General features: G+C 39.0%; 3 protein-coding genes, 1 long non-coding RNA gene and 1 other non-coding gene across 7 annotated transcripts; 4 read left to right on the plus strand and 1 right to left on the minus strand.

The window, feature by feature from the left end:
- The first annotated feature begins 12,687 nt into the window (after window positions 1-12,687).
- On the plus strand, window positions 12,688-15,626 carry LOC130433576 (uncharacterized). Its single transcript, XR_008908605.1, has 3 exons — window positions 12,688-12,765; window positions 13,491-13,660; window positions 15,593-15,626. It is a non-coding gene; the product is annotated as an uncharacterized LOC130433576 (long non-coding RNA).
- A 4,705-nt stretch (window positions 15,627-20,331) lies between these two features.
- cd99 (CD99 molecule) lies at window positions 20,332-34,007 on the plus strand. Of its 2 annotated transcripts, XM_056772591.1 has the most exons (14): window positions 20,336-20,587; window positions 23,016-23,054; window positions 23,239-23,289; window positions 23,399-23,431; window positions 24,853-24,891; window positions 25,143-25,163; window positions 25,291-25,323; window positions 25,764-25,820; window positions 25,983-26,066; window positions 28,353-28,379; window positions 28,614-28,637; window positions 32,128-32,235; window positions 32,776-32,829; window positions 33,053-34,007. In XM_056772591.1, exons 1-14 carry the CDS (start codon window positions 20,527-20,529, stop codon window positions 33,079-33,081), a joined length of 660 nt encoding a protein of 219 aa, XP_056628569.1. In that variant the 5' UTR covers window positions 20,336-20,526; the 3' UTR covers window positions 33,082-34,007. The 2 variants fall into 2 exon arrangements, with proteins under 2 accessions (XP_056628577.1, XP_056628569.1); XM_056772599.1 differs by lacking the exons at window positions 32,128-32,235; window positions 32,776-32,829; window positions 33,053-34,007 and adding an exon at window positions 29,232-29,756 and having other exon boundaries at window positions 20,332-20,587.
- Window positions 32,533-32,624, plus strand: trnar-ucu (transfer RNA arginine (anticodon UCU)). Its single transcript is given in 2 exon segments — window positions 32,533-32,569; window positions 32,589-32,624. It is a non-coding gene; the product is annotated as a tRNA-Arg (tRNA).
- Window positions 34,008-34,103: 96 nt separating the features above from the next.
- On the plus strand, window positions 34,104-41,608 carry gyg2 (glycogenin 2). Of its 2 annotated transcripts, none has more exons than XM_056772568.1 (8): window positions 34,104-34,445; window positions 35,154-35,292; window positions 35,431-35,605; window positions 37,831-37,993; window positions 38,152-38,278; window positions 38,757-39,180; window positions 39,509-39,649; window positions 40,466-41,608. In XM_056772568.1, exons 1-8 carry the CDS (start codon window positions 34,403-34,405, stop codon window positions 40,589-40,591), a joined length of 1,338 nt encoding a protein of 445 aa, XP_056628546.1. In that variant the 5' UTR covers window positions 34,104-34,402; the 3' UTR covers window positions 40,592-41,608. The 2 variants fall into 2 exon arrangements, with proteins under 2 accessions (XP_056628546.1, XP_056628556.1); XM_056772578.1 differs by having other exon boundaries at window positions 34,104-34,375.
- Window positions 41,609-43,110: 1,502 nt separating this feature from the next.
- mxra5a (matrix-remodelling associated 5a) lies at window positions 43,111-53,119 on the minus strand. Its single transcript, XM_056740363.1, has 7 exons — window positions 52,895-53,119; window positions 52,434-52,637; window positions 51,928-52,057; window positions 51,394-51,784; window positions 47,182-51,234; window positions 46,004-46,925; window positions 43,111-45,815 (listed from the first exon to the last, which is right to left on the minus strand). The coding sequence occupies exons 2-7, from the start codon at window positions 52,610-52,612 to the stop codon at window positions 43,907-43,909; spliced, it is 7,584 nt and encodes a 2,527-aa protein (XP_056596341.1). The 5' UTR covers window positions 52,613-52,637; window positions 52,895-53,119; the 3' UTR covers window positions 43,111-43,906.
- Between the last annotated feature and the right edge of the window lie 7,829 nt (window positions 53,120-60,948).

The raw sequence follows: 60,948 nt of genomic DNA on the forward strand, positions 1-60,948 counted from the left end.
CATCACCATGCGCCTGCTGCTGGTGTGCCAAGCTGTTCTCGGAACTCGACTCTGTAGCCAGTGTTGAGGGGTCTCATGTGCATCAATCCATGTGTCCCAGGAGCCTCCAGTTCGACACTGACTGGGTGACAGAGTTTGGTTCCATACCGAGAAAGAGGATGCTCTGCACTGGGGAGAGTTTGCTCTTTTCTCCGTTGACCTGAAATCCGAATCGATCTAGATGCCGGAGCACCAGGTCCCTCTGTGTACACAACAGATCTCGCGAGTGTGCCAAGATAAGCCAGTCGTTGAGATAGTATAGTACCCCCCACCCGAAGGGGAGAAAGGGCGGCTTCCACGATCTTCGTGAAGATCCGTGGAGACAGGGACAGACCAAAAGGGAGGACTCTGTCCTGATATGCCCGCCCCTCGAACGCAAACCGTAGGAACGGCCGGTGTCGACGGGGATCGAGACATGAAAGTAAGCGTCCTTCAGGTTGATTGCCACGAACCAATCCTGACACCTGGTAGATGTCAGGATGCGCCTCTGTGTGAGCACCCTGAACGGCAGCTTGTGAAGGTGCCTTGTTCAGGGTACGTAGACCTATGGAGCGCAACCCGCCGTCTTTCTTGGGAATGATGAAGTGCGGGTTGTGACCAGCTGAACATCTTGGTTTTGAGGGACGAACTTGATGCCTGTTTTGCCAGAAGGGTGGTGATCTCTACCCGAAGTACGGAGGCATCCCTGCCTCTGACAGAGTGAGAGATGATGCCCCTTCTCGCGAGAAGATTGCTGACGGGGTGGAGGTTTCCCCCTCGACCTCTGCTTCCGGGGTGCCGCCTGTGGGGGCGCGGTTTGCACCGCGCTCCGACCTCAGGAACCACGTATCCCTGGGTTAGCACGGATGACATCACTTCTGCTTTCTCCTGAACTCGACCGCTGGGGGTGGAGCTTGGATTCGTCAGAGTCGGATGCCAGTCTCCCTCCGATGCTGCGAACATATCTCATCTACGTCTCACATCGTTTCCGAGTGTGTGCGTGAGGATCCGGACGGTATGCCACCGCCGGTTGGGGTACGTTCAGAAGAGCGATTCGGGGTGCGATCGGCCCGTGAGCACTTGGCTGGCAGGTTTACGTTCGCAGAGTTCCCAATATCACTAACGCTGCAAATTTCATTGGCCTTTTCTATAGTATTCAGAGTTGATTGGTTCTCAAGGGTGAACCCCATCTGTCCTTCTCGACACAACGTCGAGAGGCCGACAGAAAGGACACTTGTATATCTAACAGTTACAGACTCTTTAAAATGGCACAAGCTTCAACACACAACCTAGACATTTATATAGACTTACAGAAAAGGATAGTTTAAATCACATAAGTTCTTATTTGTCAGAGAAGTTCTCTGGTTAGCCTCAGCTGTTAAGTTAGATATGAGACAGAAACTTATCACCAATGCTTTGAAGCCTATGAGTCGTAAATATCCTACAGAGAAACCAAATGGTTATCACACTCTCGGTGAGAGTTCAAAATCTAAATCCAGACCCATGGAGCCAGTCTTGCTGTGGTTCTTTTGATGATGTTATCTAGAAACCAGGATAAAAGGGAGTGAGGGGGTTTATGGCTTTCCTCTCAATGATCCAGTCACTACATAAGTTAGCTTCAAACATGTTACATTTGAGTTTTGTAGTGCACATTTTGTGGTTTATCTATGCAAGTCAATGTACAAAAAAATCTGAAAAGATACTTGGCTATCATTCTTCAATTACGTGATTTATACAACACAAGACATCCATTAAGCCCTTCTTCAGTTTGCTCTGAGCTTAATTTTCTGAATGAACCGCATACTTTTCTACATTCACACTTTTTCTATATTCTAATCGTGGCAAACAAAAGTACTAAAGCAAAGTAATGTGTTACTTCTGGTTCGTGTAGACATTTAACACTGAATACAAAGCATTTGCTACATAAGAAATCAGTTAATGCAAAAGTGTCCAGATTAATGGTTTTCTCTGTATTCACACATGCATGTTTTTTATATCAGGAACACACAGATATTGTACTGCCATGAAAACTCCTCAAGAGATAGAAATGCAAACCCAGGCTTAGCTTTGGTACAATTACGGCAGGATACTGAGATTCCTTAATGTTTGACTAATATTGTGTAAACCGACATTTTCAACTGAAAGTGCTCCCAGGACTTCTGAAAAAAAATTGGTCTGAGAAGGAGAGGCGGAATACGAGGGATTGTGTAAACTGAACGCCAGGAAATTTGCTGAGAGTTTTGATCACCTGTAATTTACTTTTTATGAGAATCCAGGATATATGGGATCACCTTTAGTCAAATGAGCTTTTCTAAACCAGCACCACAAATTTGTCTCTGCAGGGCACATCACACCATTTCAGCATGACCTGAGGGTCTTGTGCCGTACCATCCGTCTTATCATTCGGCATGTTGTTTTATCTTTTCTGGGGTAGGGAGGTTGCCTTCTATGAGCATCTATAAGTACTGACCTGAATCCCTACTCGCAGTCCTTCTTTCCAAAAGTACTAAGCCTCCGGACAAACATTCAATAGAGCATACATTTGATCTGTCTTGTTCACTTCCTGAAGATGCATGATTGCAAAACAGCTGTTGCATTTCCCCTAAAGATTTTTGTAACTACAGACTCCTTGTCACAATGTATTCAGAACAACATCAGCATTTAACCTGGGAGCTTTAAACCTTCCCCCTCTCTAGCTGTGTTGATACTTATTCTCTCTCACTTTCTGTGTAGCTGGTATGTTCCTATACTTTATGAAAGAAATCTTTCATTATTTGCATGTTATATATGATGGCATTCTAGTGACAAGCTTAATATGAATCTGGTCATTTATAATGTTTGTATGCAACCTGAATGTATTTAAACAATTCCACATTCTGTTCTGTTACTTGCACAAAACATCACACACAAATTATAGCCTATGTCCAATACTTTTATGTTCTGTGTTATAGAATAATAATGTAGAATTCTCTGTAGAATAATAGCGTTTATAAGCTTCATTACAACAGGCAGAACGAAATCTGGGTTAACAACCAATCTGTCCTCTATTCGTCCTTCATATAAAATTGCAAAGGTATCTTTGCGTTTCGTTTATAATGGCTTGTAATAATGCAACTGATATTGTTCCAAGGTTTCTTTATCAAGCTCCCGGCAAAGTAGCTCCGGTTTGAGGGCAATTAGGCAGTTTGGACGCTCGCATCCGATGCGCTATGATGACTTTGTTGGTGCTTGAAATTCCTCTCACGTTCAGAGAGGACTATTTAATTGGTGAGTCACAAAGCTCGTGGCGTGAAATTTTTGTGACAGACGAAATAGAGAAATCTATACAATCTTAAGAGTGGAAACGACAACACATTATTGCAACATATTCCGTATTGTCGTATAGGCTATAAAACACAACCAATTGGATAAATTTGTCATTTTATTATGATAGTGAAAAAGATATACGTACGTCTACTATAGAAAGCATCGAGTGTTACTGTAAACTGAATGGCTATAACAAATCAAACACTTTCATCTTGACGCACAACAGGCATGCAGGTCTCCATAAACTTGCAGTTGTAGGCTACTGGCGATATCCCACAGTGTATGTGAACACTAGGACAGTCGCAAGAAGAAACGTGAATAATCTGTTCACCTAAGAAGCAAAAAGCATGCGTAAAAGCAAACGCGGACACCAGTGGCGGCTGCTGATCTTTTAAAGAGGGGAAGCTCATTTTCGGCCTAAATCATAAAAATTGTCCATTTATTTATATTTAAATTCTGCCCTACGTTCCTTTTCAAGAAGATGCTCTGTAACCCTGTCGTACCAACTAGGCGTCTTTCCAGTGACTTTAATTAATGAACAAACGATCTAATATATATATATATATATATACTCAACGGAGGAAATGTGGGAATTATGTTAAACTGAAACCATGAATGTGGTCTGAAATTGTGTGAAATATACGATGAAGGTTGCAGCAGTTTGTCTTTCGACTACACATGCAAAATCCACGTTGGGACCGAGTTTTTTTTTTTTTTTTTTCGGGACTGTCTAGAACAATTTTTATTACTCCAAGTATAGGATTTAATATTCGGAAACTTTTCCCTCCAAATATCAATAATATCAAATGTATCCATTAATATTTTTAATTTAGGATTATTAGAGGTAGATTGTTTAGGTGGCAGTCTATCGAGATTATTGTCAGGAACAATATTAAAGTCCCCACCAATGAAAACTAAGGCATTTGGGTATGCATTAAGCCACAGCAGAATTTTCCCTTCTATCGCATCAATCAGTAGATCATTCTCACGAGAACTATTATACCCATAGATGTTAATTAGTATTACCACAGTATTATTTAAACGGATTACCATAAGCAGAAAATGTCCATTCGGGTCGCTAAAGTAGTGCAGAACGTCCCCCGCAAAGAGGTTTTTCAAAGTCAGAACACCAGCCGAACGCTCAGAACCGTGAGCCATCCAAACATCATTGTTCCACTGATTTTTCCAAAAAGCAGTATCACTGGCAACAGAGTGGGACGATTTGGCATACAGAAACAAAGCCTTCCGTTTAGTAATGTCTCTTAGACCCCTGGCATTGAGAGAAATAATAGAAATAGACATACAAAAATAACTCTTGAACAATGAACAGCAAATAACCGAGCTTACTGAGGTTGGAAACGCATGAGCAGCTGACGACAAGGCCATGTCAGGCACGCTTACAGCCATCAATAGTCCTGTTTCATAACGAAAGGGTAGAGCTCAAAAAAGCTCAACGATACTTGGAAAGAGATGAACAGTTTGAACAGGCTTACACAGGGTTAATTTCAGAGCCTTCAATGAATTCACGGTGTCCAACAAAATGCGCCCTTTTCCCCTCTTTGCGGGCCTTTTCAACAATCGGCCACAGCAACTGCCTCCTTTCTCGGTCAAAAGCAGTGAGATCCTCAGTAAAACAAAGACCGTTCGCCCGCAGGAACTCTGACGATTTCGCCGCTCTCCACACGCCATCTCTCATCACACGTGAGGAGAACTGAATGATGATTGCGCGCGGCCTTGAAGTATTCGGAAGCCTCTTCCCTATGCGGTGGACAGAGTCGATCTTATCTGGAAGAGATTTGCTCTCCTCTGGAAAAATGGCCGTACAGATGCGGATAGATTCGGTCCTGGCATTTTCATTTTCCTTTTCGGGTACTCCATGTAAGCGCAGGTTCCAGCGGCGAGAATATCTTTCCATGTCTGCAATTCTCATTTCGCAGAGCTCCATCTTTTTTTCTTCAGTATTTAGTCTATCTTCGATGTGGCCGACCTTTCCCCTTAATATCATTCAACTCGGCACATACAAAGTCCGCCGTCTTTTTTAGCCCTTCAATTTTAAGCGCGTTGTCACCCACCATTTTCTCCAGGGCATCCGAGCGACTATTTATGAGCTGTGAGAGAGTGGAAACCACGACATCGTCTTCTGCTTTGCCTTTCTTTGAAGGGGGCTTACCTGGGCTCTCTGGAAGCGGGGTAGATAAGAGGATTTCTCCGGGAGACGAATAGCTGTGGAAGCTCCCATTATCGGATACACGTAAAACACGCGACATCTCTTTTTCCTTCCTTTTGTCTGCAGCAGATTTCATTTTTAAGCTGTCGAGGGGCACTATGAAGTATTTATGTAAACATAAACACGCAACAAGATTGTACGTAGTGTAGTTTGGCTGTTAAAATTAGATTTGTCAGCGGAGCCCGATAAATGTGAACTTAGCAGGACGCCATCTTCCCGTCGCTCCTAGAAAAGGAACTCACTGAGCCACCGCGATGGGACTGAGTTGGAAATGGAGACACAGAGTGATACGCGTCATAATCTGAAGACCACGCCCACGAACACACCAACGTCTCTTTGCATTGCGAGAAGATGCCGCTTCCTTGTCATTTATGATTTATAACAAAAAAAAACAATGTCTAAAAGCTGATATGTGACTATGTGTATAGCAAACAAGCTAAAAAAACAATACGTTTTTATAAGATGTCGACCCCCGAAAACGAGCGTTTTAGGATATAAAAGTGGATTAAAAAGAGATGACAGACCCTCCAATCATCACGCAGACGCTCGGAGTCGGGCCAGCCCACTCCTCGATTCATCCCAGAGACGCTGAGCGTCCGTGGGCGGGACATAATCGCAGCATTATCCAATGACCGTCTTGTTTCTAAGCACTGAAAAAAATTGTTTAAAGCAGCCCCATTGAAGTCAATGGACGCTGGGCTTTAACAGAGTAATGCACTGTACGCTACGGGAATGAATGAGAAGGAAAGCGAGTCAGCCGACCTAAGTAGCTGATTCTGAACGAAATTGTTTTCGTTCGAGATGAACGTGTTTAACGCATTTTTAGTCAATAAAACGTTAACATAATAGTACATATATTTGACCATTCATTTTTTGACAATTATAGGGGAAGCTGAGCTTCCCTTGCAGTCTTAAAGAAATCGCGTCTAGCGGACACTCATTTCCAGAGTCATGTCCCTTTCATTTTCAACAAAGTGGAATGCGCTCAGAGCGCAGCAGAAGCTTGGAAGGTGTAGCTGCCGTCAAAGGCAACTCGTATATAATTCAGCTCAATATGGTTCACAGGTAAATATATATATATATATATATATGAGAGGTTAAAAATCATATGTTTGAAATAAATAATGTCTTATGGCTAATAAATAATAATTTCATGTTTATTTCTTTTGTTAAAACTTTGTGGAAAGGGTGGGAATATATTTTTTGTTCCGTGTGGAAATTTGTTGTTATGTGGACGCTGTATGGGTGCACTCGCTTGGATCAGAGATATGTGCTGCGGCTTGCGAGCCATCTGTCTCAAGTTCGCGGAAGATTGAAACGTTATCCATAAATTTGTTGGTGAATAGTGAAGATGAAGTTTACCCTCGACCTGGTGGGGAGAAACTTTTTCTTTGTTATATAGGATGTCCGTGTTGGAACAGGGGGGGTTCGTGACCTTGACCGAGCTGTTCAGCCTGACCACATCCTCGACAGACCGTCCGCGTTACCGTGGGAGACCCCGGCCCGATGTTTCACCTTAAAATGGAAGTCCTGGAGCGCCAGGAACCATCTAGTCACCCGGGCGTTAGTTTCCTTGGCCTTAGACATCCACTGCAGTGGATCATGATCGGTGACCAGAGTAAAACTACGCCCAAGAAGATAGTACTTGAGCTCCAGGACCGCCCATTTAATTGCCAGGGCCTCTTTATCCACGGCGGCATAGCGGGTCTCTGCCGGGGAGAGTTTTCGGCTGATGAAAACCACCGGATGTTCTTCGCCATCTTTGACCTGGGAGAGAACCGCCCCCAGGCCGGTGTCTGACGCGTCGGTCTGGAGGATGAAGGGGCAACCGGAGTCTGGGGCATGTAGCACCGGGGCAGACGTTAGGTGCTCCTTCAACATCTGGAAGGCCTTCTCCGTCTCTGGACTCCACTTTGTCTCCTCCGGTTGCCCCTTCTTGGTCAGGTCGGTCAAGGGGCTGGCTAAGGAGGAGAAATTCGGGATGAAACATCTATAGTATCCCGCTAGTCCCAAGAAGGCACGTACCTGGGTTTTGTTGGTGGTCCTCGGGGCCTTCCGTACGGCCTCGACCTTCTTTGCCTGGGACTGGATTAGCCCCCGTCCCACCCGGAATCCCTGGTACTGTGCCTCCGCGAGTACCAGGTGACATTTCCTGGGATTCGCAGTCAGCCCCACACGTCTCAACTCGAGCAGCACTCTCCGTAACCGATCAAGATGGTCCTGCCAACTTCCGGAATGAATCACCACGTCATTGATGTATGCTGCGGCATGCTCCTGATGGGGTCGAAGGACGACGTCCATCATTCTCTGGAACATAGCCGGCGCCCCATGTAGCCCAAACGCAAGGACTCGGTACTGCCAATGCCCCGACGGTGTACTGAAGGCCGTTTTTTCTCTGTCCTTCCGGGACAGCGGCACTTGCCAGTATCCTTTCGTAAGGTCGAGGGTAGAGATGAACCGGGCCTTCCCCAGACGGTCCAGGAGCTCATCTATCCTAGGCATAGGATAGCTGTCAAACGTAGACACCTCATTCAGCTTCCGGAAGTCGTTACAGAAACGGAGAGTGCCGTCGGGTTTCGGAACCATGACGATGAGGCTAGACCATGGGCTGCGGGATGGCTCGATGACTTGGAGCTCCTTCATCCTATTAATCTCCTCCTCTATTGCCACCCGGCGAGCCTCCGGGACCCAGTAGGGGCGCTGCCTAACCACAACTCCGGGGGGGTGCGGATCTCATGTTGGGTCACCTTGGTACGTCCTGGTCTTTCGCAGAACTCATCCTCGAACTGACGGACCAGGGCTGTGAGATCCGACTTCTGTATGGGGGATAACTGCTCCCCCATCTGTACGACTGGTGCCTCCTTTTCTCTAAAGGCAGCCATCTGTGTTGGGGTTGCCACCCACTTCTTTAACAGGTTGACGTGGTAGATTTGATTTTCCTTCCGTCGTCCTGGTTGCCGTATGCGATAATTGACTTGTCCCGTTCTTTCCAATACTGTGTATGGCCCTTTCCACATGGCTAAAAACTTGGATGCCGTAGAAGCATGAGCACCAGTTCCCGTTCCCCTGGTGTGAACTCTCTGGGACGTGTGGGGCGGTCATATAGGCGGCTTTGGGCGTGTTGGGCTTCGGCCAGATGCTCCCTTACTAGGGGCATTACTCGGTCGATACGACTCCTCATCTGCTGTACATGCTCTATGACACTGCGATAGGGCACTGGTTGTTGTTCCCAGGCCTCCCGCGCAACATCCAGCAGGCCTCGGGGTTGCCTTACAAACAGCAACTCAAACAGGGTAAACCCCGTGGAGGCCTGAGGCACCTCGCGAATGCCAAAGAGCACATACGGTAGCATCAGATCCCAATCGCGCCCATCCTCTGCCACCACCCGTCAGAGCATCCTCTTCAACGTCTGGTTGAAACGTTCTACCAGCCCATCTGTTTGGGGATGATATATGGACGTCCGAAGTTGTTTTACCTTCAGGAGGCGGCAGAGGTCCGCCATGACCCGTGACATAAATGGGGTTCCCTTGTCCGTCAGGATCTCTCGTGGAATCCCCACCCGGCTGAAGAACAAGACAAGTTCCTTGGAGATGGCTTTCGCGGTTGCCTTCCGCAAGGGCACCGCCTCTGGATACCGGGTGGCGTAGTCCACGATAACGAGGATGTGTTCGTGCCCCCAGGCTGATTTCGGCAACAGGCCTACCAGATCCATCCCAATCCTATTGAAGGTTACCTCAATTATGGGTAAAGGAATGAGCGGACTGGGGGGAGTTTTTTTTGGTGCAGTTACCTGACAAGTAGGGCAGCTTTGGCAAAACCGCTTCACGTCTCGTCTTAACCGGACCAATGAAATCGGTCCCTGATGCGTTGAGCGGTGTTGACAGGTCCTAAATGTCCCGCTAACGGGTGGGTATGGGCCAACTCCAATATGGGATTTACCTTGGATTTCGGGACTACTAGGAGCTGTTTTTCCTCCCCCCTCCTTTGTACGACACAGTAGAGCAAACCATTTTGCACCATGAAGTATGGAAGTGGGTGAGGTGGGTTCTAAAGTATTTCTCCGTCGACCATCCGGACTTGGGACCAGCAATGTCTTAATCGGTCGTCTTCCCTTTGTTCTCGTCCAAAGGAACCTCCTCTGTTCACCTGATGGTATAAATCGGAGAACAAGTTATTGACATGGTTCTCTGACTCACTCTCTCGCTCGCTTTCTGTGGCCAACATCACGGTCCGTCTTGGTGGCCCCTTGTTTGACACCGGCCGGCGTTGGCTCCATCTCTGCGCGTTTATGGGTTGCACTGCATGGGTCAGCAGCCTTTCAAAGCCTGGCCAGTCTCTCCCAAGTAGCACTGGAACGGGTAAATCTTGAATTATCCCGACCTCCAAGGGCCAGGATCCGGGTCCGGCTGTTATAGTCACCCATCTAGCTGGAACGCTGCGAGTATCCCCGTGGACACAAGTTATGGGGATAACCATCTTCTCCTTTCGGCTGGACCAAAGAGCTCTGAACTAGGGTCACAGAACTTCCAGAGTCCAGTACTGCGGTGACCCTTCTCCCATCCAGACGGACCGTCCTCTTTGGTGCACCCCGGGGCGGTTCCATATGCCCCACACATCCGGCTAGCCATGCCTGAGGGCCCGGGGTGGCCGGTTCTGTCGGCATGGGTTCATCGCGAGGAGAGGGTGTTGTTGGTCGCTCTACCGGTCGTGAGGTACCCTCCATGCGCCGCCATGGTGGTGTCACCCTCCAGGCTGGGTCCGTTGCTCTCTCTCCCGCGTCCCGGGCGTTGGCCGCTTCAGCCAATTCCACCGCTTCTACCGCTTCCCGGTACGTTCCGGGGTTTCTCATGCAAACTGGGCCTCTCAGCCATCTAGGCAGCGCACGCAACAGCCTGTTGATCACCACTCTTTCCGCAACCTGTGAGGCCGACGGGTTCCCCTGGAGGAGCCAGATTTGGGCCAACCGTGTAAGCTGTGCTGTTTGTGTGCGGACGGGTATCGACTTCTGGAACGTCCAGTCCCAGAACTGCTGCGCTGCCGTGTTGGCAGAGATGCCGACACGGGCGAGGATCTCTTCTTTCAGGGTATGATACTTTTCATTCAATGGAGAGGGTAGAGAAAAATATTCCCGCTGAGCTTCCCCGGTCAGGAATGGCGTCAAGATTTTCACCCACTCGGCTCTATCCCAGGCCTCCCAGTTTGCGGTCACCTCAAATGTGTGGAGGAAAGCTTCAACATCATCGGCATCCCCAAGCTTTGTTAAGTAACGATGGGCAGAAACCCGTTGATCTGCAGACGTCGTTCCTCCGGTGGTGGTTTCAGCAATATGTGTAATCGCTTGTTCTAGCCTCTCCTGTCGCAATGCCATTTGCTCATTAAAAGATTGTTGGGGAATGTTCAGGTCTGTCAGACGACGGATGATCTCCTCCATCTTCTCTTTACCCGGAAGTGGGCCGGAATTTGCGGGGAGAGAGAGCGAACGTACACCTGGACAAACAGTTCACACACAAAAAAAATAATAATATTATTATAACTTCCTAGGTGTCTGTCTTGCGTGAATATGCCCGCATTCTCCACCAGTATGTGGGGTGCAAGACATAAGAAAACCACGGAAGTATGTAAAGGGTGATTTATTTAATACAAACAAAAAATATAGTGCTTCAACGAAGCTCAGCTTCGGGCTGTATCCTTCCTTCACGGCTCCTGACGTGGTTGACTTTACATAGGTCGTTGGCGTCAGGTGAGCTCGTAATTATCCTCCCTTAAACCCTCCTAGTCGAGGTGTCCTGCCGATCGTCAGACGTCCGAATCTTTAAAGAGGATGGAAAGATATGAAACATCAGTGGGGTTAGAGGCTTGGAGATATGACTCCCTGTGTCTCCTGGCTGTGAGGCTTTTATCCCCGCTGACAATTGGACACAGGTGTTGACGATCGGCTAATCTCCTGAGTAACCATGGCGACACTGATTGGGAACGGACCAACTCGCCACAGTATGCTTCAATTATATGTTTTCTATGTGATTTCGTTTAGTATTGTCTGCAAGTATGTCAAGAATTTAAGGTTAATTTACGTCATTTTGTGCTTTATTTATACCAGTTCTGTAGAAATGAGCAATAAAGGGACGTGTAAAGACATGTGGCTCTCCGTTGTCTATTTGGGAGTGATAATAGTGTGTTTAATAAAGGTGTTTAAAGAATATCCAGAAACCATGTGTTTTTTCAGTTCTTCATCCTATGAGCACATAAAAACTACACTGAATTTAATTTATAACAAAGAGATTTAAAGATGCAACCTGCTACAGTTAGATGTGCTATGGTTTAGTTTACCTTCTCGATGCATTCGGTTTAAAAGCATATTGTACAATTCAATAATTTAAATCAGTATGCCACACAATGAAAGATGGAGAGAAAGCTGTTGTTTGCCATGGTCTTTGTTAGTGACAGCTCTTGCACACGCTCAGTATCGTTGAAGCGCAACACGTTGGAAAGAACTAAACTCTATAATCAGTATCAGTAAATAACATTATTCAATGAAATATATTGATAATTCTTACAGATTATATAGGGATAACAGCCTACAGGTTATTCATAGGGCAGTGTACTTTCCGGAGTCACCTTGATCAGTGCCAATGCATGGGACACCCGTGCATGTCCTTGAGGACGCATCCAATAATGTCCATCAAATTCCCTGATCACAATCCACATCTCGACAAATATACCACAATATCACGTAAAGAATGAGCAGAGTGGAAAACCTAGAGTGAAACGCGTGGGCTCTTGAAAAGCATGACACGCAAAAGGAGCGCTGCTTCATTCATTGGTAATCTCACACAACGATTGCGCAAGAGTTACTCTGTGAGGTCCCTTCAGGCTACCCATCATCAAATACCACTCGCTTAAAGCATATTTAGACTATCTTAGTTTTTTGATATGCAATTTGTGCAATGGTATTGGTAATATTTTTTTCGCAACTCGAAATAAATTATACATATGATCTTGGTTGCAGAGGCGGAGCCAGAGGGGCGTCCTGGGTGTCTGACATCTGATTGGCCACCCCGAGTGCCACCTCAAATTTTATTGGGCAGTTTAATGATGATTGACATCTCATTTCACCACTTGCTGAAAAGGAGTCCGGTGCCGCGCGCAGCCTTCAAATTAATCAAGGACGAAAGTAATGGGAGTAACAGAAGAATAAGGACATTTCGCAATTTAAGGTTTGTTTTAAGACTAGGCATCGGGATTTTGTTTGCAGAAATTATTTTGAAAGTGAAGTCGCTGTATGAGTAAATATGAATGTTGGCGCTAGGCGGGTTAATCAGATAAGAGAGATCGGTTCCCGATTTACCCTAAACATTATTTTTAACGTTACATTTGTGCTAGTTATATACACATAAACAGTGCAGTGCCAATACATTACACTATTTGCCTGTTAACTGAGTGTAGGCTAACGTCAGCTACAGCCACCACCAGTGTTTAAATGTTAAGCTAACTTTGAAATTCTTAAGCTATTTATCTGGTCTTGATACTCAAACGATTACCTCAATTGCAAATAGCCTGTTTACATATCATAAAGGGCTAATAAAATACAGCTAAGTTACTCCATAGTACGGCCAGCCATGTAACGAATCTACACAAAATGCTTCATTTGATTTTAAGGTATAGTTTTTTTTCTTGAAATGTGAAATTTTATAATGCACTTCATCCTATTGTTCTTGGTGCTTAAGCTTTATATCTGAAAATGTTTTGGATGTTCAACACTTACTAAAGACCCAGATTTTATATTCAACAGAGTGACATTAGCGTCCCGTGTGTATGCAGTCTGTGTCTGTGTGTACGAGATAGAGACTCTGACAATTTATAGTATGTGAATAATTTTTTTAAGCCATATCACGTTACAAACATCAGGTTAAGTAAATTATTATTTCTCTTGTGATGCCAGGTTAGGGTTACACACTGACTTTCTATCATGGTCTATGGACCCCCTGAAGTTGCCTTGGCCACCCCCAGGACACCCCATGTGAAAAACTCTAGCTCCGCCACTGACCGCAACATTTATGCGAGACAACTGTTACTGGGTGAGGTGCAGAACAAAAAGGACACCGAACAAAGGTATTAATGTTCAAAAAGTCTTTACTGGTCGTGTTGAAGAAAAATACACATAATTACAGAAACAAAAATACATGGAAAACAACACGAAAAGAGAAACAAAGGAGTGTCGCCCAAATTAAAGAAAGAAACAAAAAAAAAACAATACTTATACTAACCTCTAAACTGACTAATGAAATAAAAACGAAGTCTTCAGCGTATACGACGCCGAACTAAACTAGTATAATATACGAACAAAAGTACAAGGGCAGCGTCACACTCACAAGCCTAAACTAAAAAAGTATAAACTAACATGATGCACTGACAAAAATCCTCAAAAAACTCGATAGAAATCAATTGTCAAAGAATAGATCTATAACTAGATCAAATCGCATAACACAACGCATGACTTCATAAGACCAGATACATTAAGCATCAGACAATTGGTGTCGAACACAAACAGCTGACCACGTTGGAGCACATGGTACGCTGGCATGGCGCACACACACAATCAACTCGCGTCCCCAAAGCAACCTCATGACGTCAGAGTTATGATTGGCAGTCGAGTCAGCCAATAAACACCAACCTAGAAGTGGTGCAGAAAGGAACGCAGAAAGACAGGAGAGCGAGAAACAATACAATGTACTCGCAACACACACGGAATGTAAAAGTGGTAAATAATGTTTTTTTTTATTTGAAAGCGAAATGCATGCGTTACACAGGTGCACGTAACATAAAGCTGCTGTATCGTCAGCTGGCCATTAATCAGATAAACAATATATTAAAGATCACGTGCATAAGCTGCCATTTAATATTTGTATAACATTCTCTCTACAATCTCTTGTTTATATTTTTAAACATTCTCTCTACAATCTCTTGTTATAAGAAAAAACGTGGAATAAATACCTACTTTACATCAAGCAAATCAGATATAACGTTATTCCACATAATGTGACATTAAAGCAATAAACTCCCGCGAAGCAGTTGGTTACTGTGTATTTTATAACAGCTAAACGCCAGATATTTGACATGTCGGTAAAAAACAGTAAAGAACTCTTGTAAATCCAGTTTACTGTCTCACGTTTTATTGAAGACAATACAGTGTGTTGATGATTACATTAATCTATTTGAACTCCGTTTTAAAAGTGTGATCTCTTTTTAAACTATGAGCATATTGAGTGATGTTTGTTATCATTTTGCTTGAGAAAAGCAGACGATATTTTGAAGTACATCTCTTAAAAACTTCTCAGTCCCTCACAGGAGCAACTTTAACTTTAGATCTGTGTGATCTTAGTGCAACATACTACTTCTGCCGCTTCACCGGAAGTTTTACCCACTTTAATTGTTAAAGTAGCGCCCTCCGGAATCTTGTGGATATAACATGGAACATTCAATAAATGTAAAGGGGTAGTTTTTTTCTGTCATAATTTTAACCTTGGATCAAAAGACTTGATGTTATTAGCATCAGAGAATATGTCAGATGTTAATGCCTGAAAATTTTAATTCCCAGGTGGCTATGATTATTCTGATGAATTGGGTCCAGGTAAAAATGGAAGTGTGTGTTGCTTTGTCCTGGAAATATCTTGCCTTCTGTCTTTTTTCAGTCTGTATACTGTTTGTTACAGCACAATTTTGTTTGTTTAATCATATTCAATCACAATCCTGTTTGCATTTCAACTTGTTGTGCAGCTCTGACATTATGCAGTTCTCTACACCTTCAAACAAAATTATCTAGTTTAATCAAATATGTTGAGGTTCAAGTTTGTAACCCTTCATTTTTCAACTCTGGTGCTTTTGTTTGCATCTTTCTAGTGTTCAATGGCTTATTTTCAGTGGTGTTCTGCTTGTTGAATGTTTTACAGATCCTTTCAAGGATTATTTATAACAAGAGATTATACCAAGTTTTTTCTTGTGTTATTTAAATGTTTAATTTGATTTACTGTTTATCATTGGCAGATACTGAACCCAAAACACCTGTAGTGAAGCCAAGTGTGTGGGACTGGTTCAGGTATGTTTTGTGTCTGTCACCATCTGTCTGTTGCACAGTGGTAATTTACATAAAGTGGTGCTAAATCTATTGCATCCCATTTTTACCCCAGAGACGGCCAGTACGCTTCTTATTTTTGTTCAGGTGGTGGTAATTTGGATGACAAAGACCTGCTTGAAGTGATGGATGGTGATGATGGCCATAAGCCAGATGGAGGCAAAAGTGGAGCTTTGTGCCTTTTTTTTGTTGGTATGTTCATATTTCTGCTAACTCTTATACAAACAACATTAAACATTTGCAGATCAATATAAATAAAGCCCAGAGGTAATTTATCGACAGGTGTTGGCCATTTGTGGTACCAGTTAGACATTGTTATTCAGCATTTTTTATTTGTTTATACACCTGGGGCCCGTTCTTCGTACCTCGCTAACTCGGTTAGCTGGATTTGATTGTTGAAGTTTTTGCATGATCTCTTGGGTTGTTCAGTTCTTCAACCCTCAACCTGGACTTGTTGTCTTAGCAACAGGTCCGCTAGCTTAAACCTGCTCTGGAGCAGGCTTATTTCATGTAAACAGGATTAGATCGCGACCATGACGCAGTCAGATCGAGATAATTGCCATATTAATTTGTTGGAACTTCATATTAGATATACTGTATATAAAAGCACAGACAAGTGCATATAGGGGATTTATAAATAATGCAGTCTGTCTTGCCATTTGCAAATTTGTGGTATTTCAGTCTCTTAAGACCCCAGCTTATTGAAAATGATATAAGGGAACCAAAGGTTCTGCAGTCTTTAATTTGACTTGGGTTGTGTTTTTTTATTTTAATGTAACTATTGCATATGTATCGTTTTATTTTTTCATTCATTAATTATCTTAACCATGACTAATCATAATCGCCTTATTGTCATACACAGTTAATGCTTCCCACAAGGATTTTTCTACATCCATTTTAATATAGTGAATGAATAAATACCATATATGTTAGTTTCAAACATTTTACATTTGGGTTTGTTAGTGCACATTTTGTGGTTTATCTGTGCAAGTCAATGTACAAAAAAATCTGAAAAGATACTTGGCTATCATTCTTTAAATGATGTTTTATTAACAAAGTTCGGGAGGAGCAGGTGCAAATAATTACGCAGCTGCACGGCATCAGCAATCACACAGCTGGGCCGTTACACCTCCTCCACTCAACATTTTCGCAGCATCCCACCTACACCCCGACTCCTCACCATTAAACCTCTTTTCTACCCGAAAAAGGGGGGGAAGCGCTCGGGGGACGGGCAAAAACGGAGATCAGAGCCCTCTCCCCGGACAGCACGCCAAATACGCATACCAAATTCTCATCTTAACTATGCTGCCCCCCTTTTTTAATTATTTGCTAAGGTGAACTCATGAATTACTTGATTTACACAACACAAGACATCCAATAAACACCTCTCCAACTGTCAGTCTCCTCTGAGCTTCATTTTCTGAATGAACCGCATACTTTTCTACATTCACACTTTTTCTATATTCTAATCGTGGCAAACAAAAGTACTAAAGCAAAGAATTTGCTACTTCCGGTTCATGTAGACATTAAACACTGAATACATAGCATTTGCTACATAAAAAAATCAGTTTATGCAGAATGTCCAGATTAATGTTTTTCTCTGTATTCACACATGCATGTTTTTATCTAATAGGAACACACAGATATTGTACTGCCATGAAAACTCCTCAAGAGACAGAAACGCAAACCCGGGCTTGGCTTTGGTGCAATGACAGCACGATGATGTTTGACTAGTACTGTGTAAACCGACATTTTCAACTGAAAGTGCTCCCAGGCCTTCTGAAAAAATTGGTCTGAGAAGGAGAGGCAGAATGTGGGGGAGTATGGAAACTGAACGCCCATGAAATTTGCTGAGAGTTTTGATCACCTGTAACTTACTTTCTATGAGAATCCAGGATAAATGGGATCACCTTAAGTCAAATGGGCTTTTTATACATCAGCACCACAAATTTTTCTCTGCAGGTCATATGACAACACCACGTCAGCATGACCTGAGGTGACCTCTTCTGCTGTACCATCTGTCTTATCATTCGTCATGTTGTTTGATCTTTTCCGGGGCAGGGAGTATTCTTTGCTGGTGCTTGAAACTCCTCTCACGTTCAGAGAGAGGAATTTAATCGGTGAGTCACAAAGCTCGTGAGAAGAAAATATGATGCACCGTGTGTCAAAACGTGATTTATTTCCCATAATTTATGAGCCCCTGCTGTGTTAAAATGAGTTCATGAATTAAGAAGCACTGATGATAAAATAGATAAACAGTGATTAACTGAAATAAAATATTTGAAGTCAGGTTTCAAGTTTAAAAAGAACTTGCATGTGTTGTGATGCATGCAGTAATGAAGTTCTAGCTATGTTGGGGGAATCATGTGTCCCCCTCTTTCCTACACACACAAACCCCTCCACCCCCAAACCAAGACCTAGCTGTCTTTTTACCTGGTGACATGATGTGCTGTGGGTGATTTGTAAATTTGAAAGACATATTAAATGTGAATGACGTTTTTTCTAAGAGCGAGTTGGTTTTGACTTGTGACAAATGATGAAAAGTGTTTGAGACGGTTTCAAAAAATATTTGGACTGAGTCCAGGTGCTCATAGGGAGGTTTAACGAGATCGGCCGTGCAGGGGCCTCTGGAAGGCCCGGCCGGGAGGCCCGAGAGCAGGTCCCCATTAACCGCCTCTTGCAGCCGGTTGGTGGCGGAGTCTGTCGGCTGGGCAGCTTTCTTTGGCGGCTGTATAGCCGGCTCTAGAGGCTGGGCAGCGGGTTTTGCAGACCCCGGATTTCTGCGCGCTCTTTCTCCGGTGGAGGACTTCGGAGATATCTCGAGGCGAGTCGGATCGCTTGCCGCATGCACGGACGGGATTGGATGATGATCGATCTCATCCGTGATGGTTACACTCAAACGGAGTTGAGCACCCAATAACCCTCGGACGAGATCGATAAACTCCACAACGGGTCTGTCCTTGAACTCCAGACACAGAATGGAGTCATCATCCAATCCCAACAAAAAAACACGCATTAAGCGAGCGACAATTCCAGCTCACCTCGCGACTCAGAACAAGGAAGTCATCCACACATCTCACCAGAGGACGGCCGTCCGGGTGGTACTTCAGATTATCCTCTGGAGAGATGTTGAGCCGCAGATAATCCATATTTTGTGTTCTGCTATTCTGTCACGGGTTCATGAAGGAAAGAGCGTACTACAAATGATAAATCAAAATAATGTACTTTAATATAAAATCAAAAGGGTAAACATGGAACCGGGAACACAATACACCATTAGTTAAACAATAGCAGTCCAGGAATACAATCGAGGGGAAAATTTAAATACAACAGATAACGAAGGTTAAACAGGTGCAAGGGATGAACTAAATGAGATACAGGTGAAAACAGGTGAGGGATTAATTAACAAATAATGAAATACCCGGGAGGAAAAAACAAAAAAACTGTGACACAGTGTATGTGAACACTAGGACAGTCGCAAGAAGAAACGTGAATAAACTGTTCACCTAAGAAGCAAAAAGCATGCGTTAAAGCAAATGTGGACACTTTTCCACATTCATGTCACTTTCATTTTCAACATAGTGGAATGCGCTCAGAGCGCAGCAGAAGATTGCAAGGGGATGCCCTCCGTTGTCTATTTTGGAGTGATAAAAGTGTGTTTAATAAAGGTGTTTACAGAATATCCAGGGAACATGTGTTTTTTTCAGTTCTTCATCCTATGAGCACAAAAACTACACTGAATTTAATTTATAACAACGAGATTTAAAGAAGCAACCTGCTACAGTTAGATGTGCTATGGTTTAGTTGACCTTCTCGATGCAAATCGGTTTACAAGCATATTGTTCCAATTCAATAATTTAAGTCAGAATGCCACACAATGACAGATGGAGAGAAAGCTGTTGTTTGCCATGGTCTTTGTTAGTGACAGCTCTTGCACACGCTCAGTATCGTTGAAGCGCAACACGTTGGAAAGAGCTTAAGTAAAAATTGTATTGTGAATAGTCATTTTTTGCAACTCGAAATAAATTATACATATGATCTTGATCGTGAGCTTTCTGTCCTGCCAATTAGATGTCATTGAACATCTTTGTCACCTCAACCATTAAAGAAAGACACGTGACCTATGTTTTACTGCAACTTCACTCTTAGTTGCGTTGACGATATGATTTAGTCTATTCGAGTATTCTTAAAGAATTCTCAGTGGGACGAAATACGCCTATTTTCCTTTAGAATTAAATTCCTATTGTACAGCTGTGAGTGCGCTTAATGCTGCAGTGTCTATAATGTAACACTAGATGGCGGAAGAAACCAGACATTTGCTATATATATATATATATATATATATATATATATATATATATATCATATGTGTTATATAACGCTTTATGATGAATGTACTACTACCATTAATACAAAAGAAAACAGTAATAATTACTAAACTATTTTTTATGAAACATCGGTTTATTAATAATTTCTACTCAATTTAACAGAGTATTAAAACGATAACAGGTTTCTAATTTGATCACCTAGGCGAAATCTGTTGAAACGCAAGCGCACTCATATAAAGGGTAGGTAGGGTGTGGCAAGGTGGCTCTTTCCTTCCACTGTTTTGAATCTTCTTACTGCAGCTGAACCGCTGAACAGCGATTGGATCACTCCCGGGTCACTCATAGGGGTGGGTAACTTCACTCACTGCAACTTCCCTTTCCAGAAACTTTTAATGTGGTGGAAGTGCGTTTCAAGGCTTGTGAACGCGCATTATTTAAGTTGACTTTTAACTGGTGATATCGTTCTTTGTAGGGTAACCTGACGGCGCGGGACTTCTTTAGTATTTTTTTTATTCAAAATGACTTCATTCCTGTGGATTTTACTTCTGGCAAATCTTTTGGGAACACCAATAGCGCAAGGTATAGTAATTTACCACTTTGTTTTGGAACTTCTCATATATTAAAACGCAGAATGGCATTTAACCCCATTTGACTAGACTAGACTGTTGAAAGCTGTCGTCGCTGTTTGTAACCGATCTTATGCGCAATAATGTGCGATTGAGGAATTAAGTTTGTTTAGACCATATTTGCCCAAGTGTGCCTGACAACAGTGAATGGAAAATTTGAGTGTTGCAAACACTGCTAGTGAACATGACTAACATCGCTTGATACTTTTTCACATTCAGTCTGCATGACTCATCGGCCCATTGCGTGGATATCGTAAAACTTGCTTGCACCGCAGGCTGTTCTCTGTTATAGCTTTTCATAACATTGTATAGCCCAGCAGGCAAAAGGTTGCAAACGAAAGATGAAAAAATGAAAGAAATTATACACTTTATATCCTGTAAACTGTATGTCCTCAACCTTTCCTTGAAGTATAGATTAAAGGTGTCAGTCATATACTTAGAAATGTGAATATTTTGCCTGTAGTCCCTATTTGAGAGCATTAAAATAACTTTTCTTATTCAAATTCTAGAAAAAAAATACAAAAAATAGAAGTGCTGTGTCTCAGCCACTACTTTCTGGACATTTTGCAAAATAACAACACAACCATGTATCTGTGGTATCATTTGTTTTTAATGTAGGCCTAATTTGTGTTTTTACAAAGAATAGCAACACAATGTTTATGCCAAACAAAAGAGTATCTCTGAATGAGACTCAAGGTTGTTTAAGATACTCACAACAGCTAACTGTGCTTTTATATTATATCTCCTAACACTCAGTGAAAAGCACAGCTCCTCACAATCCATAATCTCTTCATTTAGACAGTGAAGGTCACAAGGAAAAACCTTTTTAACCAGAATAAATTCTGCTTTGAGCTGCATGATGAGTAGACCTGTTGCATGAACACAGTGTACTAAATATACTTCGTCCCATGACGTTGACTCGATACTTCCTGTGATGTTCCTCCATTGGGAAGTAAAGCTAACCACAGGCATTCTGCTTTGTTCTGGATGGGGTATTTATGAGTCTTGCTATTATTGTGATCTGAAACCAGTTTTTGTTGTCGGTTTGAATAGTCATTTTGAGTAATTTGTTGTGAGAAATCAGATCAGCGCAACTGGTTACAGAAAACATCCAGAAAGAACGCTTGAGTATGATAATGTCTGCATGCTGGTGCACATTACAATGTTGTGGTAGAATATTAAAGGAAATAAAAGCAACTGAGTTTTGTTTATAATTGCAGTCTAGTTTATGTAAAAATTTGGCTCATGGATTACCGCAGTTTGGCCAGTTTAATTGTGAAGCTTTGTTTTTTGCCTCTAATTCACTATGAATACTTTTCAAGGTTGAAATTACAGTATACTTGAGATGTACTGATGCTCTGTGGTTAGACCTTGAATAATGGTTTTTACCTTTTAAACCACTGCTTATACACAGCAAAACTGAAAAATACTCAATATTTTCTCGTGCGTTAGAAAATTTTGCCACACCCAAATTCAAACTGTTGTTCATTGTTTTTCATTTGATGCCTTTTATGTTCAAAATTATCCCTGTCACTCTTGCAGAACTAACAAGCTTGTAGGATTGCAGGTTTAGTCAACTGTTTAAAAACATTTTTGAGAATAAAGTTGCGTTTCCTGGATTCAGTTCTTACATCACAGTCACCGGTTAGACCCTAATAAAACAAAAGCATCACCCTGGCAACCTAACCCAAAGGAAGCTTGCGTGTGCCAGAGCATTTCATGTGGCAGACCGTCGCACGCTTGCTGTGACATGTGTTTTGTAACGAAGAATGTGTTGATATATGTGCTGATTTTTGACCAGCTTTTCATTTAAAGGTTATAAACTCACAGTTGTATTTATTTAACTGGTCCTTTTAAAATGTGGTGTGAAAGTTCTTTAAACTGATATAGTTCTAGATTCTGTGTGACTAGGTGTGGCCACAGGCAAGTAGTGTCAAAATTTTAATCATGTTACCCAATTGAGGTTTTTGTAAACCTTGAGAATGAGAGATTCTGAGGATTTAAAGTGTTTAAAGTGTTTACTTTTTGAATCAAGTAAAGCAGGAATTTGACTTTTCATGTAAGGACTTCAATCTGAATAAAATTGTAGTAGTTTGCTTTTCGATAAAACATACTAACACACCTGGATGATGCTGTTGTGGCTCGACTTGCTACATATTAATGGAGCTCCACTTGACTAGAGGTTGTGTTGGAGATGGGTGTAACACACCTGATCCAAACACAAAGGTGAAGGGTGATGTGTAAATATTACATTACCTGTCATCTGTATCTTAAACAAAGCTTCCCATGTAAATTTAGTTTAAGCATTCCTAGGCTGAATATTTTGTTGTGCTGAGCTATACATACGTTTGTTTATTTAAAATAAAATCTTTCTTTTACAGACTTGAACCTTGCTGATGCCTTTGGTGATGGCGATATACGTAAGTCAGGAGAACTCTGTTTATGGATCTCCATTGTTTTTTATACTGTATGTTTACTACAAGCAAAACAAGTGATGAAAAGATGAATTACTTGCTGTGTAAAGCTTTCAAATTATTGTGTATATTAATATGATAATATTGTGTCTTTAAGGACTATAAATGATCACATTTTTGTCTCTTTAAGCCCCTACAAAACCACCAGTGAAACCTGCCCCACCCAAAAACTCAAGTCCTGGTAACTTTATCAAAAAATATTTTCACAAAATGCATATTTTAACTTGTTAACTGTATGCCTAGAATTGCATGTTTCACCTTATTTAAATGTTGTTTCTTTGTTATTTTAGATGATTTTGATCTAGCAGGTGCATTAGATTTCGGTAAGACAGAGTGGACTATGATGGGTTATTTGTTTTTCCTTACACTTAAACTATTGTTTTTTTTTAATGCAACTTCATCGTCTTGTAAAAATATAATGACATTTTTGCATATTAAATCAGTGTTATTTTACCGGTAGATGTTTAACAACATTGTTGATTTAGTTGTTGTGACTGTAAACCAATGATCAATTTGAAAATAATGGCTAGTTTTCAATTTCTTTACATGATGTCGATTGTGTGCTATTTAAAGATGTGGTAAATAATGATTTTTTTTATTTGAAAGCAAACTGCATGCGTTACACAGGTGCACATAACATAAAGCTGCTATATTGTCAGCTGGCCATTAATCTGATAAACATTATATTAAAGATTACGTTCAAATGCTGCCTTTTTATATTGTTAAACGTTCTCTCTACAATCTCTTGTTTATAAGATAAAACGTGGAAGAAATACCTACTTTACATCAAGCAAATCATATGTAACGTTATTCCATAAGATGTGACATTAAAGCAATAAACTCCCGCGAAGCTTATTGCATTTATAAAACGGTTATTCCATAAGCGTAGCAAGGTTTCATAAAAAAAGTAAATAAAGTTATAATTAGGCTATGTCCGCCGTTATAAATCAGGGTATTTTATTATGTCTTAGAACTCTGCTCAACCAATCCGAATCAAACACCAGAACTGACCGTTTTTCAGATTCCAACAGATTTTTGACAACATGTTGGTAAAAAACAGTAAAGAACTCTTGTAAATCCAGTTTACTGTCTCACGTTTTATTGAAGACAATACAGTGTTTTGATTATTACATTAATCTATTTGAACTCCGTTTTAAAAGTGGGATCTCTTTTTAAACTGTGAGCACATTGAGTGATGTTTGTTATCATTTTGCTTGAGAAAAGCAGACGATATTTTGAAGTACATCTCTTAAAAACGTCTCAGTCCCTCACAGGAGCAGTCTGTCTTAACTTTAGATCTGTGTGTGATCTTAGTGCAACATACTACTTCTGCCGCTTCACCGGAAGTTTTACCCACTTTAATTGTTACAGTAGCGCCCTCCGGAATCTTGTGGATATAACATTGGAACAATCAATAAATGTAAAGGGGTAGTTTTTTTGCGTTCGTGTGCTTTCACATGGTCCCATATATTTTTTTATATTTAGAATGCAGTTTTGTAATAAATTTAGTGAATCTTGATTTTTTTTTTGTATGCAATGCTCGTACGCAAGTTTCACACACAAATTTGTGTGTACGCATGCTTTGTGAATGATACCCAATGTCATCTACATTATAGACGGGTATGTAAGGGCATGTAAATTAACAGCGAAATTCTCTTTTCTGTTGAACATTTGCTTTCCACTGGTTTAAACAATTCTAAATTCTAAACTCAAAAGGAAAATGTTTTTCGTTTATTTGATACAGATGACCCCGAGAAACCAGCTGTGAATCCCCCTAAAGAAGGTAAGTTGTCATTACATTATAAACAAAACGGCATGTCATAATATATATACACATGTACATACATACATACGCTACAATATACAGTGTTATTAACATAATATTTTTTATAATGTGTGCTTTTACTGGTAGTGCAGTTGTGGTTAGTTGATTTCCATTTATTGATTAATTCATGATGCTTTGTGTCCTGTGTGCTGTGAAGTAGAATATAATAATACTAATAATGTGTTGACCCTTATTTTATATATTTGCAGATCCAAAGAAACCAACTGGAGGTAAAATAGTTACATGTTCACATGTCATTCTTATTCTGTCATAATTTTAACCTTGGATCAAAAGACTTAATGTTATTAGCATCAGAGAATATGTCAGATGTTAATGCCTTAAAATTTTCATTCCCAGATGGCTTTGATTTATCTGATGCATTGGGTCCAGGTAAAAATGGAAGTGTGTGTTCCTTTGTCCTGGGAATACCTGGGTTTTGTGTAATTCTCACCTCTGTCTTGTCTGTCTGTATTCTGTTTGTTGCAGCACAATTTTGTTTGTTTAATCAAATTCAATCACAATCCTGTTTGCAGTGCAACTTGTTTTGCAGCTCTCACATTATGCAGTTCTCTACACCTTCAAACAATATTATTTAGTTTAATCAAATATGTTGAGGTTCAAGTTTGTAACCCTTCATTTTTCAACTTTTTCAGCTTTTGTTTGCATCTTTCTAGTGTTCAATGTCTTATTTTTCAGTGCTGTTCTGTTGGTGTTCTGCTTGTTGAATGTTTTACAGATCCTTTCAAGGATTATTTATAACAAGAGATTATAACAAGTTTTTTCTTGTGTCATTTAAATGTTTAATTTGATTTACTGTTTATCATTGGCAGATACTGAACCCAAAAAACCTGTAGTGAAGCCACCTGAAGGGGGTGGGACTGTTTCAGGTATGTTTTGTGTCGGTCAACATCTGTCTGTTGCACAGTATTAAGTTAAGTATAGTGGTGCTACGTCTATTGCATCCCATTTTTACCCCAGAAACAGTCAGTACGCTTCTTATTTGCTTTGTATTGCTATTTTCTTCAGTCTTACATGTCATTTTTGTTTAGGTGGTGGCAATTTGGATGACAAAGACCTGCTTGACGTGATGGATGGTGAGGATGGCTATAAGCCAGATGGAGGCAAAAGTGGAGGTTTGTGCCTTTTTTTTGTATGTTTACATTTTCGCTAACTCTTATACAAACAACAGTAAACATTTGCAGATCAATATAAATAAAGCCCAGATGTAAATTATTGACAGGTGTTGGCCATTTGTGGTACCAGTTAGACATTGTAATTAAGCATGTTTTATTTGTTTATACACCTGGGGCCCGTTCTTTGTACCACGCTTACTCGGTTAGCTGGATTTGATTGTTGAAGTTTTTGCATGATCTCTTGGATTGTTCGGTTCTTCAACGCTCAACCTGGACTTGTTGTCTTAGCAACAGGTCCGTTAGCTTAAACCTGCTCTGGAACAGGCTTATTTCATGTAAACAGGATTAGATCGCGGCCATGACGCAGTCAAGTCGAGATAATTGCCGTATTAATTTGTTGGGACTTCATATCAGATATACTGTATATTAAAGCACAGACAAGTGCATATAGGGGATTTATAAATAAAGCAGTCTGTCTTGCCATTTTGCAAATTTGTGGTATTTCAGTCTCTTAACACCCCAGCTTGATGAAAAGGATATAAGGGAACTAAAGATTCTGCAGTCATGATCATGTCAACGAGTATGTCTTAGTAGATGTCTCTGAGGCCTCATGTTATTTCCTTAAAAGGCACCATTCCCTGACCCAAACCTGTTACACTACAGCCCTAGCTAGCACATTATCATGAAATTACATTTTGGCAACTGCTAGGAATGAAGGATTTCAGTGTATCAAAAGTCTAAGGCAGTTCTCAACCCTGGTCCTCGTGCCCCACCGTTCTGCATGTTTTTTGTATCTCTCTTGTTTAACACAACTGATTTAAATCTCTAGCTCATTAGAAGAGAGCTCAATGAATGAACTGCGTTCCGATTGACGTGTTCCCTGAACTGTAACAGGAAATCGGCTGACGTTAATTTAAGAACACGAATTTGCGCAATACTACTGCCTGCAGCGTCTTCACACAGACAAAACCTATTACGGAAGATTGCAGGGTTATTTAACCGTAATCTTAAAATTTGCGCAACATTATGCCCATTTCGAACTGGAATTATGGCAGAATATCTAGTGAGGTTATTTCGCAGGGCTCTTGCAGGCGTACTGAACAAACCTCTGAAGTGGTAGGAGAAGCATACAAAATATGCAGAGCGGGGGTGCGCGAGGACCAGGATTGAGAACCGCTGGTCTAAGGGATGAACCTGACAGGGCTTGTACTGTTGCATGTGCTACTTAACACACATCATCAGAAAAGACAGGAGACCTGTGATGGTTGTGCAGCCTGATGATGATCTTTATACCACTACAGACTGAGCTTCATGAGACATAACTTTTGGTAAACAACTTTTTAGGCCCATATCCATTTTCTTTTTAATTTCCATGGATAATAGGCAGGTATCAGTGTCATCTTTTACCGGCAATAAGAGACGATAGTAATCAATATTGAAATAGTAACTGAATCTCAATTCATTTTAAAACGAAATCTCCAGTTTTAGGTTTTTGTTCTTTATATTGTCAAGGTCAATGTATTGAAGTTTTGGCTTTTGAATTTGCACATATCCTACCTTTAAACTTTAAAAAGTTTATACATGGATGTGCTTTTTGTACAGTGAAATTAATATTCACGATACATTAAAAGCAATAAAATAGCACAACAAAATCATATTTTCCACTATCTGTAACACATTTCTAAGCAGACTGAGTTTATCCAATTTAAGAAATGTTGTTGAAACAGACACTTTCCTTGTTATCCTATGTAGTGAACATTAATCAGTTCGCTAATAATTGCAAATAACCACTAAAAAGATATCTTTTTTAAAAAAGGACTAAAAGTTAATTTATCAAAATATACAACTTCAGTTTACAACTTTTCAAAAGTAATCTTAAAGTAATCTGTCTGTGCATCGTTTGAAGTGTTAATAAGGTTTTCAAATTTGTCATAATCTTCGAGACGTAACTACGTCTTTTGACTTTACAACCAGCCAATAGCAGCGCTGCTGATCACTAGTTCTTCTATTGATAATGCTGCCTTTCCAAACAGTGCATGAGAGTGCAACGATCCCAAACCTAGTCGTACACAAGAGTTGCGTTTGAAGAACTGAATTATCCAGATCATGAATACCAGACTTAGGTCAACTCGGATATTTCATTTGATCTTGGATGTAGTAAGCGACATCCGAAGAACAGACCCCTGGTAAATGGGTAGTTGTTTAGTACTTGAAGTTAACTTTATGGACTAAATGTAACATTTCAATAAGATGAAAAGATATAAATATAACTTTATTTTTTATTAGGGCGAGCAGCTGTCTCTGAACATGAAGGTATTTGTATTACTTTTTATTATAGACAGTTCATCCTTCACTGGTTGAAAATTGAAAGGTTTAAATTATAAATGAAAAGGATTATTAAGATTTTAAATCTTAATAAATAGTTTTGCGATGACAAAGTGTAATGGAAGTAACAGGAATTTTCTTTGAAAGTTTCATTACTTGGATGACAAAATGTATATCATTTTCATTACCTGGATGACAATATGTGTGTCATTTTCTCAATAGGGGGTGCTTCTGACCAACCTCAAGGTAAATATTATGTTCAGTACTTACTCTATATTCAGATTTTTACTGTAAATTGTTTCCTTGATCGTTTAGTAATTGTTCTGAAATCTATCACAGACAACATTAGCGATATGTAGTTTACTTGTGGACATAAGTATATGGTGGCAAACACATGATGTAAGTGCCTCTGATGAGCATCTTTGTGTTGTAGCTCAGACAAAGTCTGTCTTTTACTCTTTCTTAAGTTGTCCCTCCTTGCTTGGTTTATTTGCCTATGTTTGTGAGCAAAAGTGGAGTAAAGTTCTCCATGGAGTTGTAGAATAGAAGAATAGTTGTGGCCTCTCCTTTAGTTTTCAGTGTAGAATCACACATTATGTCTGGAAACCACGTTGGTCTGATGACTAAACAATCACACAGTTTTTACAGGACGGTCCAACAAACAGAACCAATTATTGACAGGAGTGAATTAAGTTTTTCTCCAGCAGAATTAGTTTTTTTTGTGTTGGAATGGAGTGTCTGTATGGTGTAGCATACAGTATCCACAGGCTGATAGATTTGACTTCTCATATTGCCAGTGGCTGTGCCCTAAATCTCTGCTTCGAATGCCTGTTGTTGCAGATCTAAACCAGCAGTGGCTTCATCTTATGAGGATTCTAGCCGATACTATGCCAGAAGGCCTCAGTGTCTGGATTGCCAACCTTAAAGATGTAGTAGTGCCCCTTCTAGAGCGAGTTATGCAACTTCTGAATGTAGCAGATGAAAAGACTGAGCTTTAAATGTTTGTGATAGGAATCATATTTGCTTGCGTTTGGGTTTTAAGATGTGTGGGTTTTAAGGTGTAAGGTTGTTTACTTGGTTTGTAAGTTATATGTGGTTTTATGGATGGTGCTCAGTTTTTTTCCAAGGCTGCATATTTAGTTGTGATAAAGTTATTGTAAGGAAATTTTGGCGTTTTATGGTTGACTGGTAATGTTTCTTTTTTTGTTGGGAAGGATAAGTATTTGTCTTGATATAATAAAGAAGGTGGAAGCCACTTTTAGTTGTTTAAAAGTCTTTCAATGCATATAAACAAGTTTAACTTTCATCCTTAAGGGATAGTTCACCCGAAAATAAAACAAAATCTGTCATGTGGTTAAAAACCTGCATATGACTCTTTCTTATGTGAAGCACAAAATGTTGAAGTTTCCTTTTAAGTTTCGTAGTAACACATAAGCGTGTTCATCTCCCCAGGGCAACCTTTATTTCTTCCTTCTATAGTCATTCTCAATACAGGACATTGGCCAACAAAAAAAATGAACTGACAATAGGTTTGCATATCATAGAAAGCAAGTTCTTTCATCTTTGGTGTTTTTATTGGTATGGTATGTGAACACCAGGCCTTTTTGAACATTATATTTTTTGTTTATACTACATTGTATACTATTATTCATGACATTTGTGATCATGGGATTGCGTGAAATGACTGCTTTGGATAACATTCAAGTTTACGCTTAAAATATATTTTATTTTTCAGTTAAATCTTTAATTTAAGCCCCCGTTAAGTCATCTTTGATGAATATGACTCCTTTTTTTCAGTTGAACACAAATATATGAATTTTTATTTATATTGAATCGCTGTAGTGTTATCTTTGTGTGTGGTACTCAAAATAGTGAAGCTCTAAAGAAAAAAACATAACATTAATCCAAATGACTCCAGTGGGTTAATATGTGTCTTCTGAAGCGAAACCATACATTTGAAATGAAAATGTGTAATATTTTGAGCGTATTTAGTGAAATTTAAACGTATAGATGAGAGTGCTAAATTCAAATGTCATGGGTCTTATATGTTAATGTGTGTTTTGTCAAAAGACACAAGAGAACCAATGACATTACTGCAGTGAATTAGAATTTACATCTGCTTGTCTTAACCAATGAAGGTGTAGATGATGCAAAAAAAAATGGGGGGGGGGGGTGAAATAGTCCTTTAAGGCCCAGCCCGTCAAATCTGTGCAATGGACATTTTGAATCTAGTTATATGTCTGTTTAGACATTACTTGACCTAATACCAAAATAGGGAAGGGTTATACCTACATGCGTCTGTATAAAATTTGGGACACTATAATCCCTTTGTGTGCAACAGAGACTACAGGTACTGGAGTGTTTACAACTCTAGATATGTGTCATAACATCTTTTTTTTTCGTTAACCAAGCAGTTAAAAAACACTGAGCCTTAACACGTACCACACATAGCAGTCATTCATGATTTGAGAAAACAAACTCCAGGCAGTAGCATGCTGTTGTTTATTTGAATGTCTGAATATTGCCTGTACAAATTAGTCTTTTGTTTTACAAAATACGATTTTACAATTTGTTTTCTGTCTAAGTAAGCTTTATTTGTCCCTCACTTTTTGGGCTCCGACTTCCTTTTTGACTCTTGAGGTTGTCTGGTATTTCTTCAACAAATTAGTCTATTTGTTATTCTTCATAACAATGTTGTTTGCAATGAGAGCAACATTTTCTTATGCTCCCTTTTTTAATAAAATTTATTGTGAGATTTTCTGTTCGTGTCAGAGTCACACCCAACTGCTCTCAATTGTCATGTAGATCTCACTGGATACACATCATCAACAATGGCACTTTGAGAATCTTTTGAGCATGTGTGAAGTGACAGATCTCTGTTAGCATTTGGGTTTTCATTGATTACATAAAGCATCTGGTTGTAGGAAGTAACTTGCAAATTAATGTGTCCTACTTTAAAAAAAACTTAGATTGTAAAGAAAGCTTTTAAACTAAACTAGTATATTAAGCAAACATGGCTTCATGTACGAAAGAAAAATGGGTGGATACAGGTAACACCTGGAACGTTTACAGAGCACAAATCTGTCGTTTTGTTTTAGTTGTTGTAGTTGCAGGAATTCATTTTTGCTACATTTGAGTAAATCAGATTAAATGCTTTATTTATAAATAATTTTTTTACCTATCACATGCCTTCATTGATTATTGACCTATTGGCTGACTTTGAATAGGACCAAATCTTAACCATGGCTGTATGCATGCTGTAAAATAATACAATAGATTTTTATTGCTGCTTTCAGAATTTCTGTTCTTCGGGAAGCATGGCAATCAAAATGCCACCATTTTGCATTCAATTTCTTACCATACTCTGTACCGATTAATGTAACTCACATTTTCACTCTAGGTTATGGTTAAAGTCGGCTAAATGTGTAAGTGTAATATTGCATTTAGGCATTAAACGTCATCAATATGTAGTATATACAAGAAACGTTTTATATTCTGGATAGATTATGAAATACCTGTTGCATCCCCTAGTGGCAGAAACAGAAGCGGTTACTTTTGTTCTGAAGTGCTCCAACCTTCTTTCCACAAGTTATGGAGCCCCAATTACACTGAGAAAACTTAGTTTTGAGAAAATATTTACGTTTGTTAAATGTCACTTACTTTTTACACTGTCAGAAAATATTTTGAATCCTGAGACTCTTTTGTGTTCTGTCCCTTTAACTTTTTTTCTATTCAGGCGGGGCACTAGCTGGCATCATCAGCTCTGTGGGTGTTGCTCTTATTGGTGCAGCTTCAGGTTACATTGCATATCAGAAAAAGAAACTTTGTTTCAAAATTCAAGGAGGTGAGTTTGCCACTTTTTCAGCTGGAAGTATGATGTGTAAACTCAAGTTTAATTCCAGATTTGAATTGGCCGAAAATAAAAAAGTCTTAATGCTGAGAAATATATTGAATAAAAAAACTCAATATTTAATGAAAACAACTTTTAAAGGTTGTTTATCAAGTAATACATACACATGTAGCTGTATAGAAATGAGCACAGCCAAGCACAGCAGCTCATGTAGAGGAAGTGGGGGTTGGGTGTGTGACGCGGCTTAACGGCTTGGCTTGTATTTCAAAAGCCCTTGGGGCCTCAACAGGTGGCTCTGTGGCGCAATGGATAGCGCATTGGACTTCTAAGATACACTTGGAGAAGTGATTCAAAGGTTGTGGGTTCGAGTCCCACCAGAGTCGTGTTTTTTTGAGACCATGATTAATCATGTTACTAACAGAATTAGCACTAAATTGTTCAGAGATGAAAATTATGTTGGAAGGTGTCAAGTAACAGTTGTTAAAAAGTTTGTTAAATCATAAACTGAATAATTTCCATACTTTTTTCTTACAGGGCAAGACCCAGAGAGTGGCAAAACCCAGCATGGTGGCACCTCTGATAATCAGGGTAAACACTTAAATTCAGCATTATAAAAAACATAACCAAATGTTTGTATGTTTTAATTCTTGAATTTCTAAATATTGATTCAGATCACAAATGTTTATTTGGGAGTGTTTGTTTAATTTAAACAATTAAATTAAATTGTTTTTTTTTTAAGCATAATGGTGCAAGATTTCCTAACTTTTTTCACCTGTTGTATAACATAGTTTTCTCCCTTTTCCCTTCAAAGTTTTTAGCAACCTGCTCAATTCATCCTAATTGGTGCCCAGTCTGCCAAATGGAACAAATATATGCACCTTCATCATACAACTATGGAAAGCCTTACCCTATGGGATAACAACCGTTATGTCAGATGCTGATTAACTTTAATGCGTTTACAATCCTTGTGTTTGTGTTTATTGTTTAACTGAACTTTTGGTTTAAGAATGTTTTTTTCTGTATTCAAATATTTTTTGTGTATTTAGATTGTGTACAAACAAATTATTGTGTCTTTGAGAAATTAGAGGAATAAGTCACTTTTAGTATTCTTCAACTAGTGCAAATGTAAGATTCAACACTTTATGTTTAGGAGATTATTACTGTTTTAGAGATTGTATTATTTCAGTTGCATAAAGGACTTGCTATTTAGAAGAGCAAACTGACTTCCATTCATTGATTACATCAGTTTTTGTTTTTCATTAGACATTTGTTTTTGCAGCACATCTTTTGGAACAGATATGTTACTCTGTTTAATCTGTATTAGTTTGTAAACTTTCCTAAAAAGTTACTGGATGACAGAAGATGATATGATGTTGATAAACACGGGTAAGAATCTGATTTTGTTTTAAGAAAAATCTTACTAAATTAAATAACATGGAAAAAGTAAGGGCTGCTAACCTGCGACCAAACATGATTCATGCATCATTTTAACTTATTTAAATTAGAAAGGTTTTAAATAGAAGACCGTTCTTTTGTTATTGTAAGTACAAATGAGATAAGATTTGATCATATTCAGGCTGGATTTTAGGCTGTCCATACGCACAATTGAATCCGTATTTAATGTAGCGGTTTTATCAATTTCCCTCCTACAACTGACTAACTTAAACCCATAACCACAGACATTCAACGCTTTGTGTCCTTCGTTGTTTAGTAGTTTTGTTTGAATTTGCTTTGATTCTCCTCAAAATAAAGCCATTTGTAAACGTGTTGTTGTCGATTGTTATGTTTGTAATCAAATATAATAGATTTTCAATTATTCGTTTGTTAGTGTTTTAATTCTGAAATAAGGTTAATGACCTCGATCGATATCGGTTTTGTGCATGCTCATGTTCATTCGTAGTAAAGGGGTTAAACGACCCCCGCCGCATGACTGTCACATCGAAGGTTTCTTTCGCTTGTCTGTGTAGATCAAAGTTAAACTCTGCCGTTTATACAGGCCCGTTAGGAGAAGTGTTTATTCGAAAGCTGTTTATTATTATTGTTATTTAAAACTAATTTTGTACTGTGGTCCAATTGTCTTTGGGATTTCCAGCGTTATTCAGAAGTGATATAAAAACTGGACGCAGAATGGCAGGTAGGTCAACTCGTGTGCGTAAATGTCATGCAGCACAGTAGCTCGCCAGACAGATTGAGTTCGTCCAAAGGTAAACCCACGGGAAAATAGAGAAGTCATATTTCATAGCTCTCTAAATGTATTAAAACATGCTTAGGAAGTCTGGGCTTGTGTAGGTTGCATTTAAATGACATACAATGTACTTGTGCCGTCAACTATAACACATTTTGCATGCCTGTTCAGTCACTGACCTGCCAGTGAAATGTAATAGTGCATGATTCTCATCTTTTGTCTGCCAAACAAAACTGTGTCAGAAAGACTATAGTGCCATCTTGAGATTCATCTGAATTTAAAACTAACTCACATTAATAGGTGAATGTGGATCATTGACTTAAAGCCCACAAAACTTTGACCCACAAAGGGTCTCATTACAAAGCAATAGTTCTTAAAATCCACATTGTAACAATGCACATACACTAAATCAGTTTTTTTTGACACCCACACCTATTTCTTTACAATTACTGTTTTCAACAGTTTTGAGTAACTTTAAATAATCGTGTTAGTATTTATGAAAAAAATCACTTTGAAACACTGCTGTGTGGCAGTGTTGTAACCAATGAGGTATCTTTTAAATGGGAGTCTTTTAAAGTAGGCTACTAAATGAATGCTGGCTAAAAATATTATAATGATAAGAGCAAGCCTTTAGATTTTTTTTATGAGAAACAATTTAAGTAGATATTTTGTCTCTCTCTGCCATTTCTGTCCATTTGTATCTATCTCTCTAAATCTCTTTCGTCAGAGTCTCAGGCATTTGTAACTCTGGCCACCACATATGCCTACTGCATGGGGAGTTTAGTGGTAGGCAAAAGTCTGCGCAGGCATGGCACATCAAAAAAGTTGGTTGTGATGGTTTCCCCCAATGTCCCCAAAGATGCAAGGTGAGAGTGACCTCATAACTAACCTAAATAAGCTTACTTTGCATTTGAAATAACATTAATGACCTCAGTAGGCTTCAACATTCCATTGCAACAATTTTTTTTTGTCAAATACTATCTGTCTATCCATGCATTGTCTAGGTTGTCTTTGGAGGATGTGTTTGATGAAGTTATCATGGTAGATGTTTTGGACAGTAGAGATAAGGCTCATCTCTCCTGGCTGGGACGTCCTGAATTGGGAGTCACCTTCACAAAGCTCCATTGCTGGACTCTTACCCAGTACAGCAAGTGTGTGTTTCTGGATGCAGACACACTTGTGAGTACTTTGTATTGAAGATCACATTTTGCTAGCTTTTGTAAGACATTAGAATAGGTTACTAAAAGTTAAAGGGACGGTTCACCTAAAAATGTTATTTCTGTCATTATTCAATCATCCTCAGATCATTCCAAACCTGTATACATTTCTTTGTTTTGCTAAACACAAAGGAAGATATTTGAAAGAATGTCAGTAACCACACAGATTTCATCTCCCATTGACTCCCATAGTATTTATTTCCCTACTCTGGCAGCAAACAGAGGATGAAAACTGTTTGGTTACAAAAATTCTTCCAAATATCTTTCTTTGTGTTCAGCAGAACAAAGAAATTTATTTAGGTTTGGAAAAACTCCAAGGTGAGTAAAAGAAGCATTTTTGGGTGGACTATCCCTTAAACCATTTACAACGTTTTTTTCCCCTGTAAAGTAAATAAAAGAATGAATAAATAATTTGCTACAAACGTTGAATATGTTTTACGAAGCGCTGATATACAAAGAACAAAAGGCAACAATTTACAGCAATTATCAACAAAACAAAGTAGTAAAAGACTTGGGGGCGGTTTCCCGGACAGGGCTTAAAACAAGTCCCAGATTCATTTAAATCGTAGAGATGTCTTGATTGTAAACAACTAACACTGACATATCTTAAAAAAGATAATTACCATGGTTTTGTCTCGACATGCACACCAGTAATGTTTTTGTAAGGTATCTTTTTTAAAGCAATCGAAAATTACACTTAAATGTTTATGAAACTGGGCCTGGGCCCCATTGCATACAGCACCTTAAGTGTAATTTACCCTTAAGTGTGCCCTTAAATATACCTTAAATTGTCCTTAAATTATTCTCCTATTGTCTTTGATAAAGGGAAATCACACATTAAGTGTCATCTTTAAGGGATGGGCCACGATAGCTGTTGAGACGAGGAGGTATAAATTAAGGATATATGGATTATATGCACTGAAAATACCTTGCAATAACTCTGCTACTAGATTTAGTCATGCTCTGATCATCTGTGTCTCCATTTTCATTGAGGTTGTCTATATTGGCTGGCATGGACGGATTATGGTCCCCCCTCCCACAGTTTTTCCATTCTTTCCCTTAGCTGTGCATTCACAGTTATAGAAAGTGAAAGTTCAGACGGTAATGAATATTAAAACTGTTCTCGCTCTGCGTCAAATGCCTGGGCAAGCGCTATATGCTAAAAATAATCTGTGAAGGGTTTATGGAAGTCTAATATTAGCCACACAGGAAAAAATCAACCATGGAGCATATTAAGGCGTATGAAACACAGGTCATTAATTAACTGTCAAATATACACATATTTAATACGTCACATAAATAATAAATGATTTCTCACCATAAAATGCCCCTTCGACACATGTCTGTAAACATAGAAAATGTGCCAATTTCATTTTTAATCAGTTAAATTTAATTAAAAAAGTTAAAGTAAAACGTAAAAACATATGTTGCCATGATTTGTTGATAATCATATTTTTATAGGGTATCCACATAGGCCGTGTATAGGCTATGGGACCAATATATTTAACATAGATAAACATTTGTTTTCATTATTGTTGGGTTTTCTATACCAAATTGGATGGCGCAACCTTGAAGTGCAGGGCCCCCTCGGGCTCATGGTGGTCAAGGGCCCCTGGACCCATTGGCCCTGTCAGTAATCTATCCCTGTTGGCTGGTTGGTTCTTGTTACATGACATGCGGTGTGTTTGCGCCTTTCTAAAAAATTTAGATTTTGGCCCGATTCACATTTCGTGTCTGAAAACGTGCTGAAAACGCAAGCTGCACTGCGTTCTCCTTTTTTCCAAAGCGCCTGCTGTGATCATCTTTTCCTCCATATTCATTAATCTTGTCTATATGCGCGAAATGCACACGCATCGTTTCCACATAAACAGCTTATTCTAAGGTATTAGAAACATAACAGTTCAGTATGTAAGGTCTTTATACACCTCTGAATAATTATTTTTCTATATTATATTGCATTTCTGTCAATAGATCCTCCTAAAATCCAGTGTTGTTCCTTTAAGCTAATTCGGGTCCGGGAAACGACCCCTTAGTGTTTATAAATATTGGATATCAATAAAAACCCACATAAAAATACACAATGGCGCTGAGTTCCTTGAAGATTAAATAGTGCAGGTCCAGTTTACAGTGCCATCTTCTTATTTGAATGGTCCAAAAGTCTGTCTGTTAAGCTTCTCTGTTCTGCAGGTACTGTGTAATGTAGATGAGCTGTTTGAGTATGAGGAGTTCTCTGCTGCACCTGATTCAGGCTGGCCTGATTGCTTCAACTCTGGGGTATTTGTGTTCATGCCTTCCTTAAATACTCATACCAAGCTACTAGAACACGCTACTCAACATGGCAGCTTTGATGGTGAGTCATGGGTTATTTTATATTCAGTTCCCTTTGATTCTGTCTAAACTGGTTGCCATCAAATGGTATAGCAACGTAACATTTGAATGCTGATCTGTTGTGTAGCATACAAACAACAGAAGCAACAGATAAACACATACTGTATTTATCATGTTTAGGAGGAGACCAGGGTGTTTTAAACACTTTCTTCAGTGACTGGGCAATAAAAGACATCAGCAAGCATTTACCATTTGTGTACAATATCATGGCCAGCGCGCTGTATACATATCTGCCAGCATATCACCAGTAAGTTTTCAGGTAACTTTGGGTATATCAGTGTTCCCTGAATATGTATTGTAATATACAGTAACCTGAAGCTATTTTAAGGGACAGTTCACCCAAAAATGAAAATTCTGTTGTTCCAAATCTGTAAAAATGTCTTTGTTCTGCCGAAAACAGAGAAAGATATTTGGAAGAATGCTTTTAACTAAACAGTTCATGGCCACCATTGACTACGATAGTAAGAAAAATTACTTTAATAAATGTATTTGTTCTGTTGATCACAAAATTGTATATATTTAAGCAAACAGTTCTGGGTCACCTTTGAGTACCATTGTATTTTTCCTACTATGGTAGTCAATGGGGGACAAGAAATTTCTTCCAAATACATTTATGTAGATTTGGTACAACCTGAGGGTGAGTAAATGATGACAGAGTTTTTAGTTTGGGGGGAACTGTCCCTCTGTCGTTGTAAAATCTCTCAATAAACATCTGTTTTGTTCAGGTTTGGCCACCAAGCAAAAATTGTCCACTTTTTAGGTGGGACAAAGCCCTGGCATTGTTCATATAATCCACAGGCAGCCAATCAGTCATCGCTTGAGAATCCCAACAAGCACAATGAAAAATGTATCAATTTATGGTGGGAAGAATACTACAATCAAAGCAATCTTAAAAAGGACAACAAGAGTGAAGACTTATCTTTCGTAAGACCATTGACCATTTCTTATTCTCATACTGAATCACACAAGCAAAAAAGCAGCACTGAAGCCTATCGTAAGGAGATGTCGCCCTCTCAACCTGCCCTAGATCTGGCTGTCAATACTTTGGTCATCAGCTCATCTCACCACAAGATATCACCCTCTCAATCTCCCCTAGATCCAACAGGGGATACAGTAGCCATCAGCGCATCTTCAAAGCCTGTGGAAATGGTAAACAGATTCAAAAGAATTGAGGGCAAGATAATTGTTATAGCATAAGTGTGAGCTTACTTACTTCCTCTTCCACAGTTTCTGAATCCATTCCAATGTCCTTAAAAGTACTGCACCCTCTATATTAAGAAAAATGTAGCAACACACACCCAACAGTGACTCACCACAACACACAAACAATAGAAACCAGTTTGGGTGATTTAAGAAAAGAAGATGAATAGATCAGTTTCTATACAATTGTTGACTGAATGTATGTAAAAAAACTGATAACCTGTCATATAAGTAATAACTTTGAGTCCTTTCGCAATAATTTTTCATCTCTTCTCAGAATATACCCTTCAATGTCCTGCCTGGTATTGAGGATGAGTGGATCTCTCTAGTCAGCCCTACATCTGAGCAAGAAAGTGAGAAAACAGGCCTAGAGACTGCTGATGACTCAGACACAGCCACTGGAGAAGCTGAATCAAATGTATGCTTGAACTATTTTCATATTTTTCTAAGACAAAAGAATTTATGTTTTTTTTTTACCTTCAGAGATAAAACGTATGCTCACTAACTTCATATCCTTTCTCTGCTCAAGTCAAAAGTCTCAAAAGCTCCTCTTCTTTTTATACAATCAATCAAAGTTAGTATTATGTGCCTATATTATACCAAGTCTTAAGTGTGTTGGGCTTTTTAAAGGGCTCATTTGGCGCGAATAGGCGTTTTTCTGTGTCTTTGGTGTGTCATAAGTTGCCCATGTATGTATTAGACACGTAAATTTGCTAAAATTAGAGTGTCGGAGCAAAAAGATGCATTCTATCTAAAAGCGAATGCTCACCCAGACCTGCCTGAAACGCCCTGTGTAACCACACCCCAACAAATCTACAGTTCGTGGTAGAATTTGACTAAGACCGCCCACATTTAGACACGAGTAAGGTGGGCGTACTTGTAAATCTCATTGTATCGTCACCGCCGCAGCCATATCGCGGAGACGCCGTGTGTGTCGTTGCGAAAAGAAAGACTCTTTGTTTGAAATGCCAAAAGATGAGACAACAAAAAACAAACGGTTACATTTTTTACAACACTGTTCCAGAAAAGTACAATCCGAATGTTCAAGTTTGTAATCGTGTATACACATTACATCTAAAACAAACCATAATATTCGTTTTAGCCGTGTCATTTGATCCCCTAATATTAGTGTATTTACTGCCCTCTGTTGGTGACTTAAGCTCAAGCAACTTTACCTGAATTTACCCTCAATCCCCATTATTATGCTAACACAATTTTGATGTGTATTATACAGACCCCAGCAGAAACAGAGGAGGAAGACCTGGAGCATAAGCGAATGTGGGAGGAAGGTTACATGGATTACATGGGCAAAGACGCTTTTGACAACATCAAGAGGAAACTTGACCGATTCCTTGAATAACTGGGTTTTGTGTTTATTTGAGACAAATATCATTTAGTATTCTTTTGTACTTTATCATTTAACATCTCAACATAAGGCCAGATGTATTCAACTCCAGTGCTGGGGACATTATCCTGCAGGGTTTATCTCCAATTCTGACCAAACACAACTAAACAAGTCAATCAAGGTGTTTTGGATTACGTTAAAATGACAGACAAAAGTGTTTAATCGGCACTAAACCTTGCAAGAGAATGATTCTCTAGGATTGGAAGGTATGTGATCCTTTGTAAGTTTATAATAACCATTATTTTGAAAATCATCTTAAGTAAAATTGTCTCATTTAATCGTAACTCGATGTTAAAACAGATTTCGTTATTCAGTTTCTCTGGTACAACTTGGCGGTATTTAATGATAAAAGGTTCCTACTGTGCAAATTTAATTCTGCTGTTTTATTAATTTACTAATTATAATAACTTAACTTGCTTTCAATTATGGGAAAAAGGATTCTTTAAAAAACGATAAAAGGGAATAAGATGGAAATAAGTGTGATTGTGTCTTATTAACAAAAGCTCCACGAACTCATCTGGTGTGCATAAACGGAGACATTTCTTCGCCTTCCTGTGTAAATTGCTATTTATTTCCACTAGAGGTCAGACTACGCATATGTTTAGCGCAAACATTTCTAATATTAATGCAAGATCCACCACATTGTTGACTGTTCATAACAGTGGGGAAAAATCTTATACAAGCTCATTATTCACGTTCGACTACATTTTCTAGGATGTTAATTGTTGATGATCATGATATTTTCTTTCTCGACGTGTTCTTTTCTCTGAGTGAATGTTAAACATCTATCAGACACCATAGACTTGTGGTACACAAAATTAATACATAGGCTACTCAATTAAACTCGGTTTATGGAACATTATGATGGTACGGTGGAGACATATTTTCAAACACAAACATATTTCAGCATTTGAGACATTAATAACCCTGTGGTCCCGTCCAGTTAATTTGACTGCTCTCTAAACTCCTGAAATATTTATGCTTAGTCAGTCAATTATAGAGTATGTTCTATTTGATCTTATGCTGCAAGTGAAATAAACACTTCCACAAGAGCCAGCCACAGCATTTTAATTTTATTTAATGACTTGTCTTAAGGGATGACATTCATTCCTCATGAATGTTTCTTATAGAGATTTGATTCTGGTCTGATAAGTCAGATCCGATAGTTATTTTTATTGCTTCTTATGAAATCATAATTATCATATAGTTGAAATGATAAATGAAATATGTGGTGTAATAATTATAATATTTTCTTAAAGGAATAAAAATGAAATTATTAACATCTTTTGAAAATATTCAAAAACAACTTCCAATCAGAATGTAAATAGTATAATTTGGGCTCATAGAGATTTGACATAGATTATATAATATATCAGCTACCAATTAAAGTGTTGCATACTTTATTTTGATATATTTTGACATCACTGTCCTGCAATAGCATGTCTAGCATTCGAGATTTTTCCACTATAAAAACTACTTCTACATCCATCTGTTGACACTTCACATATTCTCAGTCATTCATAATGACTGGTTTTAACTGTTTAGCAATTTGTATCCTGAGTGCCTTTTATGTAGTCTTGATTTTAATGATATCTTCTTTGAGGTATTTGTCAAGCTGTTCTGGCTTCATTATATTCCACACCTGCACTTTGTGTTATGGTCTGTGCAACACAAATGCTGAAGTAAACAGTCTTTTCCAGTCAAAACAAGACTTTTGAAAACTATTTGAGAAAGAAGAAAAGAGTGATTGTCTAGATATCTTCATCCTGGTTGCTTATGTTTTAGACATGTCTCTTTAAACAACAAGCAATTGAATCAAATACATATTTTTTTCAGAATCTTAAGTGGCTCCATGTTGTTGGGACATTGCTGTGGTCAGTAATTCAGTTTCTAATTGTAAGCATCTTGCCAACCCCACCAAATACATAACTGAAGACTAGTTATTCGTCTGTGATTAATGTTTATTTTCAGTCTCAGCCTCAGTCTAAGTTCCCCTACCTAAACAATTCGACCGGTTACAATTTTCTGGACATACAGTCATTCAATGAAAGACTGCCTCATCACAACCAGGGCAGAAAAGCATGTCCATTTGACTTCAAGATGAGGAGCTAAGGCCTACCGCTTGCATTTAATTTTTGCTGCAAAGAAATCATCATGTTGAATCCCTGATGTTTTATTTCTCTACAACACATTTTCATGACACAGTAATGACTCCCAGAGAGGATATTCTCTTTCAATCAATCTCTGCAAAACACATTTGCTTCTGATTTCTTACTCATTTCACAAAACCACTGAAGGATATTGTTTCTTATTAGTTTAAATAAAACTTTGCACATGTGAGATGTTTGAGTTACGTTCCATGTTATATTTGATGCTATTAAGAGAATATCAGACATTGTGCTGTGACTGTGTAACCACTCATGAGGCCTCACCTGAAACTTTTCAAAGTCTTCTTTATTAAAAAGTATGCAAAATAGAAATACAAATGTATTTAGAAATAAAAAATAATTTATAAGTATTATAATAAAAGAACAAAAATAAATCTTAGATACACAAAAAGACTGTAAAAGCAGATGGTAATCCAATAAATTGTCTAAAGTAGATGTTCTTGTCATCTAGTTACAGTTGAATTTTTTTAATGATCAGTACACGTGAAGTATTATTAATAATATCCCTGAAAAACTGCTAAATTGGGAAAAAGTAATTTAGATGTTTCTTCATGGCTACAAATCTAAATATATATTTCATCTTTATTTTTACCTATACATTTAGACATAATTGCTTGTTTCACAGACAAGGTTTAGCTTAAGACAGGACTACGCCTTATAAGGATATTAAGTGGCTTTTATTAAAATGCATTGAAAAATATATTACTGGTGCGCATCTTGAGACAAAACAATGGCAATGACATATTTCAAGATATGTCCACGCAATTTGTTTTTGGTTAAGACAGCTAAAACTTTCATTTTAGTCTGGAACTAGCCTTAAGCCTTGTCTGTGAAACCAGGCAAAACTATCATTGTCAAACAGTGAAAACAGAAAGATGCCTTATAATATCAGTAGGTTAGTTACATAACATAGATTCCATACCAAGCTGAAGGAAAATAGTAAAATTGTAGATGCAAAATTGCTTATTCTTAGGAACCCACCATTAATAAAACAAAATTTTAAATTGGGTCTGATTCCATTTCACATTGATAAATTATCAAGCTGAGTAACAGTTCAACGTCGCAGTTCCTTGGGCATACAAAGAGGAAACATCCTCTCTTTTTAGTACACATGAAGGTATGTGCCTTTTGAGTCAATCCCTATGACACTTCTGGCCGTGCATCTGTATAATCCAGCATCTTTTGCTGTGGGATTCTGGATGATTAAGGAGCCCTGAGGATGAAGGTACTTGTTCCCAAACAGACGTGGTTGAGAGCCGACAATAAGCCGTGTTCTTTCTGGGGTCTCCCATGCCACTTCTGCTTTGGGTATACCTGTTGCTACACAGTTAAGTTGTACTGCTACACCTCTTCTTGCATAGGTGGAAGGAGCTGGCCCACTAGTGATATGGGGTGCATATGCAATGATGATGACTGGAACAGTGAGCAGGGAGCTTCCATATTCATTTGATGTCCTACAGGTGTAAGAGCCTCTGTCATGAACAGAGGCTTGCTGGATGGAAAGCGTTCCATTGGGAAGAATGGCATAACGACCGGCTTTTTGAGGACGGTTTAAAACCATCCCACTCGGCAGAGTCCAGGTGAGACGGGCCGAGTTGGTGTTTGACAAGCAGTGCAGCTGTACATTCTCCCCATTAATGACACTGATAGGTGAGTTATACCTGTTATTGATTTCTGGCTTGTGTCCTGGCATGAGTGCCACAGTTCTTTCAACAAGTCCACCTCCATTGCGTCCCAAACATCGATATGTACCTGCCTCTGATAGAGCGGGGTTACTGATAATCAAGGTCCCATCAGAATTGTGAAGGAATTTATTGAATTTTGCACCGCTCAATAGTGGGGAGCCATTTGGAAGAATCCAAGTCACCTGTGGAGCTGGGGAGCCTTCAACTGAACAGTTAAGGTTAATGGTCCTGCCCACAGTCAATGAGAGTGACTCCATTTTGGGACTTCGAAGTTTTGGCTTCTCTAAAGTGTCTGTTACATCAAGATGAACAACAAGCCTTGTCTCACCTCCCTCATTACGAGCAATACATGATAACTGGCCTGAATCTGACTTTCTCACCGAACGGATATCCAATGTGCCATTGCGATGTACTGTCATTCGACTACCATAATATGGCGCTGGGAGTACAACGTTCTCTGGGAGAACCCACATGACACGTGGAATGGGGATACCAGTGGTCTCACAGTCAATCAATTTATGCTGATCTCTAACAGCGGACACTCTCAAAGAATTTGCGGTGCCTCTAAGGCCATTAACAGCAGGAGGAGAGACAAGGATTTCTACTCTTGTCACTTTTCGATCCTGCCCTGCACTGTTTCTGGCCAGACATACATAATTCCCACCATCAAATCGCTGAACTTTCTGAATGACTAGACTTCCATTGTTATGTATAATATACTTGTCTGAAGCTGAAGGGACAGCTCTGTTAGTGGGCGAAAACCACAATATCAGAGGTGTTGGATCACCTTTGGCACTGCAATTGAGAGAGACAGATTCTCCGTAAAGAACCCTGACGACATCATGTGTCTTGTTCTCAATCACTGGAACTGCTGAAATAACTTTGACATGCACTTTCATCTCATCTTTTCCAACCTGGTTCTCAGCATAACAAGTATAGTCGCCTTCTTCATGAATCCCAACCTCATTAAAAAAGAGGGTTCCATTGTCAAAAACAACATACCTGCGACTTCGACTCCCAACATTACGCTCAGACTTTATGACCCTGTTGATCATGGTACCATCAGGCAATGCCCAATGGATTTTAGGGCTGGGTAATCCAGAGGCCACACAGTCAACCTTTAGGTGACCTCCATACATTACCTTCTTATCAGCCTCTGTTTTCTGCTCAATTTTGGCAGGTTTTGTCAGGACACTGACCTTAAAAGGCACAAAATCATCACCAATTTTGTTGCGGGCAACACAGAGGTATTCACCACCATCTTTCTCTGTCACAGAAACAACTGATAGTGTACCATTGGACGACACTTTGATCCTTGGGTCATAGCTGAAATACAAAAGAATTAGATGCAATGAAAATCAAAACATTTTTATTTAGCATAAAAATTACTTACAGAGAAAAGGGAAGTAGAGAATGAAGAGAAAGGTAGGTATGTGCACATTTCCCTCACATTGTATAAACCTGCATGGACTTTCCTGCAAAGGAAGTGTTCCTCAGGGAAATGTTTATATTACCTGTAGTGAGCATCCACAAGCTTTTTTAAAGGAGTCCTCCAGATGATCCTGGGTTCTGGATTCCCTGATGCAATACAGCCCAGGTGTAATCTGTCTCCATAGACCACATCTGTTTTTTGAGATGATGAAAACGTAATCCTGGCCCTGGACGACTTTATGGATTTCCTTACAGTCAAAATAATAGTTCTCTGTGCAGTGCCAACTACATTAGTGACAGAACATTCATACCTCCCTCTATCTGTCAGAACAAGACTACGAACAAACAAAGTTCCATTTGGGAAGACAAACAAGTTACGGCCATTAATAAACTGTGAGGGATGAAGTTGCATGCCATCCGGGGTGATCCAGGCAATGGAAGGGTGAGGGTCACCAATGGCAGTGCAATTCAAGAAGGCAGTGCTTCCCTCTGAAAGACTGACATTCTCGTGTCTTGGCTGTTTAATAACGGGTGGCAAGGCGGCAACAGTCAGACGAACAGATATTGTATCAGCACCAAGTGCATTGCTGGAAATGCATTTATAGATTCCCCGATCTGTGTGACTTGCAGATTTTATGTAAAGCGTGCCATTGGGTGAGACCGAGACCCTCTGACCAGACATGTAATTAGTAGACACACCAGAATGCACCATTGTCCTGTCAGGTTGGACCCAGGTGATCTGAGGTTTAGGGTTCCCTTGGGACTGACACATCATCTCTACAGTTTCACCAAGGTATGCTGTGGCTTCCCTGTAGCGAGGATGCAGCACTTTGGGGTGTTCAGCTTCAACAATTAAATTAACCACAATCTTGTCCTCTCCATATTGATTTTGGACACTGCAGAGGTAGTGCCCTTGGTCCAGAGGAAGAACATTATGGATAACAAGCGTACCATTAGAATGTACCTGGAGTCTCTGGACCCTGGTGTTTTGTGCAATACTAGCTCCTGCAGGAAAACACAGAAGCACTTTTATAGCAACAAATCATCTTAGATAGATCAAATTAGATATCAAATTAAGAACTGTATAGATTTTGATTCCAACAGAAACATTTCTACATAAATGTACAAACGTAACTGTAATATTTGTAATACAATTACACTTTTTGTCTAATTTGAATATAAGATACATGTACTTTGTACATTTTTGCATACAGTAAATGATGTAATGAAGTAATAAATAAATAAAAGGATAACAATTTACCTGTGGAAACTTTAGTCCAGGAAAGGAAAGGACTGGGCTTTCCCACAGCCACACATGGCAAATAGACATCAGTCTCAGGTTGTGCTTTTACAAATCTAATGTCTGTGCTTATGATGTGAGGTCTGCCTCTACCTTCAGGCACTGCTGTTGGTCTTTGCTGAGCCCCTCTTGATGTGGTATGATATATTGTAAAAAGGGTGCCACCTGACCTCCCAGGGATTCTTTGCTGTGATGGGGATATTGTTGATGATTGTAGTGGAATTGTGGGTGCTTTTGTAGTTGTGTTTTTGTGGATGTTAACCTTCAATAATCCTGGAGATGTTGTGTCCTCAGAGACATAAGCTAATTGATGTGGGAATTGAGTGACTGGGGGTGTTGTTCTACTGTATGTTTCGCTAAATTGTACCTTAGGAACGATTTCCTGCTCTGGGGTTACTAATCTCTCATGACTGTTGAGAATGTGATTATCATTGTCCGGGTTACCAATCCTGCTTGTAGAAGTGGGTTTATTGGAAAAAAGCATTTTTGAATGTACTGTAGGGGGCATTATGGTTATTGCAGATGTTGTTGTTGTGGTAAGTACAATTCCTTCAGTAACATTTGATTGACTCCAAGGATGTCTAGATAACACTGAATCTTCTCTGTTGTAAATGTTACCAGCTGTAACTCTGTGTTGTTTTGTGGTTAATACAGGAGAGGATTTGGGTCTGTCTGTGGTAATCTCTGGACTCTGATGAGACACCTCAAAGATTACTGCTACCATTGAACCACCTGGGGTTTCAGCATGATGTTTGACTATCTCATTCTGAGTACTCTGGGAAGCTGAGGAGAATGGCCTCAATGTAAACATCTCTTTGGATGACAGTACATTTTCAGTATCTGTGGGTTTATATTGGTTGTTTGTTTTGTCTGAACTTGCAGCTGGTATGTCCTCGGGATTTGTATAAGAGTTCTCAAGGGAGTGGTCTGATGTTGGGCTCGAATCTGGTGTAATACTTTCATGTTGTGTCTCTTCAGATGTTTTAGCTGCAGGGGTATGAGTGCTCGTAAACCACTCATGAATGCCTATCTTCAGTGAAGGCAAGGTAGAATTTTCTTCTTTGTGCATAGTTGTTTTTATTTCTTCTCTTCCAAAACTAATGGATGTTGATGGAAAAACTGGAACTGGTGTGATGGTGTTGAGTTTTTGAGCTGGCGTGACATCATCTAAATGTTTTTCTTTTGCTACAGATGCTCGTTCTTGGGGTAAGAGTAGATGGGTTTGATGATTCCTGCCACTGTATAAAGGATCTATGTCTTCTTCATGAGTCATTTTGCCTGATGACTGTACTTGGCTGTCGTTTAACGGAACAGTAGTATTCATCTTGGCTTTTACATTTTTGGCCCATGGAGATGTTTCTATTTTAGTTTCAGAGGAGGCAGTTGTCTTAGTAACGACTGAAAACCCTTTTGTGACCTCAGCAATTGAAGCTGAAGTGGGCTGTGGGGTTGCATTTGTGACATATACAGATGATTTAAAACTGTTTGTCTTAGTTCTAATTCTATTAGGCTTTTTACGTCTTCCACCAGTCCTCCTCTGCGAACTGGATGAGTTCCTAGCACGTGAGGCACGTGAAGCAGAAAGTGAATTGGAGAAGGTTGCTTTATTATCTCCTGACGCAGGTTTGGTGGTCGGTGTCACAGTAGTTAGCAGTGGAAATTCTGAGACACTGGGTTTCTGGTGAGTCGTATGCTTTTGTAGGCTCTGTGTTCCTTGCCTAACTGTAGTTAAGATCACAGTAAATAACTTGGCATCACCATGTGTTCCTGCACGTTGTTCAGTATGTGTCTTTGCAGTGGTTAGTGGTAAGCTATGATCAGTCCTTCCTTGATAAACCTCTACCACATCCTCATGGCTTTTTGAAGCCGTATATTCATCGTTGTAATTTAGAATTGCTTCATTTACACTGCCACTACTCTTCGAGTGGCTTTGGTTTTTCTGTAAATGATTTCCATGTGATTTTGTATTCCACGCAGTGCTCATTTCAACCCTGTTTGCAACCTCTGAATCTCTGACAGTAAAATAACTCATCTGTGGACCAACTGTAGAATGTGCTATATATGTACGTGCTGTGAACAAATTTGAGTTTGTATCAGATTCTGGTGCAGCTATCTGGTATGTAACATGTCTCTGGTCCTCAGAATCTAGAGCTTTTATATCCAGGTTGTACTCAGTAGTCTGAATAGGGATCCGTGCCGTTGTGATTGTGTACAACATTTTTTCTGGTACTCTTGTTGTTGCACTTTCTGCAGAAGATCCTCTAATTTTGTTTGTAATACCTGGCTGCGTTGTGTAGGCAGTCACTGTCTCCTGTCTTCTGTTTGTACTGGTCTGAACAGAGTTTACAGTAGTTATTTTTGGACTAGTTCCACCATTGCGAACTTTGGCCAAAATGCTAGCCCAGCGCTTTGGGTCTATTTGGTTGTTCGACACACTATTTCTTCTTTTCGATTCTACAATATTAACCCTGTCCACTCCTGTCGTACCTACTCTCCTCCTTGGAATAGCAGGGCGTTTCCACGATTTCCTGGATGGATGACCGCCCATATTTGGGACCTTCCTTCGATTGGGTAAATCCACACGCCGAGGAAGGGTTTTCTCCAAAAGCTCTTCCGGTTCATTATCTCCAGATGACTCTACATCGTTAGACATAAGAACCTTTATTTTGGTTGAAACTCCCTCAGCAGGTTGAGGCCCTCTGAAGTACTTCCTTAAGGGAATCATACCTGGTGGTTTTGTTATAATCACTTTTGTCACCAAAGTATCAAACCCATGTTGGTTTCCTGCTACACACTTATAGTATCCACTGTCTGAAAGCTGACTGTGTCTAATGATCAGAGTCCCATTTAAAGCAACAAGTGTCCTGGAATTGTTTTGCCACTTGTTTACAATGCTGCCATCTGGACGAATCCAGTGTATATCAGCATCGGGGGACCCAGTAGCAACACATGGAAGAGAAACAGGTCCACCAGCAAATCCTGTAATTGTCTCTGCTACTCCTTCCACCCCAGGGGGTGGGCTGGAGGATTCTTCCACTGTTAAGCGTAGAGGTATGACACTAAGATCATCTGCAACATGTGCAATACAATAGTAAACTCCTGAATCAGAATGATCCACAGATTTGATTTCAAGCAAGCCAAAACTCGATGCCGAAAGCCTGTTATCGCTACTGCTATAAGGTGTTTTTAATGTCGACCCATCAGGGAGCATCCATTTTACTGTCTGGTTCCCTGAGCTATGTATAGAACAGCTCATCTCAACAGGACTTCCCACCACAGCCACCTGCATTGTTCTAGTATCATTTTTGGATTCAATAAAAACCCACTCCCTTTTCTTCTGTCTTATATATTCAGGCTCCACAATTTGAGTAATATGGGTGCTGAGAATAAGTCTAACAATTTTACTGGTAGACTGAAGCCTGTTTAGCTGGAGATCCATTGATGACTGCATTATCCATTGTGGCTCAGCAGCTATATTAGCTTTCACACCTGTATAATAAAGAGCATCCCTTTCAACATCCTGCCGATATCTGTAGCTAATGTAAGGATCCTTGTTTAGCATAATCTCCCTCTGAAGGTGGGCGGGAACATCGCTGTAGTATGCAATCAATCTCCACAACTTTTCATAGCTCGACCTGTCAATGGGACATTTTAAATCCAATGTCAGAGTCACGTTTGCTGATATTTGATGTGGGTTAACAGAGTGCCAGCTAATGCTAGTCAGCTCTTTGGGCTCAGTGACAAGGCAGTACAGGTCTACTTGATGTCCATGCTCATCAGACAGGCCCAGGGAAATGTTGCCAAGGGGCTGAAGAAATTCATCTGTCGTTAGGAGATCACTTTCTGTTTCCTCTGTGGAAATAGCCTTGTTGTTTGGAGTTCTGGCAATAGGGCTATTGCATGTGGGGTTCTCTAACTCTTGGAGGTGTTTCTTCTTAAGGAGCTTTTGAGATGAACACATAGGGCAAAGCTGGCCTTCGGGATAGGCTCTGTCTTTTTTACATTTCAGTACACCTTGAAAAGTTAAAAAATTAGTATATTAATAGATATTATTATGGAAACAAACTATTTTACACACCGCAATCACTAATTATGATGACTATTAATTTATATCAAAATAATGAAAAGATCATAAGAACATGCTATTTTCGATAGAACAAAAACCATAAATACCTGGTGAATTTGTATTCCACTCTTTGAACCATTTCATGCGACAGTCACAAGTCCAAGGGTTCCCATGCAGGAACAAGTTTTCCAGGTAGGGCATGCCTACAAGCATCCTCTGTGACAGTGTAGTCAGCAAATTATCCGAAAGGTGCAACTGCTTCAGAGTGGACACTGGGAAGTGTCCAAGAATGGAGAATGTGGAGAAAGTTGCTGAATGAAGCTGTTGAAGCTGGTTGCCCTCCAGTTGCAGTATTCGAAGAGAGGTGAGGCCTTGAAATGCATCAGGATGGATAAACTCAAGTCTGTTGTGATCCAGTTGCAATCTAGTAAGACTCCTAAGACCCATAAGGTTTCCTCTGCTAAGTATCTTGAGCTTATTATAGCTTAGTTTCAGCATCTAAGAAAAAAGAGGCATTTAACCGGATTTGTTGCTTTAGTTTAAATTAACATTTCTAATAAAAGTCTTTCATTGCAAATTCTGCGCCATACAACCAATATAGTAATTGAAAGGAAAATTGCAAGCAATAATGTTGACAGCACCTGAAGGGAAATGAGGTCACGAAATGTTCCATTGGGAATATGATGCACATCATTCCCATGCATCAAAAGAAGCTCAAGTTTTCGTAGTCCAGCAAAAGAGCCATATGTTACCTTACTAATAGTATTAAACCTAAGCACAAAAGGGGGAGTGATAGATTATTATATAACATTTTAATTCCAAAGCGATTACCATAAACTATCATTTGAATATTGTTAGAATATAACAACACAATTAATTTCAATGAGGTTGCAAATCCTTCTTGGGAGTCTAAATAAATCCTTGACATTTGTGCATAGTTCATTTGTAGGTTATTAAAGGTCATCTGTAATATTTTGTCCCTAAACGATATTCGTAATTGAATCACTTGAATAAGTTCCGAAACGATTATCAACCGATAGCCAAAATAAATTCCTATGCAGATTGCAAACTTTGTCCATGATGCATAACAATTTTAAACTTGAAATAAATGAATTCTGATGCTAATATTATCATGGCGCTGTCTTACCCTAAATTCATTCGCTCCACCTGTTTGGGCACGCCAGCTGGCAAGGTAAGCAAAGAGCGAAACGTGCAGTGCACCTCTGCGGGCTGCTGGCATGTACACGGCCGCGGGCAACACCGTACCACGACCTGCAGTGCTTCTATCACCAGCATCATGACAATAAGAACATATAACTTGGCCATCTTCAGATCCACAGCTGTAATCGCCCTAAAAGTTGCAAAGATACCGCAAAATGAAGTTTTCATATAAAGTTACATGGAAGCAAAACTCGAAAACAGTAACAGTGCACCGCAAGGCAATTCGTTCCTATTCAAGTATGAAATGAAGCATTTGGTATAAATATTGTGATCATGACTGATCTACCCATAATAAAAATACATCATTTCTGTTAAAATAAATCGTTGCCAGAACGCTCGTGCAGTATTGATGTCATATTTCATTAAACAGTAATTAATAAAGCAAACCTTATGTTATCTTCGTTAACAGGAGATTATCCAAACTACAATCCAACATGATTTTGGTCCACGGTACCTCTCAGAATGTCATTTCCAGAGGTTATGGTGTGATAGTCCATTAGACAGCAACGTTCAAAAACATTCAAAAAGTGTTATCAAAAAGATTATTCAGTTTGTTTGTATTATGACAAGGGGAACCGTCCACACAAAGTAAATAATGTGCTACAGCTAAAATCTTGGAAAAGGAGGACGCGTCTAAAATAATTCCACTGTTCAGCTGCGCGTTTTGTGAGAGTGGGACTTCCAGATTGCTCTCGTGCACGCGTGCCTGCGTCTGCTCAAAGTGCGCAGGACTGGAAGAGTAGCCGACGCGAGCCCTTCACACGCTTCACTGAGCGTAATGCAGAAATCGAGGAGTTGCTTAAACACTAGGAAAAAAAGGTCAGATAGATACCGCAACAGCGTATTGATGCTAAATCAATGCTAATAAAAGCTTGACCAATGTCTACAAAATGCGCACAGCGTTGCTTATAGCTTACACAGAGGGATATCTGTATTTTCCATGACACGCTTTATAGACTTTTATAACAAAAGAGTTGAACGGGGTTCAAAGCCTTACTTTTCCCTCTTAGACCCTGCGTGCCACACAAACACACATAAAGTATCATACCCAACCCCTGGTTGACCCTGAAGCTTTAAAAGAAGAAAATGGAAGCTCCTGTCCATGTTATTGACCACTTGGGAGATTCCATACATCACATTATTTCAAGTTGACAGCACACCTGTTTATAAAAAGACTTGCAGTTCTCTTCACTGAGGGGACAGTAGCATAGCCTACTGAACGTGAGAAAAATAGACAGCAAACAGAAACGTCACAATTCTTTGTAAAAAAGGAAAAAATTAAACACACTTCTCACTTATCACATTAACATCAAAAGTATTTTCTTATGGGAGATATTCTTTGCAGCTGTTTTAATAACATTTGAATAAAATATTATAATTCTAATGAAAATATCCTAAATGTACCTGTATATGGAGTGGGAAACATATGTTACAAAATACAAATGAAATAGAAATACGTTATCTTCAATTGATTCAAATAATTTATTGTCACATCTTAATACATGCTTAATACATAATATAACAAACCAAGAGATTAAGTGTAGATACAATATTTTCAACACTTACAAGACAAAGGTAATAAACAGATTTTCTGATGATTGATATTCTCTAAAAGCACATTCTTCAATTCTTCAAACGACAGTTTCAGCTCAATTCTATTTTAAAGGACTTCTTGTAAATGAGAGAATAGCTTTTAAATACCGTATATCATAATGTCCAATTCTGAGTTGCTGAAAACTTTACTTACGCACATGAAAATAAGGAAAATGACTTTGTCTGGCATTTGCAAAGGTCAACAACATATTAGAGTTATGCTAAATGGTCTTTGTCATTTTTCTGCATATGGTCAGATGATGAACTAAAATTATACACCTGGGACAGATTTTTGCATTGCATGTTCGCTTTTGAGACCCTAACATGTTGAAATCTACTATGCTAAATTAGTCAGCGTATTGACTAAAAAATCAATCAACTTCAATTTTAACTGCACTGAACTTTTAAGAAAAGTCTTCCTATTTCAGTAAGTAGGCTACTGTAGCACTGTAATAACTGATCCACTGACAGGCATGGACTGACCATAAAGTGGTAACATTTTTAATAGACACCTTTGAAATTATCACTTTTTTATATAACTGTTTATTCAATGAGCGTAGAGAAATATAGCAGTTCTATATGGTCTGGGCAATTAAGTATAGCCCATTTAACTATTGTCAATGGTGCTAGTGTTGATGACTATATGTGCCAACATCTTTGTGTGGTTAACTTTAAACGTGTGTTTCATATTGTAATGACTGCAGTTAAAAAGCTAATGTCTGAGACATTTTGAATACCAACATTTGATGTCAAAAAGCATGATGTTATAACATGGGGGTAAAAGGTGTTTTAAATATATGACTATAATTAAAAAAATATCATTACAGACTACCAAAACACTTTGACAACATCCCTGTATTGAACTGACAATATTTTGGTATAGTGGGAGGCATTAAGGTTGCATCTGTTTTCCACTGTTGAAGTAACTACCATTTAACAATGAAGCTATGCAGGCCCTGTCCACCTGGTTAGCACATGTGGTTCCTAAACTTTCCTCTGACAGGGAAATGACCGAAAGACATGCACAATCTCTTTACAAATACCATCCAGGTGTAGTAAAAGCTTTTTTTAGTCAGTTAAGATCTTTATGATCTTTACTGCACCAGACAAGATTTAAAGTACTGATTAATGTGTATACATTTATACATTTAACATCATAGACTACACCTGTGGCAAATGTTAAATATGGCACCTGCTTCCTTTTCTCTTAGTGTTTTAATACATTTTACCAGCTGTTATATTTTCTTTTCTTTTTTTATCATATTTAGGCCCTAAAATCTGTTCTTGATTTTCCCCTGTATTAATCAAACAGTATAGCAGTATCATATTTATGCTGGTCCTGGATTGGCCTCTCCAATTGAAAGGGGAAGTCTTCTATTCCACATCATTTGACCATCTGGTCCACGACTGACCTGGCGAATTCAACTCAGCAATAATAAACAACATTTCCTAGACAATGAAGCCCTGTTTATTTTCATTGGTGGTCTGACCACATATGTTAGAATAATGACAGGAAGACAAACAATCTTAAAGGTTAAAGTGATTTACGGTGTCATAAATTCAAATGATCACATAGCACACAAAATAGACTTTATGAATTATGAGTTAATGAATCATCCCATCATATGTTATTATTTCCATACCTCTTAAATTATTCTCAACCGTACCTCAACTGCAGTGATGGACACATAAAGGTCACATCGAAGAGAGGAAAAAGTTGAAGGCAAGCACTGACAAGACAGATATGTGCCATGTTGTTCAGTCTTTGCTGTATTTGCTCTTGACATTTACTGTGGAACACATTTTCAGTGCTTCCGTATTAAAAAGTAGCACGCAGGTTTATAGGCCATTTTTCTGAATTCTAACAGAGGTTTTGTCTTGCCGTTCTAGATCCCCAGGGCCTCCACATAGACAGAACTGTATAAAAAACAGCCTCTCAACCTGCTGTGTGCAGCTGGGCTATTACTCGATTCCATACAAAAAGTGGAAACCAATGCATGTCTTACTCTGGAACCATACCTTTAGACTGTGTTCCAAACCTCAGAAGTAAATTGTGTTATTTTTGTGCTACTAGCTACAGAATTGCAAAAATATTTATTTTTAAATTCTTCCCAGTCTGTTATTGGTACGCCCCAAACTCACACAGCTGGCAAACGTATACAAACAGAGCAATGTTTTGAAAGCTCCACAGAGCCACTCCGTATACACATTTCAAAAAGGTATTGTTTTATTTGAAAACTGTAAGACAAATCAGAAAAAAGTAAATTTTCACTGCTTTTCTAAATAGATCAAAAATAATTATAAATTATTTAAGCCCAACCAGAATTTCATTTGCCAAGAATTTCAGCTCTTTAAAGAGTCTCCAGTTAAACCACCTAGTATACCTTAACAATCCTAAAAATGATGTTATGTATTTTATTATTGTTTAGGACTGAACCAATGCTCAACCATGCATTTTTGTTACCAATGAACTGCTTTCTGCAGCTACATTAAATCACATGCTGTCATCTGCAACACAACACCTGGTTAGGTTTTTTTGTGATATGAAAAGTCAGTAAATGAAAGAACAGTATGTAATACTGAGAAATCATGGCAGAGGTATGTGGAAACTTCTTGATATAAGAAAGAAACACTAAACCAAACATGTCTTGACACATTCGTTTTTACAGGGTTCAAATTAGAGGGTATCAAAGAGTCACAGAGATGTGCTAGCCAGTATCATCCAGTTTTTTTATGAGTTTTTGTCCTTATGAATTTTCCAGTCCCTAGGAAGGCATATTCTGATTAAAACAATTTAATGAAGACCATCTGTGGAATGGCACTTCAATAAATACCTTCTTTCAATGATGTCGCACGTAGGAAAGAAGCACAGAACAAAAACCCAAGGTTATAGAGATAAAGTATAATTTATGGTGGAAAAATGTTTACACAACCATGTGAAAAGCAACTTTTTGGGCTAACGCTTGGGTAAAATTTAGGTGATGTACTGTAAATGTTAAGCTTTGGATAACCTTTCAGATGAAGAAGATCATATAAATCAGGATAATCCCAGAAACCCCAGATTAGCGTAACATATTTTCAACATATCTGGCTCTGATCACAAACAGATGCTAAGCACAAAAAGGAACATTTCTACTGTATGTACAGGATTACAAAACAGCTACCTGTAGCAACAGTAATGACTTAAACACAAACATGCTCATGTAATGAATTTAACAGCTGTGCAATACATTCAAAGAATTCCTTTCAAAAACATTCACGTCCAAAAACAATGAACAGTTGTCTATAGCTGTCCTATCCTGTGCTGAGAGTTAGATTCCTGAGACATTGTTTCTAGACAATCAAAACGAAAATTACCCTTAAACTGGATCAATCCACCATAAAATGAAATGAAGCCCCAATAGGCATTTAAAGTTGCAAAATGGATATTATTCTTACACTTTTGAAGTGGGTAGAGTGTACTGGTTTTGGTCTACTAATACATTAGTGTTCAAAATATTCATCCAAGAATGCAAGTTTTGATCTATCTTTCCCTAGTGAATAAACACACGCAGCCCCCTTGTCAAATGAGCAGTGTAAAATGCAAAATGTGTCCTGAGAGGACAAAGCCTAGTCAAGAAGTAGCTGAGAGTAATAGCCTTGAGCATTGTTTTTTTTTTAACAGATGAACCTCTAAACAAATCCACATGGACTATTTTGGAGGAATGCAGTGAAAGGCAAGAGTATGAAAAAAAGTTTTAAATTGACCTCAGAGGAAGAGACCCTGACAGGATCAACACAGAGCTGAGGGAGGTGCTTCTCTGAGAGACTTATTCAATTACAAAGCTTGTGATAAGTGTTTCATTGCTTCATTAGTGTAGATCAAAAGATGATATCAAAACGATTAGATTTGATGTATACAAAGTATGAGGAAAGTGTGTTCCTGTAGCAGACATTATTTAGGTTATATCTTTTCTACACTATACACTGACATTTTACATTTAGTCATTTAGCAGACGCTTTTATCCAAAGCGAGTTCAGGGAGCAATCAGCGATATGTCATACAGGAGCAATAATACAATAGGTGCTAATGCAAAGTTACTAGTTTCAGCAAAAACTAAACCATTACCTGTTGAGAGAAAGAGAGATGTTTTTTTTTCTCTCATTTGTCTGTTTACTATTCACAGAAGAGATGGGCTTTAAGTAGTTTTTTGAATGTTGTGAGTGATGTGGTTGACCGGCCCTTATGGGAAGGCAATACAAGACGCCACTCGTTTGATGAACGCAGGGATCTTGATGGGGTATAGGAGTGTAGGAGGGTGTGAAATAATGCTGGTGCAGATCCAGTGATTGTCTTGTGGTCAAGCATTAGTGACTTGAATGTGATACAGGCTTCAACAGGTAGCCAGAGGAGAGAGACCTAAAGGGGTGTCACATAAGCACTTTTGGGCTGTTGGAAGACGAGGAGTGCTTCTGCGTTCTTAACCAGCTGGAGTGGTTTGATATTCTTTTTAGGAATACCAGCAAGGAGAGCATTGCAGTATTACAACCTTTAGATTACCAGGGCCTGGACAAGGAGTTGTGCCGCATGCTCTGTAAGATAGGGTCTTCTATGCTGTATCTACACTGAGAATCAATGACTCCTCTAATCAGTATTGTCATGTTGTGCCTCTGGAATAAGATAAATGTAATGTCAGGAAAGCAAGAAAATCCCTTTCATTGTCTCTCTTAAGAATTCTTTTAAATTTGCGGAATTTTTCTTTATTTACTAATAAACTTTAACACAAATTTCTTTTTTAAAAAAATAACACTTTTTCCCTTAAAAAAATTGGGAAAATTTGCTTTCTTTTTCCTGTTATTTAAAAAATCCATGAAAAAAAAACATTTTTTTTATTTTATTTTATTTAAAGCGATCGTTGATTTCCAATTTCTATCATGGAATTATTTTTAATCAAGACACTGTTGTTATTTGTAGTATACTATATGAACAAACATAAACAGGTAAATCCTCACCACTGTTTTGATGCAATCTTTTCTGTCTTGTTGTTTGAAGCGGTGGTAGAAGCTCAACTATCCTTACTTCAAAGAATAGATTAGAGTAGATAGTGAGCTAATATCAGTTTAGATACATATGTGACACTAATAACAGGGTGATGTCAAGAGTAACGTCTTTGTAGAACCGACCACTGCTGTTTGATCCTAATGTCAAAGAGTTGCAAAGAGTTCATCGTATCAACAGGCTATTATGGGTACTAAACAACAATATAGTGTACACTACTGATCAAAAATCATTTCTCAGGGCCATTTTATCATCTTAAATTTTTTATAATTTATATAAAATAGTATAAAATAAACCATTATAATTAGAAAATGTATATGCTTCAAGAATGATAAAATACCATGATAACATTTTTAGAAATTAAATTGTAGTGACTACTCTGAAGATCCTAAAATATATACCAGATTTATTTATTTCAAATTTTCTCCACTCACAACATAAATTCAACAATATTCATTTGAGTTTTGATGAGTGCTATTATTCTTAAATGTGGACAAGCCTAAGTAAGAACAAGTGACCTTTAACCTTTGAATGGATGTGTAGCTACAGTTTTATAAATAATATACTGTATATCTTCAGTTTATAAACTATAGATATTTTTCTCTTTAGTTTCCCTGGTCATCCCTATCTAAGTGAGCAAAGACTGCCACTTTTTCCCACTCAAATGATCATGCATAACATGTATAATGAATAATAATTCACTTGAATTATCCAGTTAATCCTTACAAAATGTGTACATTTTACATCCTTGTCCTTGTTCATGAACATGTGTTATGAAATGAAACTAAAATCACTGACCTGGAAAATAAAGTTTAAAGGAAAATAAGTTTAAAGGAAATAGCCCCCTGAGAGAAAGATGGCCTGATAGGAAGCCCTGAGGCAATGCTTAAACTTGCCGTGCTGATGGTATGATAAATCTCTGAGTTGTCTTTCAGCCATTATAGTGTTAGTTTTATGTTTCCTCTCTCATGATAAAGACATCTCCTGGAAGCTATGCAAGAATATACTTCACCTCTGCCAGGGCATGACTCACTTGTCTGCTGGTGCCTATTGAGTATGTCAGTGTGTCAGAGACTGAGAGGCTTTTATAGGGGCTTTAGGAACAACAGCTAGGAACTGCTAGATTACATATTAGCATATTGCTTGGTGTTAAACAAATTACACTGCCTCTGCTCACAAACAAGAACAAATGACAGAAAATCTTTGCACCAGAGCAAAGATTAACTAAAACCAAGCAAAATAAAACAGATGATGCAAACTGACCACAAAACATTTAATCTATAATAGAGGCTTGCATTGACGTGAAGACACTGGAAAAACAGCTAAAATGATTTGCTGAATGGCTTGTGTATGCGAGTCTGGCTTTCTGTAAAACTCATGAAGTCAAGTCAAAGCAATTCTGAAATAACACAAACCAGCGTTGGATGACATGGGAGAAATCTGGTATACATAACGCTTAGAGAAAAGCTGGCATTACAGCATTTATTACACAGGATACGTGTTGAATGTTTAGGATCAGTTTCCAAAAGAAGACATTTTTTCTCTTCTGGCAGATAGAAAGGTTAATAATTAATATATGTTTAAATAAAGTCTCCTCTATTCTTCAAAGTAGATAAGTCTTTTAAATATATGGAAAAGACGCAGATCTAAGTGTAATATCACTTCAATCAGATCTTTTATGTCTCCAGCAGATCCCCTCTAATTTCATAATTCTTATTTGGGCGAAGACGTCCCCTCTAATCAGACCGTTGTAGTGCAATCACCAGTGCAGTTCACCTCTTCCCCAGAGGCTCTGAAAATGGACGATGAG

This window comes from Triplophysa dalaica, chromosome 2, assembly GCF_015846415.1.
Source record: "Triplophysa dalaica isolate WHDGS20190420 chromosome 2, ASM1584641v1, whole genome shotgun sequence".
NCBI lineage: Eukaryota > Metazoa > Chordata > Actinopteri > Cypriniformes > Nemacheilidae > Triplophysa > Triplophysa dalaica.

Excerpts from the sequence above, each read along its gene's own strand:
- cd99 (XM_056772591.1), top strand. The coding sequence starts at position 20,527 with ATGACTTCATTCCTGTGGATTTTACTTCTGGCAAATCTTTTGGGAACA. Across the intron at positions 23,432-24,852 it reads AGCAGGTGCATTAGATTTCG|ATGACCCCGAGAAACCAGCT; the intron begins GTAAGACAGAGT and ends TATTTGATACAG. Across the intron at positions 32,830-33,052 it reads TGGCACCTCTGATAATCAGG|TTTTTAGCAACCTGCTCAAT; the intron begins GTAAACACTTAA and ends TTCCCTTCAAAG.
- gyg2 (XM_056772568.1), top strand. The coding sequence starts at position 34,403 with ATGCAGCACAGTAGCTCGCCAGACAGATTGAGTTCGTCCAAAG. Across the intron at positions 38,279-38,756 it reads TATCTGCCAGCATATCACCA|GTTTGGCCACCAAGCAAAAA; the intron begins GTAAGTTTTCAG and ends TGTTTTGTTCAG. Across the intron at positions 39,650-40,465 it reads CTGGAGAAGCTGAATCAAAT|ACCCCAGCAGAAACAGAGGA; the intron begins GTATGCTTGAAC and ends TGTATTATACAG.
- mxra5a (XM_056740363.1), bottom strand. The coding sequence starts at position 52,612 with ATGGCCAAGTTATATGTTCTTATTGTCATGATGCTGGTGATAGAAGCA. Across the intron at positions 51,235-51,393 it reads GTGGAATACAAATTCACCAG|GTGTACTGAAATGTAAAAAA; the intron begins GTATTTATGGTT and ends TAACTTTTCAAG. Across the intron at positions 46,926-47,181 it reads CTGGACTAAAGTTTCCACAG|GAGCTAGTATTGCACAAAAC; the intron begins GTAAATTGTTAT and ends GTTTTCCTGCAG.